Source organism: Spinacia oleracea, chromosome 6, assembly GCF_020520425.1.
Source record: "Spinacia oleracea cultivar Varoflay chromosome 6, BTI_SOV_V1, whole genome shotgun sequence".
Classification (NCBI taxonomy): domain Eukaryota; kingdom Viridiplantae; phylum Streptophyta; class Magnoliopsida; order Caryophyllales; family Amaranthaceae; genus Spinacia; species Spinacia oleracea.
The window spans coordinates 100,470,815-100,542,903 of NC_079492.1; the positions used below are offsets into that span (position 1 = coordinate 100,470,815).

Genomic DNA, 72,089 nt, shown 5'->3' on the forward strand with positions numbered 1-72,089 from the left:
GAGATTTTTGAACTAGAGGCTTGAAGAAATGGTGTAAAATGAAACTTTGACTTAATATTACCTAAAATTATACTGAGTACTTCGCAATTGATATCAATGTTTAATTTCCATTTTACATATTAAACAACTACTTTATCGTTTTCCAAAGTTCTGGTCACTTGCGTTTTGAGGTGTTCTTCTAAGTTTCATGCACTTTTACTATATTCCATTTATATCATCCTGTTATTCATATTTTATCATTACCTTATCCACTTTATGGGATCCAATTATATTTAATACGAAGTAGTTCTCTTACTCTCTCTCTCTCTCTCTCTCTCTCTCTCTCTCTCTCTTGTTCTACATGGAACATCTTCTTCCTGCTTCTCTTTGTAACTTAATTAAGGCTATTCCCCTAGCTATCAACAATGATTTAGAGGATTACATTAGCTAGACTCGTAGTAAGAATGGGAGTTATCTATTAAAACATCTTATTATCATTCCCTAAACTGAACTAACAGTTCTTCCCCTACCACCGCTAGTATCAATTGGAGATCAATCTGGAAAACCAGAATTCCCTTCAAATATAAAATGCTTCTTTGTAAGTGTTGTAATATTGATATCTTACCAGTTGCAAAAAATTTAAGTTAAAGGTCGAATTGTATTTCTCCTATTTTTTCCAGATGTACAACAACTTCTGAAGATCACATACATCATTTTAGAGATTGTTGGGAGTCTGTTATCCCGTGGAATCTTATCTTTGGCAGATTAGCTAAAATCCATAATATCAATTTTCTCAACTTCTTTAACTTAGGATGGAAATATTGGATTAGTTACAATCTAAGTCAGTCCACGAACTGGAAGGTGATTTTTTGTATTGCCTTATGGCACACCTGAAGTCCAGGAATCAAGCAGTTTTCTTACATAAAATGATCAAACCTTTCTCAATTTATAATGCCTTATACGTGGACTATGTCACTACTAACAAGGTGTTGCAGGGAAAAGACAAAAGTAGGATGAAGAAACAACCAGTAATCTGGACACCACCAGCCTGTGACTTCCTAAAACTTAACACAGATGGAAGCGGGAAAGCACACGATGAAGCTGGTGGAGGGGGAGTGTTTAGGGGTGCTACAGGCAGCTGCTACATGGTATTTTCAAGCAAGTTCAATGCAATTACACCACTAGCAGCATAAATTTTTGAGATAAGGGAAGGATTACTTATGGCGGTGGATTATGAGATTCAAAACCTGGAGCTAGAAACTGATGCAAAAGTTTTATTAACCATGCTAGATTCAGTCAAGGGAAGATATCATGAGGAGCTCATGCCTATTCTCAGTAACATTGCAAGTCTAATGTGCAGATTCAGAAGTCTTGTGGTGAAGCACATTCCTCACGCATACAATAAGGTGGCACATGGCTTAACTCAATATGCTTTGACTTGGTTGTTGGCCATAAGTTCTTCTTAAACCCACCACCTTTCACAACAATAGCACACGAAGGGGAGCTTCAAATTTTGGAAGATGATGAGAAGAATAGGTTACAGCAGGGAGAAGGCATCAGTAATGTGATTGACCTTGAAGCCAACACTTTGGAAGGACAAGGAAGTGAAGGTATCACCACGAAAATAATGTTCGAAATCATTGCAACAACCGTGACAACTACATCATCAGGGCTTAATTTGAATGTGAATGCAGGGGACAACACTAAGGCCCTGTTCTTTTTGGCTTAACTGCAGTTTCAAGACTTATTTCGCAGTTCAGTTCAGTTTAGTTGAGTTTAATTCAATTCTATTCAATTCAACTTATTATTATTATTATTATTATTATTATTATTATTATTATTATTATTATATAATTATTAATAATAATAATAATAATAATAATTATTATTATTATTATTATTATTATTATTATTATTATTATTATGTATACTATTATTATGTATACTATTATTTATTATTTTTATTATATATAACTAAGTACTCCCTCCATTTCATAATGTTTCTCACTTTTTCATTATGCGCGCGGTCTCCAATGCACTACTTTGACCGTTAATAATTTTAATTTCGTATTAGTAAAAATTATAAAAAAAAATTGATATTTAGAAAATTTATATTGAAACGAATCCAATGATACCCCACAAGTTAACATTTATACTCTTAATCATACTATTAATTACGGTCAAAGATTTTAAACTTTGACCATATAATATAGTAAACATGAGGAACATTATGGAACAGACGGAGTATTTACTATTAATTTATTATTATTTACTTAATTTATTATTTATAATTTATTATTTTTTAATAATTAATTACGGATTATTAGTTATTAATTATTAATTATTCTTTAGTTATTAATTATTTTTATTATTTATAATACTTATTACTAATATTATTTATTATTTATTATTTATTAATCATTATTTATTATTTATTATTTATTATTTATTATTTATTATTTATTATTTATTATTTATTATTTATTATTTATTATTTATTATTTATTATTTATTATTTATTATTAATTATTTATTATTTATTATTTATTATTTATTATTTATTATTTATTATTTATTATTTATTATTTATTATTTATTATTTATTATTATTATTATTATTATTTATTAATTATTAATTATTATTTATTATTTATTATTTATTATTTATTATTTATTATTTATTATTTATTATTTATTATTTATTATTTATTATTTTTATTTTTATTTTTATTTTTTATTTTTATTTTTATTTTTATTTATTATTTATTATTTATTATTTTTATTTTTTATTTATTATTTATTATTTATTATTTATTATTTTTATTTATTATTTATTATTTATTATTTATTATTTATTATTTATTATTTATTATTTATTATTTATTATTTATTATTTATTATTTATTTATTATTTATTATTTATTATTTATTATTATTATTTATTATTTATTATTTATTATTTATTATTTATTATTTATTATTTATTATTTATTATTTATTATTTATTATTTATTATTTATTATTTATTATTTATTATTTATTATTTATTATTTATTATTTATTATTTATTATTTATTATTTATTATTTATTATTTATTATTTATTATTATTATTTATTATTTATTATTTATTATTTATTATTTATTATTTATTATTTATTATTTATTATTTATTATTTATTATTTATTATTTATTATTTATTATTTATTATTTATTATTTATTATTATTATTTATTATTATTATTTATTATTTATTATTTATTATTTATTATTTATTATTTATTATTTATTATTTATTATTTATTATTTATTATTTATTATTATTATTTATTATTTATTATTTATTATTATTATTATTATTTATTATTTATTATTTATTATTTATTATTATTATTATTATTATTTATTATTATTATTTATTATTTATTATTTATTATTATTATTTATTATTTATTATTTATTATTTATTATTTATTATTATTATTTATTATTATTATTTATTATTTATTATTTATTATTTATTATTTATTATTTATTATTTATTATTTATTATTATTATTTATTATTTATTATTTATTATTTATTATTTATTAGTTATTAGTTATTATTTATTAGTTATTATTTATTATTTATTATTTATTATTTATTATTTATTATTTATTATTTTATTTCAATAATATTTAGTTAAGTTAAGTTAAGTTCAGTTCAGTTCAGTTCAATTCAGGAGCATTCAGTTCAGTTCCATTCAGTTAATTTCAGCTCAGTTTAGTTTAGTTCAATTCAGCTCTAAAGAACAGGGCATAAGGAAGGAAGCACTCAGGAGCAAGGAAGATAAAGCAGAAAGGCTTCTTCAGACCTCCGACTTGTATAGCTTAGCAAACAACAGTGAAAGGAAGCTAGGAGATCATTTTGGTTCCTTTGTATATATTTTTGGAAATTTTGGAGGGAGTTTGCTTCATTGAAATATTTCCGGGAAGCAAGTTTTTGGAGAAATCCCGATGTTATAATCGAACTTTCTTATAATTAATATATTCAACGCTCAGATTGTGTAGGGGTGTGCATGGTGCTCTTGGTGCACCTGTCCCAAAACGCACATAAATAACAATAAAACGCAACAAAAATAAAAACCGTAAAAAAAAAGAACATTAACAAAAAGAACATTAACAAAAAGAACACTAACAAAAAGAACACTAATATTGACAAATCAGACAAAAGGTACAAATATAAAAAGCAGTTATATTTTTTCTTGTTCTTTTAAGTTCTGTGAATGTTCTTTTCCAACCAATTTACAGTATGTTCTAATTAAAAAATAAAACGACGAACCTTTGATGAACTTTAAAACCAGATTTATAATTTTTCTTGTTCTTTTAAGTTCTGGAAATGTTCTTTTCCAACCAATTTATGTTCTAATTAAAAAATAAAACGACGAACCTTTGATGAACTTTAAAACCAGATCTATATTTTTTCTTGTTCTTTTAAGTTCTGAAAATGTTCTTTTTCAACCAATTTATGTTCTAATTCCGTTATTTTATTTATCAAAAGATATCTGAAAACAACACTATAAATATGTAAAAAGAACAATTGCTGATTCTAAAAAGAACACAGTGTTTTGATGCCACATAAATAGAAAGTTATAAGAAAAGAACATTAAAATTTAAAAAGAACATAGAATTAAGAACGAGAAAATTTACCTTAATCACCCGATGCACCTTCATCAACAGCATAAACCTCTTTGAATGAATAATAAAATTCAAAAAATAGCAAAATTGAAATAGTATTTCGCTTAATAAACTAGTTTTTTGTAAACGTAATTCAATTAAAATCACATTTCAGAGAAAGGAGGAGAAAATTTGTTTTGAACTTTCTCTCTCATAAAATCTCTCTTTTGTTGGGAGAAACTAAAAGCTCTCCTCTTTCTCTCTCAAGAATGTGTTTCTAAAATGAGAAGTTATGAATCCAATAGGAGAAATATTATATATATAGAAAATGAAAAATAAAAAAAATAAAAAAAAAGGGGGAAGGAGAAGAAATACAAGCCATGTTCATGATAAGAACGGTGCACTTGTTTGTCTGTTTTTTTTTTGGGTTTTGTTGTTCTGTTCTTTTATGTTAATTAGATATAAATCTTAATGTTCTTTTATGTTTGTTCTTTTTTCAAAAAGTACAGTATTGAAGAGCAAAGGAAGCTTTTACTTGACCAGCAACAAATGATGTTAAATCTTCAAAAACAGCTGAAAGAACAAGAAGAGGGGCTGAATAAACAGAGCAATTCCTCAAAAGAACAAAAAGAGGATGAACCTAAAAGAACATTATAAATAAAGAAAAAGAACATTATAAATACAGAAAAGAACATATCATGTAGAACACTTATTTTAACCATGTAAAACAACATTACCAATAAAAAAAGGAACAACAATAGAGCATAAAAGAATATAATAAAGTAAAGAAAAAGAACATTAAAAATAGCAGAAAAGAACATATCATGTAGAACACTTATTTTAACCATGTGAAAAAAGAACAACAAAAAAGATAAAAGAACAACAAAAATGGTAAAAGAACAATTTCATCTGAAGTGTGTAATATCAAAAGAACAACAAGCTAAAGCAAAAAAGAACAAAGAACAACAAGCTAAAGCAAAAAAGAACAACATGTTCAATAATTATTTTCTGTATTATTACAATCTCTTAATACATATATGAGAACCAATATATAAAAGAACAAAAGATAAGATTAAAAGAACATATAAAATCGAAAAAAGAACAGAAATCAAAATCATCAGAAATATATAATCAAGATACATTAATCATCAAAATTATCAAAATATAGAATCAAAATACATTAATCAAGGTTATTGAGAAATGCAGAAATCGAAATGATCAAAAAAATCAAAATAAATTGAAATGATGAAAATAATGAACATGGAAATCAAAATCATCATAAATAAGTAATTCGTTTTAAAAAAATTGAAAAATTACCTTCACAAATCGGATTATCAGCAGAGGAATTCAAATTTGAAGAAGAAGAATCAATAGAATTTGATATTGAAGTAGAAAAATCAACCAATATCTGAGAATTTTCCATTACTTTCTCTCTCCTCTTCACAGTTTCTCTCTCCTTTCCATAGTTTTTCTCTCTCCTCTTCACAAATTCTGATTCGAAAATTAAAAAAAAAAGGTATATATATCAGAAAAATGGAGTGAAAAACAAAAGAACGAAAAAAAAGGGACAGAGCAGTCATTGTTCTTATTTTTAACAAAAGAACAACGTTTGTTCTTTTTTTATCAAAAAAACAACGTTTGTTCTTTTCTTCTCCGGATTCAACAAGATATCCGCGTTTTATATTTATTGCATGTCGTTTGGACACCAGTGCACCAAGAGCACTGTGCACACCCCTGCACCATCATATTTGCGAATATATTCTCCTTTATGCGTTAAAAAAGTACATATAAAAATAACTAATTGGTGGTCTCAATTTTCAATTCTCCTTGATTAATTGATTTACGTTGCTTTATTAAAACTCATGCAAACAGAGATAGTAATGGTAGTTAATAATTAACTTACCAAACACTTTAACTAAGAAACTAATCCAACCAGTTAGTAAAATTGTTAAGATATGTTAAGATATTAGATATTATTCTGTGAATATTCTGTAGAGTCCTAACTATGGTATGTTACCTAATGTGTACCTAGGGTTTAGGTAACTGAGTTGTACTATATATACGTGTGTGATTATTGAGAATGATACGAGATTACACAATATTTGACATGGTATCAAGAGCCTAGGTTAAAAATCCTAGTTTTTTTTTCCGCAATAATCTGAGAGAGTGTAGCCGAGTATTGAGAACAGCGAGTTTCTTCGCTTGTTGAGTATCGAGATTAGGAGTTAACCATTCCTTAAGTATCACCATGAGTTCCGATGAGGAGGCACCATTAAAGGTCATCGCCGCCGCCGTCGACCTAGACTACTATCTCGGGTCAGGCGACGGTCCCGGTATTGTTATCACCCCTGTGAAACTAAGAGGAGCATCGAACTACGATGAATGGGCCAAAGCCGTTCGTCGCTCGATGATTTCAAAATTCAAATTTGGATTTCTTGATGGTTCTGTGAAGGAACCCATTACGGACGCAACGAAGATGAAACATTGGATTGCGGTCAATTCGATGGTGGTGTCTTGGATCACAAACACCATAGACGAGAGTTTGCGTTCGAATCTGGAAGATTTTGATATTGCTCACGAGTTGTGGTGTCATTTGAGGACGCGGTACTGCGTCGTGTCGGGAACTAGGGTCTGCCATATTAAGATGGCTCTGAGTGGCTGCAAGCAGGGCACGTCTGAGGGCGTCATGGAGTACTATGGCCGCTTGTCGAAGGTATGGAAGGAGTACGTACAGTATGCACGAGTTCCAAGGTGTATATGTGCGGGTTGCACGTGCAACATAGCGAAGCAGGTGGGGGACATTCATGATGAAGATCGTCTGCACTATTTCTTAATTGGCTTAGACGATCATTATGAGGCCATTCGTGCACAACTGACAGCAAGATCGCCGTTTCCAGGCCTCGACGAGGCATACCAGACGGTTATGAATACCGAGACCATGCGCGCCAAGGCAACGAGAGGTAAGGAGAGTGTCATGGCGTTCAAGGTCGAGACTAAGGGTCGGTCGAGGTCGGGAGATGCGAGTGACAGATTTTGTGGTCATTGCAATCGTGAGGGTCATGAGGAAGAAACTTGTTATCAGCTGATTGGTTTTCCCGAATGGTGGGATGAGAAGAAACGAGGTGGTAGAGGGCCTGGTCGAGGAGGCAGGACGTCGATTAGAGGAGGCAGAGGAGCTCGTGGGGCAGCGTCGTCGACCAGTGGTGTCGCTCGCGCCAATGCCGTGAGTAATACCACAGCAGGGGCGACAACCACTGTGACGAGTGGAGGCGGATCGCAGGGAGCAGTGACGACAACCAATCATGAGCTTGTTGGTGTGACGAAGGAGCAAGTCCAGCAAATTGTTGACATCTTATCACGACCACCAAACAAGTTGCAAGGTAATCTTGATTTACGATGGATTGTTGACAGTGGGGCCTCACGTCATGTGACGGGTGATATTTCAATTCTGAGAAATATCAAAACATCGAGTAATCAACAGGTTGTGTTACTAGATGGTCAACCTGCAAATTCAAATCAATATGGTTCGGTGGTCTTGGAGGATGGTTTTGTGCTCGATAACGTTCTATTTGTGCCTAAATTGAACTGCAATTTAATTTCTGTAACTCAATTAAGTGACGAATTACATTGTGCTGCTCAATTTACTAACAAAATGTGTGTTCTTCAGGACCGCTCGACGAGGATGGTGATTGGCGTGGGTGATCGACAGGAAGGACTATTTTTTCCGTGGGGCTCCAAGGGTTCGTGTGCTAGCAGTGGAGTGTGTGGTCGACTTGTGGCACCAACGTATGGGGCATCCGTCGGAAAAAGTGTTGCAGTTACTTCCTCCTATGAGTCATAAGATTAGGAATAATAAAAACATTTGTGATGTATGCCCATGGGCGAAACAATGTAGGGAGAGTTTTCCAAATAGTGATAGTCGTGCGAGTCGCCCATTCGACCTTGTTCATCTTGATTTATGGGGGCCTTACAAAACACCCTCGTCGAGTGGGGCGAAGTATTTTCTTACCATTGTGGATGATTATTCTAGGGGTGTGTGGATTTATTTATTGTGCAATAAAATGGAAGTTGAATCGTCGTTTCTTAATTTTGTTGCCATGATTAAATGTCAGTTTAATCGATCCCTGAGAGTTGTTCGCAGTGACAATGGTACTGAGTTTAATTGTTTGCAAGGTTATTTCTTTAAAAATGGGATTCTGTTTGAGTCGTCATGTGTTGGGACACCTCAACAGAATGGGAGAGTCGAGAGGAAGCACCAACATATTTTGAATGTTGGGAGAGCGTTACGGTTTCAAGGGAATCTTCCTATAAAATTTTGGGGGGAATGTATTCTGGCTGCTTGTCACTTGATCAATCGTACACCTACACCGGTCCTTGACAATAAAACCCCTTATGAGATGTTATTTGGAAAACCACCATCGTATGTGTCTATCCGGGTATTTGGGTGTCTGTGTTATGCGTATAATCTCCGGAGTAAAGGGGATAAGTTTGCGTCTCGTGGTCGCAAATGTGTGTTTCTGGGTTACCTGTTTGGCAGGAAGGGATGGCAACTGTACGACCTGGAGACACACGAGTTCTTTGTCTCACGGGATGTAAAATTTCATGAACGGACGTTTCCATTCGCAGACACGTCGACTATGTTGCCTGCAATGCATGATGGTGGTGGGGTGCTTGACCAATGGGGTTTGGATGAGAGTGGGACTGGATGTACTCAGGAGGTGTCGCCTGCAGGTGACAATGAGGAAGTGTCGTCACCTGCAGGTGCCACAGAGGAGGTGTCGTCGCCTGCGGGTGACACGGAGGAGGTCTTGTCGACTGTGAGGGAGGAAAAACATGATACACCTAGTCGAGGTGAATCAGACGTCGTCTCAGGTGTAGATGAGACGACGGGTAGTGATGAGAGTGAGACAAGGCAGTGTGTGGAGGATACGGAGTTAGGAAGGGGGAAGCGTGTGAAGTTTCCGTCGACAAAGCTGAAAGACTGTGTGATACATACAATACGGGAAAAATATAGTACTTCCGACAAAACACCTACGGCGTCACCACCCTCAGGTACTCCTTATCCTATCACATATTTTGTTAATTATGAGCGTTTTTCGTCAAAGCACAGGCATTATATAGCAGCATTGCAAGAAGGGCAAGTTCCTAAGAGTTTTAAACAAGCGATGCAACATGAGGGGTGGCGTCAGGCAATGGCTGCTGAAATCGACGCGTTGGAGGAACAGGGGACATGGACGTTGGAAAATTTGCCGGAAGGGAAGAAAGCACTGGGGAGTAAATGGGTGTATACTGAGAAGCGTGATGAGGATGGGAATTTGTTGAGACTGAAGGCTCGATTGGTATGTTTAGGGAATCATCAGGAGGAAGGGTTGGATTATAATGAGACATTTGCTCCCGTCGCGAAGATGGCGACAGTTCGAACTTTCCTAGCTGTCGCAGCTGTCAAACAGTGGGACGTGCATCAGATGGACGTCCACAATGCGTTCTTGCACGGTGACTTGGAGGAAGAGATCTATATGAAGATTCCTCCTGGATTCAAGAAGAATCACTTTGACAAAGTGTGTCGAATGAGAAAGTCGTTGTATGGGTTGAAACAAGCACCTAGATGTTGGTTCCAGAAGTTGTCGACGGCATTGACGCACTATGGATTTCGACAGTCGCTGTCCGATTATTTGCTCTTTACTCTGTCTAAAGGTACGTTGCAGCTGAGTGTGCTCATTTATGTGGACGACATGATTATCGCAGGCAATAACAAGTTTGCGCTTGAGAGTTTTAAGGCATACTTGAAGGAGTGTTTTAAAATGAAAGACCTCGGGGCTCTGAAGTACTTCCTTGGGTTAGAGGTGGCACGAAGTAGTCAAGGGTTCTATGTATGTCAGAGAAAATATGCCCTCGACATCATCTCAGAGGCCGGATTGTTGGGAGCAAAGTGACAACACAATAATATACGCATTTTATATGTCATATTAGTCCGTTGTTTGTCATATTTCTTTCATATTTTGATCTTTAAGTGCTATTATTCGTTATTTTCGATATTTCTCTCCTCGTGTTTGTTTTATTTTTGTTTTGTAGGAAATATCTCAAGTTGGTAGACCTCGGAGAAGATGTTGGTAGAGTGAGTACGAATGTACGATGTCTAGGAGCCACCCACGTTTACAAGGTGTTTACACTGTGATACAAACAAGAGTTTAAGACAAATACAAGATCACCGGGCAGCCAATATCACGGCGTACCCGTGGCCTACTTTACATCCCACACCCGAGCCGTGGCACTCTTCTTTCGATCCCGTATTAAACATTTAATGAGCTAATTATTAGAGTTTAATAGCTAGTATATTTCCTATTGTATCGAGGTATAAATACAAGTAGTATAATAAACCTAAAATCTTCTTCCGTCACTTTTATTGTTTTGACGAGGGACGCTGCTTGTTTTGCGTTTGGAGACTGATCATTATTCACGTTTGATTGAAAGTTTTGGTTTTTGGAGATTGTTGGCCATTATTGGGAACAAAAGTGCCGTAATCCCTCACATAATCAATTCAAGTATTATTCTTTACTATTTTCCTCTTTCCACTTTAGTTATTAATTATGTGTTCTTCATTAGTTTATCTTATTTGTTTAATTAATATGTATGAGTAGTTTTCTAATCTAGGGTTAAGTAAACCCTAGTAATGATTAATGTATGATCTATTCTTTTAATTCCCCAATTTAATTATTTAATTGTTCTTGCTTAATTGATTGTACAATCTCCAATACTAGATTAGGGATAATTAGTATTGTTATTATTCCGTTGTCTTTACCGTAACGGGAGTTGGGTTCTGACGGATTTGAATATTTCAATTAAGGACATGAAATTCTCCACGGGAGTAGGTAGAACGGATTGTTAGGAATTTATGGTATTGAATTTAATGTCTCTAATATGCATGATTCCACGGGAGTAGGTCTTGATTGTACATTAGGGAAGCCATTGATACTCGGGAGAGGTTCATGGTATTATTTAAGGTTTACCTTTACTCGTGAACATTTATTTAATTAGTTTGGGGTAGGAATTTATCTTTACATTGATTATGCTAGTGGTGATGCTTAACTCTAGGTGTTTTTAATCCTTGATTTTAGTCTTATTATTAATTACGTTCTTAGCTAGAATTAGTTTAATTATCCATTCTAAATCGTTGTTTGGTTACTCACTTAGTATTAATTCACGTCAGTTTAGCTAGTTTTTAATACATTAGTCTCTTGGGATTCGACCCTTACTTACCCGACTACATAGTTAGGAGGTTTAGTTAGGTTATTTTTGATAGGCACGCGACAGCCTTGTCAAATTTTGGCGCCGTTGCCGGGGACTAACGGTATTAAATTAGTTATTTTTGATTTATTTCTACTAAGTATTTTTGATTTGGTTAGTGGCTTCGGCTATTGCTCCTTGTTTATCTGATATTTTGTTTCCAGTTTCCTTTGTTGCATGCAAACTCGACGTGCAGGCTCACAGAATTTGATTCCTATTGATCTTGAAATCGAGGCCACTGCACGCAAGCAAGGGGGTAGAAGGAGACAGAACAAGAACAAGAAGAAGGATACAATGGGTGACGAAGTACCAGCCAAATCTCTCTGGGAATATGGTATACCAGATACAACTACTGGTGTACTTTCTAGTATTGTCAGACCAGCTGTCACTGCTGCACACTTTGAACTGAAGCCTCAATTTATTCAGTTCATCTCCAATGATTCATTCTCAGGCTCGCCTAATGACTGTCCTGTAAGTCATATTGATAACTTTCTGGAGAAGTGTGATACTATGAAGATCAACAATGTCACTGATGAGGCCATTAGGCTACGACTTTTCCCTTTTTCTCTACGGGATAGAGCCAAGGAGTGGTTGAAAGATGAAGGTACAGGCTCGTTTGATACATGGGATAAATTGGTCAAGGCATTCTTGGTGAAATTTCTGGATCAAGAGAAGACTTCTAGAATGAGAAATGAGTTAACCACCTTTCGTCAAGCTGAAGATGAGTCATTGTATGAGTCCTGGAGAAGATTTAAACGTTTGCAAAGGCAATGTCCTCATCACGGGATTCCAGAGTGGCTCTTGATCCAAGCTTTCTATAATGGGTTGACGCATGAGTATCGGATCTACATTGATGCTGCATCAGGTGGCTCTATCACTGCCAAGGTTCCATCTGAAGCTAAGGCATTAATTGAGAAAATGGCAGCTAATGACAACTATCACCCAGGTGGTCGGAACAGTGCTAAAAAGGGAGGTAAATATAATGTTGATGCTTTAACCATGTTGACCAGTACTGTGCAGGCACTATCTCAAAAGTTTGATCAATTTCAAACTGGTTCATCTACGGTAGCTTCATGTGAAGTATGCGGAATACAAGGACATATTGCTAATGATTGTCAAATCAATAATGCTGGGTTGACAATTGAACAAGCCAATGCTCTCTACAACAACAATAATCATAGACGACCATTTGATCCTTATTCCAATACATACAACGAGGGGTGGAAGCAAAATCCAGCATTCTCATACAAGAACACTCAAAATCAGCTTAATCCACCACCACCGCGCAACAACTTCAATCAACCTCCAGGTTTTCAAGCTAGACCGCCTTTCAACCAGCAATCTTTCACTCAACAAGCCCCTCCACGACCAAAGTCCAATTTGGAAGCTATGGTTGAGTCTCTTGCTGCCTCACAACTTAAGCAAGACAAGTATTGGGAAGGGCAGATGAAGCAAAATGAGTTCCTCGCTACCTCAATTCAACAAATTCAAGCTCAGAACAAGCTTATGGAGAGTCAGATAAGTCAACTTGCTCACCAAGTGGGTCAATTCTCAAAGACTCCAGGCCAATTCCCTGGAAATACTGAGCAACCACCTAAGGGTCAGATGAATGCTGTTACTTTGAAGAATGGTAGAGTGTTAGAAGACCTTCCACCAAAGGTACCTCAAAAGAAAGTGATTGTGGTAGAAGATGAGAAAGATGAATCTGAAAAAATGGTTGAAGAAGAAAAGAAGGAACCTATTATTTCCCCCATTGAGCCATACAAGCCACCTGCTCCTTTTCCACAAAGACTAGCACAGGCTAAGCTAGAGAAGAAATATGGGAAGTTCCTTGAGGTACTGAAGAAGCTGCACATCAACATCCCTTTCTTGGATGCTATCTCAGAGATGCCTTCTTATGCTAAGTTCTTGAAAGACATGCTCTCAAATAAGAGGAAGATCGAAGAGAATGCAACTGTTTCATTGACAGCTGAGTGCAGTGCCATTTTGCAGAACAAGCTTCCAAAGAAGCTAGGAGATCCAGGCAGTTATTCCATTCCTGTCAAGCTTGGTGATATTGAGATCAAGAAAGCATTATGTGATCTTGGGGCAAGTGTGAGTCTTATGCCCTTGTCAATCTGCAAGAAGCTTAATATGGGTGAACTGAAGCCCACACGCATCTCCCTACAACTGGCGGATAGAACAGTCAAGTTTCCCCTTGGTATCCTTGAAGATGTTCCACTCCGAGTAGGAAAATTCTTCATTCCATGTGATTTTGTTGTGATGGAAATGGAGGAAGATGCACAGGTTCCCATCATACTTGGAAGACCCTTTTTGGCCACTGCTGGAGCCATAATTGATATGAAGAATGGGAAGATCACCTTTGAAGTGGGTGACGAGAAGATGGAGTATACACTCACAAACTCCATGGGTTCTCCTTCTATGGGAGAAACTATCTATAGGGTGGTTGCTCTTGATGAGGCGATAGAAGCTAAGGCTTTCAGTTTGCAACTTGATGATTCGCTACAGACAGTCTTGATGGGCAGTGCAGATGAAGAGGATTGGGAGACTAGGGAGTACAAGAGGCTCTTGGAAGAGACACGAGCTTTAGCATCTGAAAATCCTATCAAGGAGGTGTTGAAACCGAGAGAATATAAGGAGAGTTCCACGCCTCCTGAGGTAGAGTTGAAACCCCTTCCCTCTAATTTGAAGTATGTTTTCTTGGGTTCTAATGATACATACCCTGTTATTGTTAATGTTGAACTTGATGACATTCAGATTGAGCAATTGCTTACTGTTTTGAGAAAATATAAGAATGTCATTGGGTACACCATTGATGATATTAAGGGGATTAACCCTTCATTTTGCATGCATAAAATCATTCTTGAGGACGATCATGCTTCTTCTATTGAACCTCAAAGGAGACTTAATCCTAACATGAGGGATGTAGTCAGGAAAGAAGTTGTTAAATTGCTTGATGCAGGTATAATCTACCCTATCTCAGATAGTAAGTGGGTTAGCCCGGTGCAAGTAGTTCCAAAAAAAGGAGGTATGACCGTTGTCAAGAATGATAAAGGTGAGCAAATTCCCACTAGAACTGTGATAGGGTGGCGCATGTGCATTGATTATAGGAGATTGAATAAAGCCACCCGAAAAGATCATTTCCCCCTCCCATTTATTGATCAGATGTTAGAGAGGTTGGCAAAGCATTCCTTTTTCTGTTGGTTAGATGGATATTCAGGCTTTTTCCAAATTCCTATCCATCCCGACGATCAGGAAAAGACTACTTTCACATGCCCTTATGGTACTTATGCTTATCGTAGGATGCCATTTGGATTATGTAATGCTCCTGCCACCTTTCAAAGATGCATGATGGCAATTTTCTCAGGTCTTATTGAGAACTCTATGGAAGTATTTATGGATGACTTCTCTGTCTATGGAACATCTTTTGATGTTTGTCTTGATAATTTGGAAAAGGTGCTCCATAGATGTCAAGAAGTCAATCTAGTTCTCAATTGGGAAAAGTGCCATTTCATGGTACAACAGGGAGTCGTTTTAGGTCATGTTGTTTCTCATAGGGGCATCAAAGTTGATAGAGCAAAGATAGAGGTCATTGAGCGCTTACCACCTCCCAACTCCGTAAAAGGGGTAAGGAGTTTCCTTGGTCATGCGGGCTTTTATCGTCGTTTTATCAAGGACTTTTCAAAAATTGCTCGGCCTCTAACCGAACTCTTATGCAGAGATGTCCCCTTTGTTTTTACTGATGCTTGCACTGAGGCTTTTGACAGGTTAAAGCAAGCTCTCATATCTGCCCCTATCATTCAGTCACCTGACTGGAATCTTCCATTTGAGATCATGTGTGATGCCAGTGACTATGCAGTGGGGGCAGTGTTGGGCCAGAGGAAGGATGGCAAGCTACATGCAATCTACTATACGAGCAAGACTCTTGCTCCAGCACAAATGAACTATGCCACAACAGAGAAAGAGTTATTAGCAGTGGTGTATGCTATGGAGAAGTTTCGGTCCTATCTGGTTGGATCGAAGGTGATAGTTCACACGGATCACGCAGCACTGAAGTACTTGATGAGTAAGAAAGATGCTAAGCCTCGTTTGATTCGTTGGATTTTGCTACTCCAAGAATTTGACTTGGAAATTAGGGACAAGAAGGGAGCCGAAAATGTTGTTGCTGATCATCTCTCCCGACTTGTCCTTGAGGGTGAAAGTGACGAGGATCTCCCTATTGATGATTCATTTCCTGATGAGAAACTCCTAGTTATAGCTACTACAGAGATCCCATGGTATGCTGATATAGCCAATTATCTGGCTTGTGGTACTATTCCTCACGGTTATTCATCACAGCAAAAGAAGAAATTCTTTAAGGAGGTGAGAAGACATTTCTGGGACGACCCTTTTCTTTATAAGTCTTGTGCAGATGGGGTGATTCGAAGGTGCATTCCAGAAAATGAGGTACCATCTATTATTTCACATTGTCATGAATTACCTTGTGGAGGACATGCTGGTACTACTAAGACTTCTGCGAAGATTCTACAGTGTGGTTTTCATTGGCCAAGCCTTTTCAAAGATGTTCATCAACATGTCAAGTCTTGTGATCGTTGTCAACGAACTGGTAACATCTCTAAGAGGAATGAAATGCCTCTTAATAATATTCTCGAGGTTGAACTGTTTGATGTGTGGGGAATTGATTTTATGGGACCGTTCCCTTCTTCCTATGGGAACAAGTATATCTTGGTTGCTGTGGATTATGTCTCGAAATGGGTTGAAGCGATAGCTACTCCAACCAACGATGCTCGTGTGGTAAGCAAGTTCTTTAAGAAAACTATTTTTCCTCGATTTGGCATACCACGAGTGTTGATTAGTGACGGAGGCCAGCATTTCTTGGAAAATCGGTTTGAGGCGATGCTTAAGAAATATGGAGTACATCATCGTGTGGGGTTATCATACCACCCACAAACTAGTGGTCAAGTAGAAATTTCTAACCGGGAAATCAAAACCATCTTGGAAAAGACGGTTGCGAGAACAAGGAAAGATTGGTCTGCGAAAATTGATGATGCACTTTGGGCGTACAGGACTGCTTTTAAAACGCCTATTGGTACGACTCCGTATAGACTTGTGTATGGCAAGGCTTGTCATCTTCCTGTTGAGTTGGAACACCGTGCGTTTTGGGCTATCAAAGCTCTTAATTTTGACTCTCAAGCAGCAGGCGAGAAGAGACTCCTACAACTTAATGAGCTAGATGAGCTTCGACTAGATGCTTATGAAAGTTCAAGGTTGTACAAGGAGAAAACGAAAAGATGGCATGACAAGCATATTTTGAGAAGAGAGTTTAAGGGAGGCGACTTAGTTCTCCTCTTTAACTCTAGATTAAAACTTTTTCCTGGCAAACTCCGCTCTAGATGGTCGGGACCGTTCCGAGTCAATAAGGTTTTCCCGTATGGTTCGATAGAGCTCTGGAACAGACAGAATGGAACTTTTAAGGTGAACGGTCAAAGAGTGAAACACTACAGAGTTGGAGACCCCATTGACGAGAGTGTTGACATTACACTTTCCGAACCTTCACCGGAATGAATTGCAAAGGAGGTCGAGCTTATGACCTTATAAACAAGCGCTTTTGGGAGGCAACCCAATTGATTTCTAACCAATTTAATCTATTTTTTTTAATTTGTTTATTTGTTTATTTACTTTCTGCATTTATAAAAAATAAAAAAAAATAAAAAATAAAAAAAAAAAATTAGAAAACCAAAAAAACCCAAAGCATTTTGTTTTATACTAACATTTCCTACGTTAGATTAATAAGTAGGATTCACTTTAGTATCTTTCATCTTCTTTTTATTATTTACCTTTTTTTATTTATTAATTTTTTATCCTTAGGATTACAATATAGTGTTCATTTGTCCTTTAGTGTAGTAACTTAATTTCTTTTCTCTGTTTTGCTCCTTTATTTATTAGAATACTATTAGGATTTACTTTAGTTAGTAGACTACTTTATTTTCCTTCTTTCTTTAGGATCAGCATATATGAAGTGGTATTATTTTGTCTTCTACTGTTTGTTTTCTTTTACTTTTGTTTATTTTTCGTGTCGTTTTTGCTGTTGTTGCAGATTGGCCATTATGACTTTATGTATGAGCAATAGTAGTGAATTCCTACATTATAGGATCAGGCCTAGTGTTTACTCTATTTTTTTTATTTTTTTTATTTCTTTTATATTATTTTCTCTTTATTTAATGTTAGTCTAATTCAGTTGTGCGTTTAATTTTTTGTTTTTTTTTAGTTGGTGCCTTCGTCTTCTCTATTTCTGTTGCAGGTAGCAAGCTACGACTCGCAGACCCCTGTGGGTTATCAGTAGTAGCAGCTACGGAAGCCAGTACAACCCACTGTGGTACCGCGGCCCAAAGCATCTCGCCACTGGGTGGCTGTGATTCTAACTGGTGCTTGATAGTATTAAAGAAAAGAAAAAGAGAGAGATTAAGAGAAAACTACAGCAAAGTTCGCGGACTCACCGTGGCATGGAGATACAAGCCCCGGCCCGACTGTGGCCCATCGTAAATCAACATAAAAAAAGGGGGTAATGAGTCCTAACATCAGTGAATCTCTTGGCATCCTATTCTCCTCAAGTTCTCCTCCTCCTTTAAAGATATCTGTGATTTCTTGACTTTAAATGTTGACACAAGAACCGCCGCAGCAGCAGTGTAGCATTCAGATTTCACCCCTAATCCAGACCAATTGAAAGAATTCGAACCCTAAGTCTTGAACTCCCTGTTCGATTATCGATAAATTGCTGGAATTATTTGTGCCTTATCTGGTTTGCTTTAATCAATATCTACTTCTGGCTGAAAACCAATATAATCGGTACGAGTATATAGCATAAATCCAGAATTCTTGAGAAGAATATTTGTAGGCGGTGGTGCACACTTTCAATTTCGGTGAACAAGGTGAGTGGGCCCTTTAAGTTTTGAGTGCCTGGGATAGTCTCAAATTGTGCTATACCTATTTGTGGGGCACGTGCAGAGCATTTAAGTTTGGCACTTTGATTTTAATTATTGTGATCTGGGCTCGAGTATTGCATCCATGGCTCCGTCTAAGCAAAAAACGTCCCTTGCATCTTCAAATCCTAGGGTGAAAAAAATTTCTAAGGGTAAAAGCTCCGTTTCTAAAGCTACATCTTGTGTATCTAAGGGTAAAGTATCAACTCCATCATCAAGTGAAAAGGAACAAGTGGTAATTAATTACTACGATATTAAATTTGTGGATGATGAACATAAGAAGAAGTATGAGAGATTGTTTCTGAGAGGAGTAACTACTACTCGTTACTGTGACATTGATGTCATAAATTCCTTGCATATTGAAGATGATATTAATTGGTTATTCTCTAATGTTGGTTGGGGTAAATTTCTCATGAATAAATACCCAACATATAAGAGAGTTACATTGGAATTTTTGAGCTCCTTAAAGGCAGTTACGTATGCGGATTCACGTTGTGGTGATGGCATGATCACTTTCCAGATGTACAACGAGACACACACATGGACTGTAGCAAAATTTAATGAAGTTCTCGGTTTACCCACTACTGGACCCCGACTGACACCTAAGCATTGGTCTGCTGTACCTCTTTGGCGAATTTTAACTGGTGAAAATGACTATGACTCGAAGGAGAGCTCGATAACTTCAGTTCGTCACCCAGCTCTACGGTATATCCTTAAGGTATTCGCGAGTACCATCTTTGGCCGAAAAGAATGGGGTAAGGTTCGCAAGGAAGAATTATATATGCTCCATCATATGCTTCATGCTCAACCCATCGATGCAGGTGCTTTCTTAGTACGACAAATGCAAACTTTGGCAAACACGACCACCGGTGGAGGAGTCTTTGTGCAAGGGGGACTCATAACCCCAATTGCGCTTTACTTGGGTCATGTGTCTCTACTTAAGAGAGATGGGGCTATTGACGGTCAGGATGCTGTAGACGTTCCTTCGAGCTGGTTAAAAAAGAAAGAGGGTACTACTATTTGGTGTATCAAAAACGTTGAGGATGAACTGTTAGGTTATGATACATATGACAATTCATAAATCATGCGGAAAAAACCATAAACCCAGGAATACATATTATTTACACATAATAATTTAGCATAGATTAGATGCATACTCTTTGTTGCGTGCCTTCCCTAGCTGCGCCCGAACCGAACAAGAACAAGTCTTTAGGACTCCAAGTGTCGTCCCTCCGTAGATAGTCCACAGCACGTCCGGATCCGCCTTAAGATTGACCAACTAGAATCGCCCTTAAGGTACTATTATTTTCGGCACTTTATAGGCAAATGTGTGACTGAATTTTTCTCTCAAAAAACTCACTTTGAATACTTTGAAACTTGTGTTATAAATTGTGAGCCCTAGCCTCATATTTATAGCGGTATGGAAAGGGAATCGAAATCCTATTCAGATACAAATTAATCAAACCTAGAATCCTACAAGAACTCTAATTTAATTAATTTATCAAATAGAATTAGGAATTTAATCATTAACCGAACTCTGCATGTTTTAGGAAACGTGCACGAACACAAACACTTGCACACACACGCACGACAGCCACGATGGGCCTCATGCGTGCGCGCGAGCAGCAGCCCACTCAGCGCCCGCGCGCGCTGCATGCTGCGCGCGCTGTGCGCGCTGTGCGCTGCGCGTGCTGTGCGCGCTGTGCGCGCTGCGCGCTGCGCGCAGCCTGCTGGGCCTGGCCTTGCTGTTTGTGCGGCGCGCTTGGCTTGCTGGGCGATGGCCTGGCTTCGTGCTGGGCCTCGTCCGGCAGGCCTCGTCCGATGCTTATTCGTACGATGCGCTTCCGATTAAATTTTCCGATTCCGGAATTCATTTCCGATACGAACAATATTTAATATTTCCGATTCCGGAATTAATTTCCGTTTCGAACAAATATTTAATTTTTCCGTTTCCGGAATTATTTTCCGATTCCGGTAATATTTCCGATTCTGACAATATTTCCGTTTCCGGCAATATTTCCGATTCTGGCAATATTTCCATTTCCGATAATATTTTCCGACACGTACCATGTTTCCGTTTCCGGCAACATCTACGACTTGGATAATATTTATATTTCCGATACGATCCATATTTCCGTTTCCGGCAATATCATCGTTTCCGGAGTATTCATTTCTTGCCTGTGACGATCTTAGCTCCCACTGAAACCAAGATCCGTCGGTTCCGAATATTCATAGATGGAGTATTTAATGCCATTAAATACTTGATCCGTTTACGTACTATTTGTGTGACCCTACGGGTTCAGTCAAGAGTAAGCTGTGGATTAATATCATTAATTCCACTTGAACTGAAGCGGCCTCTAGCTAGGCATTCAGCTCACTTGATCTCACTGAATTATTAACTTGTTAATTAATACTGAACCGCATTTATTAGACTTAACATAGAATGCATACTTGGACCAAGGGCATTATTTCCTTTAGTCTCCCACTTGTCCTTAGGGACAAGTGTGCATTTCCTAATTCCTTTGTCGCTCGATGCTTGCTCTTGAACATAAGGTAAGAGTTGTCATCCTTATTATGTCCAGAGGTGTTCCTCGGTTTCAGAGTTCAACTGATCAAATAAACAGATAATCATAGCCTATGATTCATCCGAGCACGGCCATGCATTTCACAGTTTCTAGCTCTCCGAGTGGCCTTGTACAACTTTTAAGCATCTCATCCCGATTTATGGGAGGACAATCCCAATCTTGCGATCTTGAGATTAGACTTCGTTTGATAGGTGATTACCTGAGCGTTGCCTTTATAGCCTCCTTTTACGGTGCGACGGTTGGTCAACGTCAAAGCAACCAGTTCTCAAACAAGTAATCTCAAATCACTCAGGTATTGAGGATTTAGTGTCTAATAATTTAATGAAATTTACTTATGACAGATTTTCATCTCTTACAGTAAAGTTTCATAGGTCTTGTCCGATACTAGTCTTCCCAAAGTAAGTATCTATGCAAATGATTATGACATTGCCATGTCCACATAGTTCAAGAAACAGAACTACTAGTCATCTTGCATTCTAGTCGTCTAACGTTTTCTATGCGTCCAATTTTATAGAAAACTCCGACTAGGGACCATTTTCAACCTTTGACTTTCAAGTTCACTTGATAGACATTTCTTAGTCACAGGACTGGTCCTGACAGTCTATCTTGAATATATCGTCAAATTTGAAGGGACTCATCATTTAATACTAAACCAAGATTAAATGGAATATGAAAATACATTTCATATATGATAAATGTTCAACCCCAATGTTTTATAACCATGGGCCTCAAACCCATCTTCTAAAACAATTCGTGGAATTCAAAGCTATGCTTGATTTCCAGTGCGACAATGTGAGTGTTGCTTCTCACTTGTTGCATAGGTTTAGTTATCATTCTTTGCCAATCTTAATATCCTTTTTCATCGAATGTTCTTCGAGATATGATGAATAAGATCTTTTGAGTTTGTTTATTATGCGATCTAGTCTTTCTTACTTCGATGGTGGTTTTACTCATTTTGCAATGAAGAACCATCAAGTTAGCAGACGTTTTTCTTGCTTCAAGAGTGGTTCTACGCATTTTTCAATGAAGAACCATCAAGCCAGCAGATAGGTGATCTACCCAAGTTCAGTGAAGAACTTTAAACAACCCTGTTTTATTGCTTCTTAGGCAACAATCACTTTTACTTCAACTGTATAGGTTGCTAGTGATGCTTTGTTTGGATTTACCTATCCAAGCAGTTCATAGATATGTGGAAGATTCTCCAACTATATCTTAGAACATAGAAATTATTATTTTAATTTCCCACGCAACAACTCATGGTCTCCAATCCATGTTGCCATTTTAAAACACGATACTCTATAGCTCGTCCTTATCAATGGTTAACTCCAAAGGGTCTTGCTTGATCCTTTGCCAGTGTTTATGCGTGTAGCATCAATATTTAGCATATCTTTATTTCCTTGAATCAAGAACTATTCCTATGTACCTTTTCAAGTACCATAAGTATTCTTGATCTCAATCTAGTTGATCTTCACTTAGATCAATAGAGATTGGTATATGTTCGTCATGCCTAAAGTCATACGATACATTTTTGGCGATCCTCATATTATATCATACATGATAAATTCTTTTGCAGAATAATTCCCAATTGAATTCTATTCATGTAACTTTAGCTTATCTAGTTTCAGTAGATACTAAATTCAGCTAAATTCTTTGACATATAATATAGGTTAAGAATCTTATTTAGATCCTTTGATGTTTAACTTAGTAAATGCTTATACATAGTTCAAACATCCTTTACTTAGATTTATTCATATGGGTCGAATATCTCCAATGGAGACTTTCGTGTTTGATTTAGTAAATGTCATTACTTAATCTAAAACAATATTATAAGATCTTTGTAAATAGATCTTAATACCCAATATGTACTAAGTTTCGCCATGGTCCATTATTGATGAATAATTTCAAATCTAAGTAATTAGCATTTGAATGTTATTTCATAATAGAGAGATATGTGTGTGATACACATAGGACCAATTAAGTTTTACGTACTCCCACTAAACTTCTTATATATCTATAAGAATCATGTATATTTTATGAAACTAAAATACTTATTAGCTTCACTAAAATACAATTCCAATTCCCAATTGCTTGCTTAAATCTGTACTTAGATTTCCTAAGCTGGCATTCATTTCAAGCATTATTTGGATCCACAAATCCTATGACATGACATGTACATAGTTTTCTTCCAACATTTGATTGAGGAATATGTTTTGTCATCCAATTGCCATATGTACCAATATGCAATCATTGCTTGATTTATAGACTTGAGCATTACGATTATGCATGAGGTTTCAACACAATCCATGCCATGAATTTGCTTGTAACCTTTTAGCAACTAATCTAGCTTTGTGTTGTGAACACAATTTCATGTTTGATGGTTTTTATCCTTAAAACAGACTTGCAACCAATAGGTGTGAAACTATTCTTGCAAATCAACAAAATTTCAATTTTGTCATCAAAACATTGAGTATGTTTTATGGCCTTTAACCAATTAAACATATAGTCTATATATGGCCTCTAACCATTTTAGGGAATCTATATTTCGTCATAGCTTTCTTACAAGTCACAAACTCATTAATCTATATGATAATAGTTTGACTGCAAGTTGTAGGTTTCTTCACTATTTAATAGAAGAATCTCATAGTTTCATTGACCTGATCTCTATGTTTCTTCACTATCTAATAGAAGAATCTCATAGTTTCAGTGACTTGAATTCTATGCCTACTTGGGTATAGAACATCAAACAATAGAATATCAATAGCCACTTGAAAGTCCTTTGAATATTCTGTTCTCCTTGAAGAACTTGTAAAGTCTTCTAAGAGATGTCTATTCTTTAAAGCCACTTCTAAAGTCCTTAAAGAATAAGTTCGGTTTTTCTGAAGCACTTCGAAAAGCCTCCGGAATGTCCGTTTATGTTTGTTGTTCGCCTCGAAGACTTTCGAGGTCTATTTTCTCCCACTTGTCATTTTGGAAACGAATCTCCAAAAGGACATTATTTCGAGCAAACAAACATTATGTTCTCAAAAATTCGTGGTAGAAACAATACCCTTGTGTCTCATTTGAATAAATCACAATGAAACATATATCTAGACTTGGGCCTTAGTTTGTTGAATAACAAACACTAAGCTCCCACTGAGTTTAGCAACTCTTTAGATATATATAATTGAAAAGATATCCTGAAATTACTTTTCAATAGCTTTGACGAATTTGGTTTAGTTTGGTGGTAGTTGAGCATTTTGTTTTAGAAATTATAGGAAAAGTCTTTATGATTCATCATTGATCGAATCAAGTACTAATTGACTTCGATTATTCCAACTACGATATGCCATATCTTATGGACCTAGATTGTGAAATTACAACACACAATCATTGATGATCATATTTGGTCTCAAGTAATCATCAACATGATCTAACCTAGATCTTTATGATTTCTTGCCAAGTGGATTTTATACTTCTGAATCTTTGAACTAGCCAAACAGATTCAACTTATATCACATTTGAGTAAATAAACCTACATTCACTCAAATCCATGCGAAATAATAAAGTCATAAAATCTTTCTTTAGCTTTGAACTCTATTGTCTAGGCGTTCTAACAATAGTTCACATCTTTTGTTACTTTCAACAAGTAAGACTAGCTTGTCTTAAGTTGATCTAGAAATCAACCAACTTTCAAAAGTCCATTAAAATAGAGTTTTTGAATGTTAACTTGTTGATATGGTCTAAGCAACAATGCCAAAGATTAGTGGAACTCAAATCAAGGGGTTGATTTGAACCTAGTAAAGTTCTTTAAAGAGTTGTTTGTTTTAATCAAGCATATTGACTCATCCCGTAAATGACCATTTCATTCAAATAAACAAACAAACAAGCATTGTTTTTGTTCTTCTGAATGTGAGTCTTTCTGTGTTTGAAGCAGAAATTTAGGTATGCTGATTATGGAATAAAATAGCCATTTAGTTCCAGCCTTTGAAAGGACTTAAAACAAACTAGATGACCCTACAACTAATGTAGCATTTCCATGCTTCATTTCCCACTTGTAGGTCATTAGTGTATCCTAGCTTCCATTGTTTGAGTTATTACCGAAGTAAGAACCTCAAGCGGTATATGATACCAAGGAAGTTTGATTGCTAGGTCACTTCTCTTTAAACATAAACTTATAGGTAGAAACGAAATCGTAAATTCCTTTCATTTGTTCCCCGTTTTCCTATTTCTTGTACCCTTTCTTATAGTCTTAAGAATTGAATTCTTTAGTGTTGACTTTTATACTTTGTTAGACATGTCCAATGTCACCAACAAGGTTCTTTACCATTTTAATTTATGTTGAATATTTTGTTTCAACTAGATGATCTTACCAGAAGCTTCTAAAGTTCTCTAAGTATCGATCTATTCGAATGTCTAGGGACTAGACTCATTCGAGAATTAAATGGACAAAGATATTAGGTTGTTTAACCATTGGTAAAGCTGAGCGTATTAGACTCAATGCTTTATGATCTCAAAACTACAGTGTATTTTGAATTCACAAGCACCAATTGGTTTGCCATTCGATTTTGATATTCGAAAACAACCATAAAAGTCGATATAAGAAACGTACATTTTAAATTGCTCACTTTCTCTCTTTTCCGTGAATCGTTCTTGGATTCACTACCAATCGAGGAAATTTACTGTTACCTTTCTAAAAGGATTTATTGCAGTGCAAGATATTTAATTATAAACAATAATTAAAACATACATTGAAGCATGCAAAGTCTAAACATTTATCATGAATAATAACTTGAAATTAAAGCAACCATGCAATTCAAACAAGTTATTAGCATTTTATTCGATTTTATTGTTCCGGCAGGTGTGAATAAAATGATTCCAAGACCCTAAAACCATTGAAGAATTAAGCACAGTTTGTCGACTCAATTCTAAAACATTTTAGGTAAGCAAAAGCCTTTTGCTAATAGTCTAGAAACTACTCTTGGTTGATAGGTACGTCTAAGAACTTATTAGGTAAACCTATCGATTTTGCCACGACATAAAAGGACTCCTTACTTATATCGTTGAGTTTCACCAAAACTAACATGTACTCACAATTATTTGTGTACCTTGCCCCTTTAGGACCAATAAGCAACACCTCGCTGAGCGAAAACTATCACTAGATTGATGTAAAGGATATCCAAGCAAGTGTATATTTTGGCATGGCACCTTTTAACTCAATTTTTAAGTTTGGAACTTAAGGCTCTTACTATGTTGGTTAGATTTTAAGTGAACTAAAATCCTTAATCATGCAACATAATCAAGGTTTTGATCTCATGCATTTTAAGACATATTTAAAAGCAATAAATAACTTAAAACATGCATAAGATATTTGTGATCTAGTATGGCCCGACTTCATCTTGAAGCTTTGACTTCAAAGTCCGTCTTGAAAATCTCCGTGGGAGGCACCATTTTCTTCAAATAGGATAAGCTATAACTAATTACAACTATTTGATGGTTCGCAGACCATATTTGAATTGAAAAATAACTTTGGTACTTTAGACCAATTACATTCAAATTAATGGTACGCAGACCATATTTTCTATCCTATTTGGGCCATACTAGTCACTTCATAACCTGCAAAACAGTACATATACAATATATACCATTCACCCATTCATTATCATGAATGGCCCACATAGCTGGTTAGTAAAACACATTATGCATCACGTAAACATTTGCAGCAATTAATCAAGGGCACCAATAATCTACCAATTATTCAGTCCTTATTAATCCTAATCAAGTTGTTTTAACCTTAAGGATTTGTAGACCTAATCAAGAGTTTATGACTAAAAAGCGCTCCCACTTAAACCAATAAATTCATATGCTTTACCAATTTTAAACATAAAAATGTATTTCTAGTCCAACCGGAAACATACAAATTTAATTAAAATAAAGCTCATATCAATTTATAATTGAATCCAAAAAAAAAAAATTTAATTTAATTTCAGTCGTATTTAAATTAACTCATGATTTTAATTTTAGTAAAATAATTAGAATAAATAACATTTATTATAATTATAATATTCAAAATTAAAATCCAAGAAAATAATTTAAATTATTAATTTTAAAATTAATTAAAATTACGTGAACTGAAATTTTCAAATTAAACATTCAAAACGATCTAATCGTAACGCAAACACCCTACGCGTTGCACGCCCATGGGCCGTACGCACACAGCCATTGCTGGCCATGTGCGCGCAGCCCATGCGCTCGTCGCATAGCTGCTGCTTCCCTATCGCAAGCCTCCGCACGCATTGGTGCTCGCTGGGCGCGCGACATCGCTCGCTGGGCGCGCGACATCGCTCGCTGTGCGCGCGAGCCATCGCTCGCTGGGGCGCGACATCGCTCGCTGGGCGGGCGACATCGCGCGCTGTGCGCGCGAGTAATGCTGGGCGCAGCGCTCGTGGCACGCGAGCTTGCGCTCGCTGCGCGCGAGGCTGCGCGCTCTTGTGCGAGGCAGCGCGCGTTGTGGCGCAGCTCGCTTGCTGCCCACACGCGACTGCCTTGGCTTGCCCTTCGCCCATGCCCATTCGTTCATTGCTCGTGGCACACGACACAAGGCAGGGCTGCTGCCTTGTGCTCGTGCACTACGCCCTTGCTCATTGCATTCGTGCCGCACGGGCGACGAGCTCCCTTGCTCGTCGTCGCATGCCCGCATTATACAACACCCCTTAAGGGTAACACGAAGCGTCCATTGCTTCGTGCGTGCAAGTTTTATGAACGAATCGCATAAAAATTTAAAATTTATATTTAAAATTAATGACAAATTAATAAATAATATTAATTTCATAATTTTAGGGCGAAAAAATCGAAAATTTATTATCCAATTGATTTCCGATTGTTATGGATTCAAGTCTAGGTCATAAAAATTTAAAATTTATCGTAAATTTACAATTTTTATGGTGGTTTTTAATCATAGGTTTCTAATTAAATTACAATTAATTATGAAAATCAAATTAATTCTAAATTATTCTAATTTTCAACAAATTAATCATAATTACAAATTAGATTGCATAATTAACAAGACTAGGCATTCAAACTTGTTAAACATATGCAGTAGGTCAATCAAAAATTCAAGATTTATCAACAAGAATCGCAAATATTTAATTTAACATCTTAAATTTACGAAATTTTGCATTCGAAAAACTAAAACCTTCGAAAAGTCATAGTTAGGCTTCGAATTTGAGAATTCTGGGTTCGGCAGAAAAAGACTATTTTTGTCAAAATTTTAGAATGCCTTTTACATGCGGAATTGACACAAAAATCACTCGATTTGGATGAGTAACGAAGAAACTGCCGAAAAACTGCGTACGTATAATTAAATAAACGCAATTTGCAATTAATTAACAATTACGAAAATTAATCACCCCTTTTAATTCTTGCAAATTTGTAATATTTAACCATGTTCATGCAATTTAGATTATGAAAATAATAAGGGGCTCGTGATACCACTGTTAGGTTATGATACATATGACAATTCATAAATCATGCGGAAAAAACCATAAACCCAGGAATACATATTATTTACACATAATCATTTAGCATAGATTAGATGCATACTCTTTGTTGCGTGCCTTCCCTAGCTGCGCCCGAACCGAACAAGAACAAGTCTTTAGGACTCCAAGTGTCGTCCCTCCGTAGATAGTCCACAGCACGTCCGGATCCGCCTTAAGATTGACCAACTAGAATCGCCCTTAAGGTACTATTATTTTCGGCACTTTATAGGCAAATGTGTGACTGAATTTTTCTCTCAAAAAACTCACTTTGAATACTTTGAAACTTGTGTTATAAATTGTGAGCCCTAGCCTCATATTTATAGCGGTATGGAAAGGGAATCGAAATCCTATTCAGATACAAATTAATCAAACCTAGAATCCTACAAGAACTCTAATTTAATTAATTTATCAAATAGAATTAGGAATTTAATCATTAACCGAACTCTGCATGTTTTAGGAAACGTGCACGAACACAAACACTTGCACACACACGCACGACAGCCACGATGGGCCTCATGCGTGCGCGCGAGCAGCAGCCCACTCAGCGCCCGCGCGCGCTGCGTGCTGCGCGCGCTGTGCGCGCTGTGCGCTGCGCGTGCTGTGCGCGCTGTGCGCGCTGCGCGCTGCGCGCAGCCTGCTGGGCCTGGCCTTGCTGTTTGTGCGGCGCGCTTGGCTTGCTGGGCGATGGCCTGGCTTCGTGCTGGGCCTCGTCCGGCAGGCCTCGTCCGATGCTTATTCGTACGATGCGCTTCCGATTAAATTTTCCGATTCCGGAATTCATTTCCGATACGAACAATATTTAATATTTCCGATTCCGGAATTAATTTCCGTTTCGAACAAATATTTAATTTTTCCGTTTCCGGAATTATTTTCCGATTCCGGTAATATTTCCGATTCTGACAATATTTCCGTTTCCGGCAATATTTCCGATTCTGGCAATATTTCCATTTCCGATAATATTTTCCGACACGTACCATGTTTCCGTTTCCGGCAACATCTACGACTTGGATAATATTTATATTTCCGATACGATCCATATTTCCGTTTCCGGCAATATCATCGTTTCCGGAGTATTCATTTCTTGCCTGTGACGATCTTAGCTCCCACTGAAACCAAGATCCGTCGGTTCCGAATATTCATAGATGGAGTATTTAATGCCATTAAATACTTGATCCGTTTACGTACTATTTGTGTGACCCTACGGGTTCAGTCAAGAGTAAGCTGTGGATTAATATCATTAATTCCACTTGAACTGAAGCGGCCTCTAGCTAGGCATTCAGCTCACTTGATCTCACTGAATTATTAACTTGTTAATTAATACTGAACCGCATTTATTAGACTTAACATAGAATGCATACTTGGACCAAGGGCATTATTTCCTTCATGAACTTCCTTCCCAGGAGGACATGTCTTTACGTAATGCGGCTAATTGGTCTTTTGATGACACCCAACCAAGCGTTCGAGTACCTATTCTTCCCGAGTCGTTGGTCATACCTAGCACTACTGAGGGTGCTAGCTCCTCCTCTAGCTCGATCGAGAGAGCACTTGCAAAACTCCAAGGATCAGTTGACACAATCATGCAGGAGCAATGCACTATTAAGGAAGACATCTCATCCATGTTCGCACTCTTGGAGAATTTAAACACTTGGATGAAGTCACAAGGGTTTCCAAACCCTTCTCTTACCCCTCCTCAGTGAGGCTTTGTGAGTACCTTTCCCCTTTTACTTACGTTTATGCTTTACTTTTGCACTGCGGACATTGCAACATTTAAGTGTGGGGGAGGGTACCAATATGTACATATTAGTTTTTGTGTTTATTTTACTATTTTATTTGTTAGTTTGTTTTTTTTAGAGTCTTAGAGTCCAAAAATAATGATCATTCCAAACCGATTCATGGAACAAGTAAATTTAAAAGAATATAAATGTTTTTCTATGTTTTTGTCGTGAGTTGATTGACATTGATATGAGTAATTCGGTAAGATGAGTAAATCCTTTCTTGGCAATGGTTTGTGGTAAGAATTATCTTCCGGCCCCCGACTCGACTGATGCATGTATCTTGAGTAACTGGTGAGATCTTTGAGCCATATAGACTGACACATTCAAATCAGTCTCTATTTTTCATGTGTGATTAGATATTTTTCCTCTTTTGTGGTACGATTCTTGGACTTGCCTTGGTACTATTCGAGACTTTGTGATACACGTGCGGGGGGATGACTGGAGATTCCTTTAGTTAGCTAGAGCTTCAGATTTTAGGAATAGGTTTGCTCAAGCAAATTATCTTTTTTTTTATTTTACATTCTCCCCTAGGATGAACCATGTTGAGCTTTAATCCCATTTCTTGACGCCCTACATTACATGCCTTAGAGCCTTTTCTTAGGTTTTGTTCGGGTTTTTGCGGAGTAATGCTACCATTGTGTATGATTTTTATGGAGGTATGGAGATTGTGATATGAAAGAAAAGTTCTGTAATTCGTTGCTCAAATAAAGTTCTATTTTATTGGAAAAAAAAAAGAGAGTTCGAGAAATAAATCATTTCAAATTTCTCGAAGCAAAAAAAAAAAAAAAAAGAGAAAAAAAAAAAAAAAAAAAAAAAAAAAAAAAAAAAAAAATAGTTGTCGTGAATAAATAAAGGGTCGTTTTGGTTGTTTAGAAGTAAGAAGGGAGGAAATTGAACCTAAAATTTGGAATTTGTAGTGTTGATCGGAGTATAATTTATTTTCCTTGTTAGGAAATGAGCACCACATTCCCAAATGACATCGTCTCACCCTATTTTAACCAAGTCTACCCTTTTTGAGGAACTCATGATCCCCGTGTATGTATCACCCAATAAGTGGAGAAAGACGAGAGGCAAGTCTAAAGATGAAGACTACATAGAGTCGACGTGCTTGAACGATAAATAGGTTGAGTGATAATTCCACTACCTTTTAAACACATGAGAGACACTATTTGTTTTCTTTTGCACAACTAAAGTGAGAAGTTACATGCGTATGACTGAGTTAGGGGAAGGAAGCGGTAAGACTGGTTGGTCGTTGAAGGGTGTCATCAATTTACTGTTTCATTTGATGTTCGTTGATTTGTGACATTTAACATAGTTCTTAAAACAAATGATTTCATGTTTTCAAATTTGTTACTTGATTTCATCTATTGGTTTGGATGTTCACTATTTGGCTTTGTAGGTATGCCTTCTGAAAACCTTCACGAGACCTTACTCGTCCACTAGGGTAGCTTAGGGGTTTAAAGGGCTTGTTGCACATGCTAAGTGCAATCGTGATTCCTACGACAGTGAGTTAGGATTTTATTGCTTTATTAGTGTAGTTTTTAGTTTTGTTTACTCGAGGACGAGCAAAGGTTAAGTGTGGGGGAATTTGACAACACAATAATATACGCATTTTATATGTCATATTAGTCCGTTGTTTGTCATATTTCTTTCATATTTTGATCTTTAAGTGCTATTATTCGTTATTTTCGATATTTCTCTCCTCGTGTTTGTTTTATTTTTGTTTTGTAGGAAATATCTCAAGTTGGTAGACCTCGGAGAAGATGTTGGTAGAGTGAGTACGAATGTACGATGTCTAGGAGCCACCCACGTTTACAAGGTGTTTACACTGTGATACAAACAAGAGTTTAAGACAAATACAAGATCACCGGGCAGCCAATATCACGGCGTACCCGTGGCCTACTTTACATCCCACACCCGAGCCGTGGCACTCTTCTTTCGATCCCGTATTAAACATTTAATGAGCTAATTATTAGAGTTTAATAGCTAGTATATTTCCTATTGTATCGAGGTATAAATACAAGTAGTATAATAAACCTAAAATCTTCTTCCGTCACTTTTATTGTTTTGACGAGGGACGCTGCTTGTTTTGCGTTTGGAGACTGATCATTATTCACGTTTGATTGAAAGTTTTGGTTTTTGGAGATTGTTGGCCATTATTGGGAACAAAAGTGCCGTAATCCCTCACATAATCAATTCAAGTATTATTCTTTACTATTTTCCTCTTTCCACTTTAGTTATTAATTATGTGTTCTTCATTAGTTTATCTTATTTGTTTAATTAATATGTATGAGTAGTTTTCTAATCTAGGGTTAAGTAAACCCTAGTAATGATTAATGTATGATCTATTCTTTTAATTCCCCAATTTAATTATTTAATTGTTCTTGCTTAATTGATTGTACAATCTCCAATACTAGATTAGGGATAATTAGTATTGTTATTATTCCGTTGTCTTTACCGTAACGGGAGTTAGGTTCTGACGGATTTGAATATTTCAATTAAGGACATGAAATTCTCCACGGGAGTAGGTAGAACGGATTGTTAGGAATTTATGGTATTGAATTTAATGTCTCTAATATGCATGATTCCACGGGAGTAGGTCTTGATTGTACATTAGGGAAGCCATTGATACTCGGGAGAGGTTCATGGTATTATTTAAGGTTTACCTTTACTCGTGAACATTTATTTAATTAGTTTGGGGTAGGAATTTATCTTTACATTGATTATGCTAGTGGTGATGCTTAACTCTAGGTGTTTTTAATCCTTGATTTTAGTCTTATTATTAATTACGTTCTTAGCTAGAATTAGTTTAATTATCCATTCTAAATCGTTGTTTGGTTACTCACTTAGTATTAATTCAAGTCAGTTTAGCTAGTTTTTAATACATTAGTCTCTTGGGATTCGACCCTTACTTACCCGACTACATAGTTAGGAGGTTTAGTTAGGTTATTTTTTATAGGCACGCGACAGCCTTGTCACAAAGCCTGTGGACTTTCCCATGGAACAGAATCATAGGTTGGCATTGGCAGACGGGCCAGACCTGTCGGACGGTGAGCAGTATAGGCGTCTGATCGGACGTCTGGTTTATTTGGCTGTCACGCGACCAGACGTTGCCTACTCTGTACATGTCCTATCTCAATTTATGCAAGCACCAAAGGAGGCACATTGGGAAGCAGCTTTGCGAGTAGTGAGATACTTGAAGAAGTGTCCGGGTCAAGGTATACTACTTCGGTCGGACAGTGCGTTGCAGTTGGAGGGGTGGTGCGACTCGGATTGGGCAGGGTGTCCAATGACGCGTCGGTCGGTGACTGGATGGTTTGTGTCACTTGGTATGTCGCCAGTTTCTTGGAAGACCAAGAAACAACATACTGTTTCTCGGTCGTCTGCTGAGGCAGAATATCGATCGATGGCAGCTCTGACGTGTGAGTTGAAGTGGTTGAAACAACTACTACGCGACTTGGGGGTGACACACGACCAAGGCATGAGGATGTATTGCGACAGTCAGTCTGCGTTGCATATTGCACAGAATCCGGTGTTCCATGAAAGGACAAAACACATCGAGTCAGATTGTCATTTCATTCGAGATGCAATCAAGGAAGGGATCATCAGTCCGTCGTACGTGTCGACGAAGGTTCAGTTAGCAGATATCTTCACCAAAGCGTTGGGGAAGGCGCAATTTGAGTTTTTTTTGAACAAGATGGGCATTCGAGATCTACATGCTCCATCTTGAGGGGGATGTTAAGATATGTTAAGATATTAGATATTATTCTGTGAATATTCTGTAGAGTCCTAAATATGGTATGTTACCTAATGTGTACCTAGGGTTTAGGTAACTGAGATGTACTATATATACGTGTGTGATTAATGAGAATGATACGAGATTACACAATATTTGACAAAAATCAATTATATCAATCATTAATTGTGGCGTATATAAATGACAAAAGTCAGCGTAACTGCGTAACGATGGATCGAAGACAATTGGAAAATGATTAGTATAATGTGAAAATGTAATATCAAAAAAAGAGAAATGAGGAAAGAAAAATAGTGCAAAAAGAAAAAAGAAAAAGGACATCGTTGTCTTCCGAATTTCCGATCTATGGAGAACTCATACCCTTTTATGTCCAGTAGTTTGGTATCGCAAATTTAACATCCTAAAAAAGCCATAAACACGAAACTTTTTTTAAAAATAAAATAAAATCCGAAACTGATAAAAAGGCACTTCCACTTTTCTCTCACTTTCTTGCAGCAACCTGTTCAGAAGATCAACCGCGCAACTGGACAATCAGGAGAGAGAAATTAAAGAAAAAACTGAACTACTTTACAAATATGGCGGAAAATGACGCCACTCCCTCTGTTAAACCACCACCACCGCCTAAACCACCGTCTTCTTCATCTTCTTTGCAGCGCCCCACAATTACTTTACCTTCTAGAGCAGGGATCGAATCGTTGTTTAGTGGCTCAGGATTTGGGCTTAGCCCGGGTCCGATGACACTTGTTTCCAGTTTCTTCTCTGAGAACGATCCTGACTCTGACTGCCGCTCTTTCTCTCAACTCCTTGCTGGTGCTATTGCTTCCCCTCGACCTCCTTCTGAACCGGACCTGGTCCGGTTCAAGGAAAATCGACCCGCTAGTTTGGTGATTTCTCCGCCACCGACGTCGCAGCAGCAGCAAGGAGGTGGCGGTGGCGGTGGAGGAGGGTTTTTTATGCTTTCTCCTGGGCTTAGTCCGGCTACGCTCCTCGATTCGCCCGGTCTTTTTCCCGGACAGGTTGGTTGGGGTTGGTCCCACTATTTAATTTCATTGAATTAGATTTTTGTTTGGTGGGATTTGGATTTATTTGTGAAATATAGTTAATTTTGGTTTTGGGAGGATAATGTAGAGTTGACTTATAGTACACCGATGTAATCATGATTTTATAATTTTGATTTGAATTCAAGGAAATGATTATGGTTATAATCATGAAAATGATGATGGTTAGTTTTGTTGATTTTGCGAAAATAAGTTAATTAAAGTATGATGTTTTAGAATTTGGGAGGTCTTTGGTAAAATGTGATGGTATTGGGGCTGAACTTCTGATAATTGTGCAGAAGAACTCGTCGGAATTAGATTAAAAAATGAGACAGAATTTGCGGTTTTAGACTAATTTTAGATGAATGTATGTAGGGTCCGTTCGGAATGTCTCATCAGCAAGCATTAGCTCAGGTTACTGCACAAGCTCAAGCTAACTTACAAATGCAGGGTGGCTTTCAATCTTCATTAGCATTAGTTCCTTCCACATCAGACCCATTTCCTGGTTTTTCCTCTGAGATGTCAATGGAACATAATATACTATCTTCTGCACCAGATTCTAGAGAAATCAAAGAGGCTGCCCAAGTTTCTGGTTCTGATCAAAGATCACAATTTTCGTCCATTATTGCTGACAAGCCTGCCGATGATGGATACAACTGGAGGAAATATGGGCAGAAGCAAGTGAAAGGTAGTGAATATCCGCGAAGTTATTACAAATGCACACATGCTGCCTGTCCTGTCAAAAAAAAAGTGGAGCGTTCTCTTGATGGCCAAGTCACTGAGATTATATACAAGGGCCAGCACAATCATCAGCCACCACAGAAACGCTCAAAAGACAGTGGAATTCTTAATGAAAATCCTGGAACTCAAGGAAACCCTGACTCTGCTATGCAGCCACAAGCTAATAACACGAGTGAAACCATGGCTTACTCATTGTCTAAAAGGGATCAAGAGTCTAGCCAAGCTACCACTGAGCATTTGTCTAGTGATGAGGAGGAAGTGGGCAATGCTGGAGCTAGAGAAGCCAGAGGGGATGAAGATGAACCCGATGCCAAAAGAAGGTATTCACTTTTATTGGGTTGAACTTGTTTACCTTTTTTTTATTATTATTATTTGATAAGGAAAAGAAATCATGTCTCATCCCTTACTGAGTTTACTGATAATGAGGGAAAGAGAAGGATCTAAAGACAAAAACCATAACGGTAAATGAGGACAACAACTTGTTTATGGTTTCTTCTGATTTTGTGCTAATGATACTGTTTCTATTACTTGTAAAGGATTACGGAAGTCCGGGTGACGGAACAAACTGCTTCGCATAGGACAGTTACGGAACCTAGGATCATTGTTCAAACAACTAGCGAAGTTGATCTTCTGGATGATGGCTATAGGTGGCGCAAGTATGGACAAAAAGTTGTCAAAGGCAATCCATATCCAAGGCAAGTCAATTTCTTTGGTTATTAAATGGCTGACTTTACACTGCTTTGAAATAACTTCTTACGCTCATTTTACTTTTGGGGCTAATGATTGGCAAACAAGGTATACCAATTCATAGTGTCCATCCAGGTGCTCAGCTATCATAATTCATGAATATTTTTCTCTGCAAATTGCTATTTCTGGTGCCTACTTCAGTTTTTTGTCTGAAACAAATTTATAATTGTCACATCATGATATTTTTGCTGCATGTGCTATATAAAATGCCTGTTCGTCATCATGTCTTTGAAGAATTACACAACTCTTTCAGTCTGCTAAGTATATTTTGGCAATTAATAAATGGTTTTATTAAAACCCTAAGAAACTTGAAAGGAAAGCTAACTTCATGTATCAAGAACAGACCTGTCACTACTGACTAACCACCTGAACAATCTCTTAGCAGACAAACTTGCTAAGGCAAAACAACCAAACAAGATCTACAACAGAATTGCTCTAATCTTCCACCTTCTAGGAAGAGTTGAGGCCAGAATAACCTGTTTAACAACTTATCCAAATATTGCATATTCTCCGAGCTCCTGCAAACCACTTTAAAAATTACACTTTGAAACACAGCTTCACTAGAGAGACAACTATTGCGATTTTTTTTTCTTCTGATTTCTTTGGAGCTAGATACTGTAAATAGCTTCAGCCAACAGCATGCCATGAAGTTTATGCTTTCCTTGCTTCAGCCTTCAAGCTTTAGCCCCCAGCTCAATCTCCTCTGCAAAAGACAAAATAGGAATGGGCAATTTCCATAAGCTCAAGACTTTCGTCCATAATCACCTGAATAAGACCACCCAAAGAAGAGATTATCACAATTTCAACAGCGAAGGAGTAGAAAACACATATATCATCAGACGTCAGGTGCCACTGTTTGAGTCTGTGCTTTATTGCAACCCCATGTAATACTGCAAGCCACATGATAAATACACCTTTTGGGCCAGCTCCATTGTTACATATCAATCTTTTCCAGCTCACTGAATCACAATCCCTCTGATTTTCTGATGTAGCAGCTTAATAGAAAATTTCTATTTAACCACAAACAGCTGCAACCCACCATTATCACTGATTATATCTCTAGATTCAAAGATCATTTTAAGGTCCCAACAAATTCCTTTAGGGATAGGCATAGACCACACATTCTTGCCGTTTATATAATAAGCATGGATGCACCTCACCCACATCTTTTCTTGTTTCACGGCTAGAGCCCCTTAGTTCTTACGGTCTATCTCCCATTTGTATTTGAGTTGGTGAATACCCTTTCCCCCTTGTGCAGTTCTTTTACCCAAGCCCAAGCTCAATCACTTATTTTTGGTTTCCGGAGATAGCTAAGGTTTAGTATAAGTTGTAACTGAAGGCACTTTCCAGTTCTCTGGTTGAGTTAGCAGTCCTACAGTCACAAACTTAACTTATAACATATTGTGGATGCTATGAATAGCAAGTATATGAAAGTTGGTCTCTGAAGTGGAATCAGGATGTTATATCTGTTAAATATGTTGCTTACCACGTGCTAGTGGTCTCAATGTGGCTAGGGAGCGAGGCCGTTTAAAATGCTATATTTATGCTGCTGGTAGCCCTAGTATAGAAGGTTACTTCTTGGATTTGTTGATGTGGTTGTTTAGGCAGTAGTCGACTAATTTCTTCACGTTGTTTGTCCATCTTGAGTTTAGCATGCCTATGAGACATTCAAGTACCAATGTTTCATATCTAACAGCTTCACAAAGACTGTTACTATCACTGTCAACTTGATCCCTTAGATTTAGATCCTAATCTACTTTGCCTTTTTTTGGAAGTATCTCGCGTCTTTGTGATAATAACTTGACAGCTGATTTTATGTGCACATCATATCAACTGTAGCATCCCGGCTAATGCATTTCATCTTATGATTAAAGTAGTGGTATAGCAGAAACATTTGGTGTATTGCTAGTTATTCTATGGGATGTGTAGTTGTGTACACATGATGAGGGAGCCTTGAGTTAGGGAAGACATATAATAAGTTCTTAATGATTTCTCTTGAATTTGCTGATCTAGATGGATTTTTTTGAAAAGTGATTTCCGTAGAAGTGAGAGAGGAAAACAATTGCAGATATGGTTTTACATGTTGCATTGAAGAGCTTTGAGGTGTTGGCTCTGTATTGGCCGAAATATTGTCTTGTTTCCCTTTCAACTGATAATTACAGTGTAACTATCATGGATCCTTACTGGAAACTACAAAGTAGATTATGAGGTAATTGACCCAATTATGTAAGGAATAATGTCACAACTTTCCTGATTAAGGTTCAGAAACCTTTCATGAAGTTTTGATGGTGGATGGCTGTAAGCTTAACAATTGAATGAGGGAACTCTTTGATCATGTTATGGGGCCTGATATTAGAATGCATTTTACTGTTAGTTTTTAGTTTGGTGGCTTTCAGAATTTGGAGCCAAAAACTTGAGCTAGAAACTTTAAATAAAACCTTGAAATTCAAGTTTCGGTATTCTTGTCTTTTTAGAGAAGTCTAATTGCTGGGTCCCTATGTTTGGAAATCCTATATGAATCTGTCTAGAATTTCATAAATGTTCACATTTTGTTTACTTAATCTAGCCCTCTCACTCTCTTCGACATTGTCATGGTACTGTGTGATGTTTATTTTTGGCGGATGCACGTTAGTATGAAACTGAGTGTTATCAATTACGGAGTACTGAGACTTTTGACCAAACTGAAATCTAATGCCATGTATTTGTCATGGAACTGATCAAATTAAGGCCTTGGTCCAAACTATTGAATGATTGGGCCTCATGTAATCATCTTGGTCAGTGTATATTTTATTTTTAGTTTGCATTATGAGCAAGGAAGATGCATCCAATGTATTTGTCATTATTGTGTTTAGTAATGCCTCTGAATCTCTGATTACTAGTGAGTTCAGTGCCATGCTGCCATTAAATGTGTAGCCAATTCTCATGGTTAGGGAAAAATGCTATGGGTAGTGGGATATTTGCTTAATAAGCCAACATGAAAGATTCAAAACATGGTGGATCTGCCAAAATTTTCTGTATAACAAAATTTTATAAGGGTAATCATGTAAGGTGTTCCATCTCTTTGGGTAAGCTTTTCTATTTCCATATTGAAACGAAAGTCAAAGAAATATCCATCTTTACCCTCCGTCCCTTTTTAATCTTTACGTTTGACATCATGCACGCGACTTAACAGATAATTAATGTGGATAAAGATTATATCTTTTTACATAACCAATGCTAACATAATATAAAAGGAAATATTTCAACGGTAAAGATTAAAAGGGACACCGAAAATGGAGTACTTAAAGAATGAAAAGGGACGGAGGGAGTACTATTCTATCATATTCTTTAGACATGCATTGTTATTTATGTAAAGTGTATACCACTGAAGTGAATGAAGTCGGTAACATGCTTGTCCATTTTAACAATCCAATATCCACCTGACATATGTGTAATTTCTCAACAGGAGTTATTATAAATGTACTTACGCAGGATGCAATGTGCGTAAGCATGTAGAACGTGCAGCTTCAGACCCTAAAGCAGTCATTACAACTTATGAAGGCAAGCATGACCATGATGTCCCAGCTGCTAGAATGAGTAGCCATAATACAGCCAACAACAACTCATCACAAATGAGACCACACAATAACAATTCTTATGTTGGTAAGACAGATTTTACAAATACTCATCAACAGCCTGTAGCACTTCTAAGGTTAAAAGAAGAAAGAATTACGTAGATGTTTGTGTCAGAAGATAATTATTTTAGAGTCAAAATACAGATCTCAATCACTATTTTGGGCACTCTGTTCTTTCTTTCTCTGAATCTACACGGCCAGAATTTTATCTTGGCCCAGGGACCTTGCCATTGATACACAAGAAAGAGCCAAGTATACAGGAAATATTGAACATAGCTGTAATCAAGAATCTCGTAAGAGTATGGAAAAGGAATTATGCCTGTGTTGTATTTGTTAGTACTTTTGTTGTATGTGTACACTAGTCTAGTAGATCTTACTTATTATTTTGAGTTTTGACATGTATTCTTTTGTACACGGGGAAACAAAGAATTGTTGTAACACTTCATTCATGTAGGGAAATATAAAAAGTTCGGATTGTAAGTTCCCCTTGTTTCAGTAGTGTCTCCAAATCCCCAAGTCCTGTGCAGTGAACTATATAAGTAGGTGATTAGGGTTAATATTGTTTGTTTTCAGAAAGGCATATGTACTCCCATCTCATAGCGATTGAAATGCGTTTCTGGAACTACTTGAAACCGATGGTTTCTGCTTATACAAGATTTTCAGGATCTTAGAATGGTAGGTTACTCTGAGTGCATGCCCGCAGGGGTGTTTAGGAACTTTTAGGGGCTCATAGAAGTTTGTTCTGGGGATGTGGAGGAGGTAGTTTCTGCCGTGATAGGGTTGAGATTTATATTATGTCCGGTTTTTGACGTTTTGATTCAGTCATCTTTAGGTGATGAGCCATTTTGTTTCAGTTTAGGTTGGTTTCGATCTATTTGGATTGGATCATCAATATTGTTTATTGGTTTTTTTAATGATGACTGTCAATATCAGTGACAGTATTTTGCTGTCGAGATTGGGTCAGGTTGATTAGAGTCATGTAATTTCGGGTAATTAAGAGTTTTAATACTGTAAAATAGTCAACCCATGAACAGAATAGCAAAGAAAAAGGCTTAATCACACCAAAGATTAAAGGTCCTGTCGAAAAAGAAAATCTAAGTAGCATAACTTTGCCAAATTACATGATTACTTTGTAGTTGTTCATTATTCAATGACATTACAATTACACGATGGCAAATCCGATGTGCTTCTGCTGTGCAGGATAGCAACAAAACTCAAAAAGAATATGGGTGTGCTTAGGCTTAAAAGAGTGGACAGGTCATTTAGGAAGGGTTAACAGAAAAGAATTACAATTTCCTACATTTTTATTATATTATTTTTTGACCCTTCTCTTTAATTCGGTACGAAATTACAATTTTGAATACAGATAACAAGCTATACAAAGAATGTGTCAACTGTCTTCCATGTTGTGATTTCTGAAAGGTTTCCCAGCAAGCTAAGCTATTTGCAAATTTAGTCATCATTGAGGGTCATCAATGTGGGTATTTGGCCACAATTTACAAAATCGAGTTTGTTCAATCTCATGCAACACAACACCTTTTCTGGTAGCTCCTCAGGCTTTTGAGCCTGTACAGCCAATCAACAAAATGAAGAATGATGTCAGTTGCTATTACCGCGCTGTTAATGATAAAGAATGCAGTACAAGAACGAAACAGAAAGATTGTGGAGATTCTGATGAGACTAATCAATCCATCAGAAAACACAAGTTGTTTATTTTTACATAGCAATTGTGTACCTGAATAGTCAAACCGAGATCAAGAATTCCTGCTTTCAATCGTTCTCGTAATGATTCTAATGCTTTCCTTGACACATAACTGAAGCGGTGCACATCAATGTCGATTTCAAAATAGTCAGGTCCCTACATGGAGAAGGCATAAGACTTTTAGTAGATGCAGAAGAATTCACTAGTTTTGGACTTGAGATAACTGAAAGCAACACTGAAATAACACTAGTTGCTGAAATTATCAAATTGCTTCCTGAATTGTTAGAGTAAATAAACCTTAAAGAATGATTTGAGATAATGGTGTCAAACCTTGAAAAAATCATGCTGAGGGCGTGACAGAACTGGTTTGTCCTTGTAAGCATTAAGAAGTCTCTTTTCAGTAGAACTCAACTGAAGATCCTCCGGATTTACCACCCCCGACAAGATTTTAAGTCTTTCTCTGTAAGGAACCACTGATTTAAGCTTCTCAGATTCATTGTCTACCAGTCTCTGCATTAGGAAATGCTTTTCTTTAGGATAAGCTGCAGTAAGTGTGAGTGTTTTTAAGGAAAAAGTAGGTCAAAAAACAACTGAAACAAAGTACCTTGATGCTGTCTATGAAGTCTGATGGAATTTCTTGGTCGATTTTGTCAGATAGCTTGAAATACAGCACCAGACTTATGCCTTCACCATCGCTGTCACCCAGGAACATTGAAGGAGCATATGTAGGCATCTGCGAAGAAAAACAGAATATTATAAGTTTGAAAATGGTTTTATTCCCAACAAAATGCACGAGGGGAAAAGTGCTAAACCTGTATATTAACAATCAGTAGTGGAGGCAATTTGCTGTTCCCTTGAGCGGTGGGAAGCTCAATGTGCTGAGCAATATGACTTATCTTTTGTGAGCAAGCAAACAAATCAACACCTATGGGAGTATAAGGACAGTAACCTTCTGCTACATGTTTCTGTTTATCTCTGCATTTCAAGTCAATATACGTATAATTACATCTTCATACCGAAAGACCAGCTTCTCAGAGGGGTGGCAATTATAGATTTTGAGGTAACTAATTGCATACAAGACTTGCTGTATAAGGTAATATATAAAAGATCGGATTTTTTTTTATGTAATGAGTAAATGAAGATGCTTATAAACAGATTGAACTTACTTGAAGTAACTCTCACCCCGGACCCTAAAAACGGAGGGTGAAATTGCAGACCAAGAGCCTGGTAATGCCTTCTCATCACCATTTGCACAAGGAATCAACAATCCTGCTTGGGGACGTAACATGTGTGCACCTGACCACAGGTTTGACAGGTTGAGTATTTTTCCATCTACCACCCGTATGTAATAATCATGCAGCAATCAGTAAAAAGGAAATCATGCCAAATATGAATGTGTAGTTTAACAAAACAAGAATGTTATGGATGATCTTGCTGACCTCCGAAAACACTGATAAAATCATCGTCAGATTCAGATTCTAGTATGCTCACTGAATCAAACCATGCTTCTTCCTGGCAGACTCCTGCATACAGAAAAATATAATCCTTGATAAGACAATCAAGAATTCCTGACTCCAATCAGGAAAGTGAAAAACGTACCATTTTCATCGACATGGTTCCAATGCACCTGAGTTAAATGGAAGGATTTATTAGAAACCTCGGATCTCCTGCAAGTAGTGGTGCCTCCCTTTTCAAAGTCAATTTGAACAAACTCGCTCACCGATATGCGGCTTCCTGTATCACTAACTGATTTCCTTTTTATAGGAGCATCCCCTATGATTGTGCTCAACTTTCCACGACATTTCCTTGACCTTCGAGTGTACTTCTTCCTGTGAGGAGCAACTCTAGAGTGTGTAGTCGATACACATCCACCCATCTTGTGCTACAATAACCCAACTAATATTATTACCAAATAGTCAACGCGATTGCACGTTGTTCTAAGCTCCAGGGAAATCAGTACCTATAATCAAACAGATACTATAATTTAGTCAGAACAACATACACACTAAAATAAAATAACAGACATCATTTCTCAATTCTGATGCAGATTTTCTGATCACAGCAAGCTGATAACAGTAAAAGGGTCATCCAATCTTAGCCTAGCACAAAACATTCAGTTATAAATTTCTTGAATTTGTTACTCAGACATAAAATTTTACCTTATTTTCGACCAAATATGAAGCAGAACACACTACTAATTTGGAATTTTTTTATGTCATATCCATCTCAGGAAATGCTCCACTGAAACATCATATTCATAAATAAACCAAAGTTTTTATTTTTATTATTGAGATACAATTAACCAAAGTTTGTCTGCCTTTATGATCTCTACAAAACATTGCCAGCAGAAAATTAAAAAATTAATTATAAAGAAAAATGAAAAAAATCATGCAACAAATTCTTTTTTGGTGGTCCTTTCATTTTCTTCCCAAACATCATCATCATCATCACTACTAAGCAACTTTTCACATACATCAAGAAATACCAAAATGAAAATAACAACATTCTGCTCATCAATAAAAAAAAATATAAATAAAATTTACAAGTGTCTTTTGGCTTATTTTTAATAAAAAATTATCATAACCCGAAAAAATTCAGTAATACGGCAAAAACTTTACCTTAAGAAATCAAGGACACTTAATCAAAGAAACTCTGGCTTCTCAGGGTATCCTTTAATGTAATCCCACTTCATACAATTATTATTACGCGCTTTCGATCAATCCCTATGAAAAATCAAACTTTGTAAGAAAAATTAATTTGTTTATTTTTGTTGTTGTTGTTGTTGATAAATATAGAGTCCTAAAATCCTAGAAGATCATGCTTATATAATTAATATAAGAACTTTTTTGTTCTATATATATAGGGGAAAGAAACTAGGAATTATAAGTTATTGATGCTAATGATTAACGCATTTCAACAAATATATTCCACTGAAGCTAATGGAAAAAGAAAGGTACCATAAAAAATAAGCTAAAGTTTTTCAAATGTCCCCATCAAAATAAGTTAAGAAAAGACAAGAAATATACAAAAATAATTAATACTACGTATAAGCCATTTTTACTATTCCATAAAGTTTCTTCTTTTGGATGACCAACCAATAGTTATACAAATAATCTTCTAAAGTAGGCACAAGAGAATTAAAATAAGGTTTGTGATGGTGTCAATTGTTGCACAAATGTTAATCTAACAAGTGGAATTATAACATAATAAAGGAAAATCTTTGGAGATTGAGAGCTTATATTATTAAGTATGTATGCATCCTTCAATTTGGTACCAAATTAAAAAGATGGTATAGAACGTTTCAAAAATAATATTCCGTATTCCACTTTTATTAAATAAAAACATCTTGTAGTCTTGTAGAAATTATATAACATAATCCATGCATGAATTCATTTAGTGGCCATTTAGATTCAATGAACTGTAATGGAATAAAATTGAGCGACTTTATATTAAAAAGGGATGAGAATTGAGAACCATGAATTAACCTATGTCATTTTATATTGTAGATAAAATTTACTTGAAGAATGCATGTGTAATGTGAATGGTTTTTTTTAAAAAAAAGGAATATAAAGGGAATACAAACCTGAGGAGAGAGAGAGAAGCGATGAATTCCGGCGAGTTGAGCGCCGTGGATAGAATTCAACACCTTCTCCTCTTCCCTATTAATAAATGATTGATGAATTTAAGTAGCACCCCAAAATATCTCCCCCTGTCCCAGTAGTCAAACAGATCAATTTGGGTTTTATTTTTGAGACAAAGAGAGAGAGAAGGAGAAGGATATGATGATGAAGATTATAGAAAAAGAGAAGAGAGGGGAATTATCAAACTGTCATAATTTCCTATTCCATTTTCTTCGGATCCCCTCATTTCTTGCCTGCCCCCATTTTTAAATCTTTCCCCCCCTTTTTTCTCTCTTTTTTTTATTTTCGTCACTTATTTTTAGATTCCTAACATAACCATTTTACTTTCGATTCAATTAATGGATTATTCTCCTAGAAAAATATCAATGTACCACTGTATTAGTCAATGCGTTTTCTCCTCTTTCTAATGTCGCGTTAATTTTGACATACATAAATTAACACATAAAATTCAAAGAAGTGTAAAACTCTCATATTGATCAATCGGGTTTCGATGTTGATCGATTCTCAGGACGCATAGGAAGTACTACATACATCCTTCAAACAATAAATATCACCGATTATCGCAATTATAAGCACATATATATTTATTTTTAAGGAATTATAAGCACATACTACCTCTATTCCTTAAAATTCTTTACCCTTACGTACTATTTTGTAAATTTCAATGCAATATTTAAGCACTAGTATAACCATTTCGGTATGAATTATAAAAAGTTGTTATACTTAAAATACATACCGAAATCAAGTTAACAAGATCATACGTGATAATATTTAATGTATATAATCAAGTTAACAAGATCATACATGATAATATTTTATGTATATAATAATAAAAATTTATAATTAAAATTTCATACTTTAGACACATATTCTAATGTGTAAAGAACTTTCACAAACGCATGCTGGATCATAGTAGTAAAAAATCGACACTTTTGGTATCATGTACAAATTACAACCTATTTGTATACTATAAAAAATTGTCCGTGGTACTGTGGTAGTCGTAAATATCTAGCATGGACAATATGATCGAAAAGCATGAGTTAATTAATACGTAATCATAGGAGTATATAATTATATATACATCATTTTTTTTATAAAAAAAAAAACTATATATACATCAATACATCATGTAAAATTCCACGATTACTGATAATTGTAATTGTAATTGTTTTGGGCTGTAGAAATTTCCAAGACTATCCTGTCTCTTGGTGCTGTCCCTATCCAACGGACATAAACAACTGGTGCCAATTATTGTTGGATTAATATAATTAGTACCCTGTTTTTTGTTAGATTATGTTACTTTCGATATGTACCATTTTTTCATCTTATAAATTTCAATTTTAAAGTGTAGAGATCAAGAGTTCATAATTAGTCCGGTAGTATCGAATATCGGTGATTACGTAGTTACCTTAGTTGATGCAATATTTTATATAATAGAGTTTTGTATTTAATTTTAATTGATAGTATTTCTGATCCCTAAAACATCACACAAGTCCTTTATCGACGGATATTAGAAAACAAAAGGAAATATTTACATAGGAAATTAATAGGCCAGGACACAGCTGCAGTAATGTTCAGAATTTAAGTAGAGGTGTCAAATTGGGTCACCGGATGGGTTATGGGTTGACCCATAACACTTCGGGTCTATTCGGTTCGGGTCAAGTTCGGGTCAAAAGTTATCGGGATCAGATCGGGTTTGGGTCGGGTCTATTCGGTTCGGGTCAATTTCAGGTCAATTGTTGTCGGGTCCGGGTAAATTTCGGGTCGGTTCAAGTTCGGTTCGGGTCAAAAACGGACCCGGTGTTCCCGTGTCGGGTCCTAAACGGGTTTTGTCGGGTCAAACCCGGGTCGGGTAACTTTGGGTCGGGTAGACTTTGACTCGGGTCATTTCAGTTCGGGTCAATTCAGTACCAGTTCGATTTCAGTTCGGGTCATTTCAGTTAGGTCTCGGGTTGGATCGATTTCATTCTATATCTTTTCAAGTCATTATCGATTAATGTTTTCATTCTATTTCTAATTAAACAAGTTATTAATCTACGTATTTACAAGTATTTTTAATTTACTAAACTACAACATCGTTATATCAATGTTTGTTTTAAGTTATTAGATGATTAATGATTATATAACGAGAACCACATGTAAAAAATAGATATACAATATATGTAAATCTATAAGAAATTAAGAATATAACTCTTACTAAATAATAACGATTATAGTGTATAATAACATACATCATAAATATACTCCTAATACAGTTAAACAACTACTCCGTATAACTTATCAAAACAATTCTTCAATTTACTAGTAGTCCTAACAAGTTTAAAGAACACAGTATTCATTTTTATATCATGAATTTGATCATATCATTAGATATTTAATGATTATTACATGTATACAAGTACTTGATTAACAAGAAATAGGTAATTAAAACTGATAACGTTATATCGAGATAACATAGACATTAAAGTATGAAACAATAAATCTATGAGATTGTATCAGTCGACAGGAAACCAAAAACGACCAATATGTCAAGTGTTAACGATCATAATCGCATATAAGAACGCAAAATTCACAACAATAACGTACTCTACAAATGTAAGAATTGAAAGTATTAAGAATTGGATTATATCATTAAACATTGGTCAATTATTACTAGTATACAAAGTACTTAACTGTAAATAGCTATTTGGATCTGATAACATTATAATGAGACACATGTCGGGACGTAATCTATGAGATCTTTTTTAGTTGACTATATATATCATTAGAGATTAATGGGTTGAACGACTAATTAATATATATCATTAGAGATATATAAGTTTTGTTCAGACATTTTCACACACAAATAAGTTTATTTCAGACAAAATAAGTTATTAATCAGTTCAGATTAATTCAGTTAAGTTCAGATAAGTCCAGTTAAGTCCAGATAAGTCCAGTTAAGTTTAGATGATATAATTTTAGTCAAAATAAGTCTAATAGAACGGAGCCTAAAGTTATTCTACATGTTTTAACATTTTTTATTATGTTAATTATGATAATAAAATATAATAACCATAACAATAAGCATACTATGTCCTAATATATTATTAAAAAAACATAGTAGTACTAATATAATAAGCATAGTAAACTCACAACATTATTTAATAATAATTTGTTACTAATAATATAATAAGTATAGTATGATACTAGTAGTAATATATTATTAGTATAGACACCATTTTTTATAAAAAAGAGTAAAAAGAACATATAATTATATAAATAATAATAATAATAATAATAATATATTTTAAGAAAAAGTAGGGCATAATTGGTGATCCCCATATATATATACCATTATAATCTCAAATTCTCAACCCTATTTCGGATTACACAACGGCGCCTCCTCAAATCTTCAGTCCTCCCTACCTCAACACAACTCTCATTTTGTGAGCTTTCATTCTCTCACAAAAACCGAGTTAGGGTTTGGTTTCTGCAATTCAACCTCGCTCTAACACTCGATCTCTCTCAAAAACTCGAATCCAATACTATAAACTCACTAAAATCGAACTCAAATATGTCGTCTGGTGGTAATTGTGGTAGTATTTTCAGGTATCCCTTTCATCTCTCTCTCTAAAACTCAGTATTACTTTTGTTGATATTTTGGATCTTCTCCTTGTTTATGTGGTTTTCGTTTTCGAAATTGATAAAGCCTGATGTAAGAGTTTCATTTCTGAATTATGGGTTTCCTTTATTTTGAGCTTCATTTTCTAATTTTTGGGGTTTTAGGTATTGACTTGTGTAACTTGCGAATCAAAGTTCCAAACTTTAACACTAACTTTTAGTTTTAAATTTTAACTTTTGGATCTTCTCCTTGTTTATGTGGTTTCGTTTTCGAAATTGATAAAGCCTGATGTAAGAGTGTCCAGACATCTATTTTGCTTCAGTTTTAAGTTTTTTGCAGGTTTGATTTATGGGTTTCCATTTTTATAGGAGTAGTTTCATTTCTGAATTATGGGTTTCCTTTGTTTTGAGCTTCATTTTCTAATTTTGGGGTTTTAGGTATTGACTTGTGTAACTTGCGAATCAAAGTTCCAAACTTTAACACTAACTTAATTTTAGTTTTAAATTTTAATTTTTAATTAATTGTATTAAGCGGAACAGAAGATCCTGCTTTAGTACTGTCCATAATTTATTTTAATTAATATGTTCATGCTTTACTCTCCATTATTTTAAGGTAGCTAAGGTTTAGGTGATAGTTTAACTTGGATTTTATTGCATCATAAATCATAATCACAGTGCTGGTGTATTTGATATAATATGAGTTTTTTCACTGTGTTTTGATGTTTAAATGTCTCCTTCAGTTTTTGGAGGTTACAAAACTCACAAATTAATGATGGAGTTTGTGATTAATTATAGTTTGTTGTTATTTCAGAATGGATGATAATTCTTTGCATCTTGATCCTCGAAGAGGTATGAGTCTCTTTAAATGCTGTTCATTTTTATGATTTGTAAGCATTTGGACATTACCTACTGTTCTTGTAGTCCTGAGCTGGTCTTTTTTGTGTTTTTTGCGAAGGTGATGTCCTCTCTCAAAGTGATGAGGAAACTGTAGCCGATAAAATGTCTGCTCCTAAAGGTAAGGGTAAGGGTAAGCGACGTTCATGGGTGTTGGTTTTGATTGTCTCTTTGTTTTACATGTTGGTTGCTGTTTTTTGTTGCAGTTTAAAGGTCGTTGCTGATGGGTGGTGTTGCTGTGGTGATGGTGCTTACATGGTGTTGCTGTGATGATGGTGCTGTTGTGATGTTGGTTACTTTTGTTTGATTAATGACCCTTAATAACTCTATTCTCCTATTATTAGACATCTTGTTGCCCTTGGCTTCATGTAGGTGTGACATTTATGCCTGTTTTTTGGAATTTGATACACACTTGATTGTGATTTCGGTAAGTTGAAAAAGTGACAGCCTAATGTCGACGCCCATGTTGCCTTGCTGGTTCATTTGTCTTATAAATGTTGAATAGAGAGATTGCTCGATGATGATGTCATTTAGTATCAAAGTTTATCTTTGAAACATGTTGACCTGAGAGCAAAATGAAATGTTGCAAAAACGTAGAGAAGTTTGTAGGATCAGACAACAAACTCGGATGTAGTACTAGTGGTATGGTGTAGCCTTTGGCTTCTTTTTTAAGCTGTATGAAGCTCTTGCGTGTGGTTTTTTTTATAAAGTTAATTGTGATATATCATGCTTGTGTGTGGTTTTCTTTATATTATCATTGCAGACTTGCAGTTGTCGCCGGTGGAGCCTCTTCTCCTTCTGTGGTTCGTGGAATGCAGTGGAGGCCTTCAAGAATTAAATATGTTAGGCAAGGAGGAATTAAGTATCAGTTTGTAAATTGCCAAACAATTGGAGAATAATGTAAATATTTATGGATGTTTTTAATAAAAATGAAATTTTATAATTATTTATTTGTTAGTTTTTAATTAGCTTAAATTTTTATGAACATAAATAAGCAGGATATAATAGGTCCACAAATTTGATGTTTAGTATTTCAATATTTATCATGCCCGTTTGGATAATTCTTACTCCGTACTATAATGCAATCCCTTAAGCTTAAATTTCTCTTCACTTTTGATTATGCTAAAATATGCAAATTTATGTAAAAAGTAAAGAACATTGGATTATCAATTCAATATTATAAGATTAAATTGGAGATAATAATGGTCAAAACTAGTCTTGATCTAATATTATTTTGAATAGGGAAGGAAAAAAGTTATTAAGAACAAATAAACAAATATATGAATTCGAGTAATTAAAAGAGTTGAAGGTAAAATTAAGTGAGATCAGATATAGTTAGGTTGGTTCAATTTAAAAAAAAGTCGATTAGATAATGGTTCGGGTCAAATCGGGTGAAACCAGATATTTGTCGGGTGAAATCGGTGGGGTGGAGTTTAGGTTGGGTTAAACCGGTGTCGGTTAGACAACAATTCGATTCAAACAAATCGGGTCAAATCAGATATTTTACGGATCAAATCGGTGCCGGGTGAAGTTCAGGTCGGGTCAAACCGATGTCGGGTGGAGTTTAGGCCTGGTCAAATCGGTGTCGGTTAGACAACAGTTCGGGTCAAACCAAATCGGGTCAAATCAGATATTTACCGGGTCAAATTGGTTTTCGGTGAAGTTTATGTCGGGTCAAATCGGTGTCGGGTGGAGTTTGGGTGGAGTCTATCCGGTGACAGGTGGAGTTTGGGTCGGATCAAAAATGGTTACAGGTGGAGTTCAGATCGGGTGAAACGGGTGTCGGATAAAGTCAAATCGGTTACAGGTCGGGTTTCGGTCCTGAACTTTTCGGATCAAACCAGTTCGATTACAGTTCGAAACAGATGGTTTTTCGGAGTCGAGTCAGCTTCTGATACCTCTAAATTTAAGTATTTGGGCAGGATAAAGAAGTTACGTTGATAGAGATTTGGTGTAAAAATATAAAAATATTGGGGATGCAAAGCAGCAGCTTTCTGATCAGACGGCCTGACGCTCACGCGCGCGTCAGACCGAATTTAATACCCACGCGCGAGTGTTTTCACGCGCCTATAAATTTTATTTTCCTTTCCTGTCCGCGTAGCCATTTCCATCTGAATCTTCTCTCTCTCTCCCCTCTCTCCTCACCTTGAAACTCCCCGCCTCCCTCTTCGACGCCTCAAAATCGCCTGCAACGACGACAAGGAGGTCGACAATGAAGAGCAACGAGGTAATTTTCCATCTCTCTCCTTCATCTAAACCCTAATTGATTCACCGAATATCTAATTAAGAAGTTCATCGGGGAGGAGCAGCGGCGGAGGAGCAGCAGCGGGCATGAATGACGGCGGCGCAACATAGGGGAACGGATAACAGATCGAAGGCGCGGGGATGGCGTGAGTGTCAAAAAAGGCAAAGGAATCACCATTGTTGTCAAGTAATTCGAGTGTGAGCCGGATGAATTCACCTCCCAGATATCCAATATTATCGCCATTGAATGTGAAAATTGGAAGTATGGATTGATGGTGTTCATTGAAGTGTTGATCGAGTAAGCAGATCCTGGAGATTGAGAAAGAGGTCCACAAATTGTTGTCTCATTGTTGTTGAACACAAGATTAATGCAAATTTTCTTGTTTTCTCGGCAAAGCACATACCCATTTATTTTTGTAATGAGTAAATTGGTTTAAATTAAGAGTAATCTCTTTTTAGTTAAACATAATTTTGTTTTAGTGAAGATTAATTTCTTTTAGTTAAGCATAATTTTGAATTAGTTAACCTTCTATATTGATTTAGTTTTATACTCGTAAGGGCAACAACTTGTATGATACTCTAAGTCTCTAACTAATTTGTATAAAAACTTAACTATTTTGCTTATAAGTGTAACTGTTGTAACTATTCATATAATATATAATTTCAAGATTAACAAATACTTCCTTTATACTCCGTATCTATAAGTTATTGGTTTCATTGCTTAACTAATTAGTTTCATTGTTTAACTAATTGGTTCAATTGCTTAACTAATTAGTTTCAATGCTTAATTGTTTGGTTACATTGCTTAACTAATTGAATTTCAGTGCTTAACTATTTGGTTTCATTGCTTAACTAATTTGTTCGATTCCTTAACTAATTTGTTCGATTCCTTAACTATTTGGTTACATTGCTTAACTAATTGGTTCAAATGCTTAACTAATTAGTCCGATTGATTAACTAATTAATTCCAGTGCTTAACTAATTGGTTCAAATGCTTAACTAATTAGTTCGATTGCTTAACTAATTGGTTCGATTCCTTAACTATTTGGTTACATTGCTTAACTAATTGGTTCAAATGCTTAACTAATTAGTCCGATTGATTAACTAATTAATTCCAGTGCTTAACTAATTGGTTCAAATGCTTAACTAATTAGTTCGATTGCTTAACTAATTGGTTCAAATGCTTAACTAATTTGTTTCATTGCTTAACTAATTGGTTCAAATGCTTAACTAATTAGTTCGATTGATTAACTAATTAATTCCAGTGCTTAACTAATTGGTTCAAATGCTTAACTAATTAGTTCGATTGATTAACTAATTAATTCCAGTGCTTAACTAATTGGTTTATTTGCTTAACTAATTGGTTCAAATGGTTAACTAATTCGTTCGATTGCTTAACTAATTAATTTCAATGCTTAACTAATTGGTTCAAATGCTTACCTAATTAGTTCGATTGATTAACTAATTAATTCCAGTGCTTAACTAATTGGTTTCATTGCTTAACTAATTGGTTCAAATGCTTAACTAATTAGTTCGATTGTTTAACTAATTGGTTCAAATGCTTAACTAATTAGTTCGATTGATTAACTAATTAATTCTAGTGCTTAACTAATTAGTTCGATTGCTTAACTAATTGGTTCAAATGCTTAACTAATTAGTCCGATTGATTAACTAATTAATTCCAGTGCTTAACTAATTGGTTCAAATGCTTAACTAATTAGTTTGATTGCTTAACTAATTGGTTCAAATGCTTAACTAATTTGTTTCATTACTTAACTAATTGGTTCAAATGCTTAACTAATTAGTTCGATTGATTAACTAATTAATTCCAGTACTTAACTAATTGGTTCAAATGCTTAACTAATTAGTTCGATTGATTAACTAATTAATTCCATTGCTTAACTAATTGGTTTCATTGCTTAACTAATTGGTTCAAATGGTTAACTAATTCGTTCGATTGCTTAACTAATTAATTTCAGTGCTTAACTAATTGGTTCAAATGCTTAACTAATTAGTTCGATTGATTAACTAATTAATTCCAGTGCTTAACTAATTAGTTTCATTGCTTAACTAATTGGTTCAAATGCTTAACTAATTAGTTCGATTGTTTAACTAATTGGTTCAAATGCTTAACTAATTGGTTTCATTTCTTAACTAATTGGTTTCATTGCTTAACTAATTGGTTCAAATGCTTTGAACCAATTAGTTCGATTGATTAACTAATTAATTCCAGTGCTTAACTAATTGGTTTCATTGCTTAACTAATTGGTTCAAAAGGTTAACTAATTCGTTCGATTGCTTAACTAATCAATTCCAGTGCTTAACTAATTAGTTCGATTGATTAACTAATTAATTCCAATGCTTAACTAATTGGTTTCATTGCTTAACTAATTGGTTCAAATGGTTAACTAATTAGTTCGATTGCTTAACTAATTGGTTTCATTGCTTAACTAATTGGTTTCAAATGCTTAACTAATTAGTTCGATTGATTAACTAATTAATTCCAGTGCTTAACTAATTGGTTTCATTGCTTAACTAATTGGTTCAAATGCTTAACTAATTGAATTTTGGCCTTAATTAATTGAATTTTAGGCTTAAATAATTGAATTTTAGACTTAACTAAAACACGATAATTCTTAACTAACAAAATAGTTAACATATAAAGATAAATAGTTAAACTTATGAATCGAATAGTTACGATTTATAAAAAAACTTATTATTATCGTGTTTTAGTTACGATTTATAAACAAACTCATTATTAATTAAAACTCCAAAAATCATAACTAAAACTCATAAAATCTTAACTAATTAGTTTCAATACTTAACTAATTGGGTTCATTGATTAACTAATTGATTCCATTGCTTAACTAATTATTTATTAATTTTAACTAAAACACGATAATTCTTAACTAAACCAAAGAAAATCTTAACTAAAACTCTTAAAATTTTAACTAATACTTAGAAACACGTAACTAAAACACGATAAAATCTTAACTAAGCTTAAGAAAATCTTAACTAACAAAATAGTTAAGATATAATTCTCAACTAATTGATTTCATAACTAAATATGCCAAAATTATAACTAAAACGGAATAATTCTCAACTAAAAACACGATAATTCTTAACTAAACCTAATAAAATGTTAACTAAAACTCGCAAAACCTTAACTCAAAGGCACGTAACTAATTGTTTTCATTGCTTAACAAAGTGGTTCAAATGCTTAAGTAATTGGTTCAAATGCTTAACTAATTAGTTCGATTGCTTAACTAATTGGTTTCATTGCTTAACTAATTAGTTCGATTGCTTAACTAATTAATTCAAGTGCTTAACTAATTAGTTTCGTTGCTTAACTAATTGGTTCAAATGCTTAACTAATTAACTCTAGTGCTTAACTAATTGATTCAAATGCTTAACTAACTAGTTTGATTGATTAACTAATTAATTCAAGTGCTCAACTAATTGGTTTCATTGCTTAACTAATTAATTCAAGTGCTTAACTAATTGGTTTCATTACTTAACTAATTAATTCAAATGATTAACTAATACTCATATAAACTTAACTAAACCACAAAAAATAACTTAAATGCAAAATATAACCAACACAAAAATTAACGTAAATACAAAAAGTTCAAACTCGTTATATTTCATAACTAAATGTAACCATTATACAACTAAAATGAAATTATCATAATTAAAACAAAATAATAATAACTAAAGTGAAATAAATCATAACTAAATCAATATTATTCTTAACTAAAGCAAAATAGATAATAACTAAAACATCATTATTCTTAACTAAAAGTGAATTACTCTTGACTGAACAAAATAGTTACGCAAAATAATGTACAAAACGATAAAACAAAAATGCAGCAGCCCAAAGCATGGTACGAGTGAAGAGGAGCCCCAAACCACAGCCACCAACATGCTCGCGAAGTGGAGCTGACGACCTCCAGCCACACTGAACACCGAGGGAACGAGGCAGATTGCGAGGTGGCTAATCGTCGCCTCTCCTCCCGCGACTCTCTCTCTATCTCCTTCGCCGCTCATTCTCTCTCCAACTCAGCCGCCACCGCCGTTCAGTCCTCCGCTCCATTCGGCTCTCCTTCCATCTCCGACAAGGCAAATCACCGGCGTCACCTTCATGCTAGGAAAATCGGAAAAATCGAAAAAATCAAACAAAACCTAAATTGTAAAATCAACAAAAATAATTAAAAAGATGAAAGATCATAGAAACCTTAATCACATCCTCTTCGTCGGAGTAGGCGACAAAAACGTTGCCGATTCACCGATCTTACTCTCGTTCTCATGAAGGAGAATGGCGGCAGCCATTCGAGGAGAGGCGGAGAGTTTGAGGGAGACGAAGACAGACCGCCGGAGAGGAACAACCGAGCACGAAGCCGCTGCAACTTCACCTTCGTTGTAGCGTTGGTGCCGGCGAAAGGAGGCCGACGGAAATGGAGGAGAGAGATTTTGAGGAGAGAGATAGGGGCAGAGGAGGAGAGAAAGGGGCAGAGAGATTGTGAGGAAAGAGAAAATGAATTAGGGTTTAAAATGGGGTGAAATATATTTTTATATGACCCGAAATTTAGGACCCATTTCCATGTTTTTGACCCGCGAAAATTATAAAAACCCGTGGATAGGGTGGTCTGACAGGTCAGACCTTCGTTTTTAAAAATTTGTAGATGCAAAGACATTAAAGTAATCCCATGTTAGACAGTTGATGTTTCCAACTAAAATTGATTAGCTCCTTAATTAGTCTCCAGTCTCCTAGGTCTTGAGGTTTCGAAGTGCTCACTTCATTAATCCCCATTTATTGCCCTGTTACACTTGTTAAGTTCACCCATAATTATTTACTCCCCGGCCTTTTCGTTAAAGTGAAGGCGATCAAATTCATGAAATCAAAGTAGATTGAAATTTACTACTCCATATATAAAGAAAGTAGATGGATGATCTAATTAGTGATACGTTTTGAACGTTGTAAAACTTATCTTATGCAAATAAACTCTATCGCGGAATGCTACAATCACACTACAAAAATTTGTATTTTTAATGACAACCTAATAATGACGGGTCATAAATCTCGTCGTAAAAGCCTTTTGCGACGGGGCTAACAACCAAACAAAGATGGGAATAACCGTCGTATACATCTACGACGGGTTAACGACGGGATTCTTCATTAATGACGGCCCCCTTTTATGACGGTTCGCCACAAAAAATCCTGTCATAATCAATGATTATTGGCCCTTAATCAATGGTTAATGGTATAATGTCTTATAGTGTCAATACAATAAATATAATGATATCACGTCAGCTTTGGCAAGTAATCTTGTCCTTTTATTTATTTGATCGACTGTTATGTAATTCAATTTAAACCAATAGAAACTACATTATCCAAAAGATTAACCATTAAACTTTTCAATGGCTACAATAATGTTGCTAAATCTACACCCTTATATTGTAAGGGGTAATCTTAGCCATTAATTAAGTTGACCACTAGATTTTTTTAAAATAATTAAAATTCATAAAAGCAATAAAGTAACCGCTATAAAAAAAAAAAAACAATTTAGGTTTTCCATATTCATTCCTTCAATGAATAAATCGTTGATCAACATCAAATGTGTTTTTAATCTGCAAGTTTTCACATGTGACATGCCATTGCCATAGACGATTCTCTAGAACTTCAAATTTTGCCTTGGCTAGTTTCATTTTTTTAATTCTATTTTTATTGTTTTATACTTCGTGTAAATTATACTTTGTAAAGTTTAAAATGTGTTAATGTTTCATCAGCATTAATGGAGATAGAGAGGTAGGCGAAAGAGGAAATAATCATCGGATTTTTCACAAAATACCCCCGAAGTTTAAGTTTATTCACCAAATACCCTCGCAGTTTCAGTAATTCACCAAATACCCCTGAGGTTTCATTTTCTCGCATGACTTACCCCTGCCGTTAAGTGGCCGTTAGAAACTTTATTTCACAAGATACCCCTGTATTTCAAAAACTTTATTTCATCAGATACCCCTGTGGTTTCTTATGTTTTCACCATGTACCCCCATGTTTATGATCATTTCACCAGATACCCCTGCTTATCAACGATTTTTTTTTTTTTGAAAAAACTAGTTGTTGTGCTATCTCCTCTATATAAAGGAGGAGCAACAGCAGCACCTTACCACACATCTTTCTATTCTTCCCACAAATGAGCTCATATTCTCCCAACTCACTTCTTACATATGAGCTCATATTTTCAATCTTCCTCTACAACGTATGAATCCTCATATGTTGTAGTTCCAAACAAAACATGCAACAAATGTGGGAATTTTTTTTCAATAAGAAGTTCCGAGACAACGAAAAATGCTCAAAGTCTATATTACAAGTGTGGCTATGTGACAACTTCAAGTGGTGCAAGGGAAGCATTGAGCAACCACATCCAAGCAAAAACAACAGAGGTAGAGGTAGCACAGAGGAAGGAGAAATGCAAGAAAATAGAAGCTTGAATGAGGAAATTTACCAAATGAAGAAGAAACTCAAGCAACATAAGAAATTAATGCATGGAGCTATCAAAATTAGCATTCTAATGCTTCTAATTCTAGTATTTGTAATGAAAAGTGAATGATGTGTTATAAACAACAATTTTTTTCATTAATATGACATTTTATTTCAGCATTAAGTAGCTTTACAAAAGTGTGCCTCCGACACGCAAAATATAGACAACGGTCTTTAAGTGTGGTTTTACAAAAACTTGCTGCCATAGGCAAGATATATACCCAATAAGTGTAGCTTTACAGAATATGCTCCAATATGCAATGAAATGAGCATTTATAAAAAAAGTTAAGCATAAATCGGAAAATCATGTACGCTTCCTTTTGTTTCCTTTAGTTGGTGCTTTACCTTATTGTTGTGAACCAGAAACACTAGGGTCCCCTTGCTGTGAACCAGAAGAACCAGCAGCTGCTAAAGAACTAGCAACAGCATCAGCAACAACCTTCTTTTGCTTTGTAGTGGCTCCACCTCTGCATGTCCTTGCAATGTGTCCCACCTCCTTGCACTTACTACATTTCACACTGCTGTTTATCTTCCCCTTATTTAGATCATGTTTACTTCTCCTTCTCAGTTTAGGTGGCCTACCAACAATTCTCTTCATGGGTAGTGGGAGGATAATGGGGAGATCAAAATAAGGTCATTGGGTTGGGTCAGGCATGGGGTGTTGCACGCTGCCCCTTTGAAGTAGGGAGAATATGAGCTCATTTGTGGGAAGAACAGAAAGATGTGTGGTAAGGTGGTGTTGTTGTTGCTCCTCCTTTATATAGAGGAGATAGTACAATGACTAGCTTTTTTAAAAAAAAAAAATAATAGCCGTTGGTAAGGGTATATGGTGAAATGATCAGAAAACATAGGGGTACATGGTGAAAACATAAGAAACCACAAGGGTATCTGGTAAAATAAAGTTTTTGAGGGTATCTGGTGAATAAAGTTTCTAACGGCCACTTAACGGCAGGGGTAAGTCATGAGAGAAAATGAAACCTAAGGGGTAGTTGGTGAATTACTTAAACTGCGAGGGTATTTGGTGAATAAATTTAAACCTTGGGGGTATCTCATTAAAAATCCGAATAATCATTACTTAGTAGAGTTGTTTTTAGGCCCTGTTTAGTTCACCTTATTTCATGATCTTATTACTTATTTCATATTTAATCAGATCAGATCAGAAAAAATAAGTTCAGATCAAATCAAATCAGAAAAAATAAGTTCAGATTAGATCAGATCATACCAGATTAGATAAGATCAGACCATATCAGATGATTATTATTTATTATGATTGTTGGTATATATTTATTGTTAGGTTATGATACATATGACAATTCATAAATCATGCGGAAAAACCATAAACCCAGGAAAACATATTATTTACACATAATCATTTAGCATAGATTAGATGCATACTCTTTGTTGCGTGCCTTCCCTAGCTGCGCCCGAACCGAACAAGAACAAGTCTTTAGGACTCCAAGTGTCGTCCCTCCGTAGATAGTCCACAGCACGTCCGGATCCGCCTTAAGATTGACCAACTAGAATCGCCCTTAAGGTACTATTATTTTCGGCACTTTATAGGCAAATGTGTGACTGAATTTTTCTCTCAAAAACTCACTTTGAATACTTTGAAACTTGTGTTATAAATTGTGAGCCCTAGCCTCATATTTATAGCGGTATGGAAAGGGAATCGAAATCCTATTCAGATACAAATTAATTAAACCTAGAATCCTACAAGAACTCTAATTTAATTAATTTATCAAATAGAATTAGGAATTTAATCATTAACCGAACTCTGCATGTTTTAGGAAACGTGCACGAACACAAACACTTGCACACACACGCACGGCAGCCACGATGGGCCTCATGCGTGCGCGCGAGCAGCAGCCCACTCAGCGCCCGCGCGCGCTGCGCGCTGCGCGTGCTGTGCGCGCTGCGCGCAGCCTGCTGGGCCTGGCCTTGCGCTGGGCCTGGCGTGGCTGTTTGTGCGGCGCGCTTGGCTTGCTGGGCGATGGCCTGGCTTCGTGCTGGGCCTCGTCCGGCAGGCCTCGTCCGATGCTTATTCGTACGATGCGCTTCCGATTAAATTTTCCGATTCCGGAATTCATTTCCGATACGAACAATATTTAATATTTCCGATTTCGGAATTAATTTCCGTTTCGAACAAATATTTAATATTTCCGTTTCCGGAATTATTTTCCGATTCCGGTAATATTTCCGATTCTGACAATATTTCCGTTTCCGGCAATATTTCCGATTCTGGCAATATTTCCATTTCCGATAATATTTTCCGACACGTACCATGTTTCCGTTTCCGGCAACATCTACGACTTGGATAATATTTATATTTCCGATACGATCCATATTTCCGTTTCCGGCAATATCATCGTTTCCGGAGTATTCATTCCTTGCCTGTGACGATCTTAGCTCCCACTGAAACCAAGATCCGTCGGTTCCGAATATTCATAGATGGAGTATTTAATGCTATTAAATACTTGATCCGTTTACGTACTATTTGTGTGACCCTACGGGTTCAGTCAAGAGTAAGCTGTGGATTAATATCATTAATTCCACTTGAACTGAAGCGGCCTCTAGCTAGGCATTCAGCTCACTTGATCTCACTGAATTATTAACTTGTTAATTAATACTGAACCGCATTTATTAGACTTAACATAGAATGCATACTTGGACCAAGGGCATTATTTCCTTCAGTCTCCCACTTGTCCTTAGGGACAAGTGTGCATTTCCTAATTCCTTTGTCGCTCGATGCTTGCTCTTGAACATAAGGTAAGAGTTGTCATCCTTATTATGTCCAGAGGTGTTCCTCGGTTTCAGAGTTCAACGGATCAAATAAACAGATAATCATAGCCTATGATTCATCCGAGCACGGCCATGCATTTCACAGTTTCTAGCTCTCCGAGTGGCCTTGTACAACTTTTAAGCATCTCATCCCGATTTATGGGAGGACAATCCCAATCTTGCGATCTTGAGATTAGACTTCGTTTGATAGGTGATTACCTGAGCGTTGCCTTTATAGCCTCCTTTTACGGTGCGACGGTTGGTCAACGTCAAAGCAACCAGTTCTCAAACAAGTAATCTCAAATCACTCAGGTATTGAGGATTTAGTGTCTAATAATTTAATGAAATTTACTTATGACAGACTTTCATCTCTTACAGTAAAGTTTCATAGGTCTCGTCCGATACTAGTCTTCCCAAAGTAAGTATCTATGCAAATGATTATGACATTGCCATGTCCACATAGTTCAAGAAACAGAACTACTAGTCATCTTGCATTCTAATCGTCTAACGTTTTCTATGCGTCCAATTTTATAGAAAACTCCGATTAGGGACCATTTTCAACCTTTGACATTCAAGTTCACTTGATAGACATTTCTTAGTCACAGGACTGGTCCTGACAGTCTATCTTGAATATATCGTCAAATTGAAGGGACTCATCATTTAATAAACCACAAATTAAATGGATAAATGAATTCTTTTCATTTATTGTGAATGATTAACCAATAATGTTTTACAAAGATTTAAACTCTAAAACTTTAAAACATTAAACAGAGACATCAAAGCCATTCTCCAATATGCTTGATTCCCATAGCTGCAGTGTGCGAGTTGTGCTTCGCCTGCGGCAGAGGTTTAGTTAATGGATCTGATATGTTGTCACCAGTTCCAATTTTGCTTATCTCGACTTCTTTTCTTTCAACGAACTCTCGTAGAAGGTGAAATCTACGAAGTACATGCTTGACTCTCTGGTGGTGTCTAGGCTCTTTTGCCTGTGCAATAGCTCCGTTATTATCACAATACAGGGCTATTGGTCCTTTAATGGAGGGGACTACACCAAGTTCTCCTATGAACTTCCTTAGCCATATAGCTTCCTTTGCTGCTTCATGTGCAGCAATGTACTCCGCTTCAGTTGTAGAATCCGCAATGGTGCTTTGCTTAGCACTTTTCCAGCTTACTGCTCCTCCGTTGAGGCAGAAGACAAACCCAGACTGTGATCTGAAATCATCTTTGTCGGTTTGGAAACTTGCGTCCGTATAGCCTTTAACAATTAATTCATCATCTCCACCATAGACCAGGAAGTCATCTTTGTGCCTTTTCAGGTACTTCAGAATGTTCTTGGCAGCAGTCCAATGCGCCTCTCCTGGGTCTGACTGGTATCTGCTCGTAGCACTGAGTGCGTACGCAACATCCGGGCGTGTACATATCATAGCATACATTATTGAACCAATCAATGATGCATATGGAATCCCATTCATTCGTCTACGCTCATCAAGTGTTTTTGGGCACTGAGTCTTGCTTAGAGTCATTCCATGAGACATGGGTAGGTAGCCTCGCTTGGAGTCCGCCATCTTGAACCTATCAAGCACCTTATTGATATAAGTGCTTTGACTAAGTCCAATCATCTTTTTAGATCTATCTCTGTAAATCTTGATGCCCAATATGTACTGTGCTTCTCCTAGATCCTTCATCGAAAAACATTTCCCAAGCCAAATCTTGACAGAGTTCAACATAGGAATGTCATTTCCGATAAGCAATATGTCGTCGACATATAATACTAGGAAAGCAATTTTGCTCCCACTGACCTTCTTGTATACACAAGATTCGTCCGCGTTCTTGATGAAACCAAAGTCACTGACTGCTTCATCAAAACGTATATTCCAGCTCCTGGATGCCTGCTTCAATCCGTAGATTGACTTCTTTAGCTTGCATACCTTTTTAGCATTCTTTGGATCCTCAAAACCTTCAGGCTGTGTCATAAACACAGTTTCTGTTAAAACGCCGTTTAAGAAAGCAGTTTTGACATCCATCTGCCATATTTCGTAATCGTAATATGCAGCGATTGCTAACATTATTCGAATAGACTTTAGCATTGCAACTGGTGAAAAGGTTTCATCGTAATCCACACCGTGGACTTGCCTGTAACCTTTTGCAACCAATCTAGCTTTGAAAACTTCAAGTTTCCCATCCTTGTCCTTTTTCAGTTTGAAAACCCATTTGCTTCCAATGGCTTGGTAGCCATCTGGCAAATCAACCAAATCCCATACTTGGTTTTCAGACATGGAGTCTAATTCAGATTGCATGGCTTCTTGCCATTGCTTGGAGCTAGGGCTCGTCATAGCTTGCTTGTAAGTCGCAGGTTCATCACTTTCAAGTAATAGAACGTCATAGCTCTCGTTCGTCAAAATACCTAAGTACCTTTCCGGTTGAGATCTATATCTTTGCGATCTACGCGGGGTAACATTTCTAGATTGACCATGATTCTCACCAGATTCTTCTAAAGATCTCTGAGTTTCATCCTGAATGTCATCTTGAGCATTCTCTAGAGTTTGTTGTTCGACTCGAATTTCTTCGAGGTCTACTTTTCTCCCACTTGTCATTTTGGAAATGTGATCCTTCTCCAAAAAGACACCATCTCGAGCAACAAACACTTTGTTCTCAGATGTATTGTAGAAGTAATACCCCTTTGTTTCCTTTGGATAGCCCACAAGGATACATTTGTCAGATTTTGGATGAAGTTTGTCTGAAATTAATCGTTTGACGTATACTTCACATCCCCAAATCTTAAGAAAAGACACATTTGGAGGCTTTCCAAACCATAATTCGTATGGAGTCTTTTCGACAGCTTTAGACGGAGCTCTATTTATAGTGAGTGCAGCTGTATTTAGTGCATGTCCCCAAAATTCTAATGGAAGTTCGGCCTGACCCATCATTGACCTGACCATGTCTAGCAAGGTTCTGTTCCTCCGTTCTGACACACCGTTCCATTGTGGTGTTCCAGGAGGAGTCAATTCTGATAGAATTCCACATTCTTTCAGATGGTCATCAAATTCATAGCTCAGATATTCACCGCCTCTATCAGACCGCAGTGCCTTAATCTTCTTGCCTAATTGATTCTCTACTTCATTATGAAATTCCTTGAATTTGTCAAAGGATTCAGACTTATGCTTCATTAGGTAGACATAACCATACCTACTGAAGTCATCAGTGAAAGTGATAAAGTAGCTGAAACCACCTCTAGCATTTGTACTCATTGGTCCACATACATCTGTATGGATTAAACCCAATAGTTCATTTGCTCTTTCTCCAACTTTAGAGAAAGGTTGCTTCGTCATTTTGCCAAGTAAACATGATTCGCATTTACCATAATCCTCTAAGTCAAATGGTTCTAGAATTCCTTCCCTTTGAAGTCTTTCTAAGCGTTTCAAGTTTATATGGCCTAATCGACAATGCCACAGATAGGTGAGATCTGAATCATCCTTTTGGCCTTTTTGGTATTTATGTTATATACTTGTTTGTCGTGATCTAATAAATAAAGTCCATTGACTAATCTAGCAGATCCATAAAACATCTCTTTAAAATAAAACGAACAACTATTGTCTTTTATTATAAAGGAAAATCCCTTAGCATCTAAGCAAGAAACTGAAATGATGTTTTTAGTAAGACTTGGAACATGGAAACATTCTTCCAGTTCCAAAACTAGCCCGGAGGGCAACGACAAATAGTAAGTTCCTACAGCTAATGCAGCAATCCGTGCTCCATTTCCCACTCGTAGGTCGACTTCACCCTTGCTTAACTTTCTACTTCTTCTTAGTCCCTGTGGATTGGAACATAAGTGTGAGCCACAACCTGTATCTAATACCCAAGAAGTTGATTTAGCAAGTATACAGTCTATAACGAAAATACCTGAAGATGGAACGACTGTTCCGTTCTTCTGATCTTCCTTTAGCTTCAAGCAATCTCTCTTCCAATGCCCCTTCTTCTTGCAGTAGAAGCATTCGGATTCAGAAGTGGGTTGACTGACCTTTCTCTTTGCAGATTTGGCGCCAGTTTTCTTAGTTGGGCTGGCCTTGTTGCCACCTTTCTTAGCATTCCTCTTCTTTCCAGATTTCTTGAACTTGCCCCCACGCACCATAAGCACATCCTGCTTATCACTTTTGAGCGTCTTTTCAGCGGTCTTCAGCATACCGTGAAGCTCAGTGAGCGTTTTGTCCAGACTATTCATACTGTAGTTCAGTTTGAACTGATCATACCCGCTATGAAGAGAATGGAGGATGGTGTCTATAGCCATTTCCTGAGAAAATTGCTGATCCAGCCGACTCATATTCTCAATGAGTCCAATCATTTTGAGAACATGTGGACTTACGGGCTCGCCTTTCTTAAGCTTGGTCTCAAGAATTTGCCTATGAGTCTCGAATCTTTCGACTCAAGCCAGATCTTGGAACATGTTCTTCAACTCACTGATGATTGTGAAAGCATCTGAGTTGATGAACGTTTTCTGCAGATCCGCACTCATGGTGGCGAGCATTAGACATTTCACATCCTTGTTGGCATCAATCCAACGATTGAGGGCTGCCTGAGTGACCCCGTCGCCTGCAGCTTCGGGCATCGCTTCATCTAGGACATACTCCTTTTCTTCCTGCATAAGAACTATTTGCAAGTTCCTTTGCCAGTCAAGGAAGTTTTTCCCGTTCAACTTCTCCTTTTCGAGAATTGATCGAATGTTGAATGAATTGTTGTTTGCCATATTAAAAAACTACAATTGAAAAGAATAAACAAATAAATAACCATTCACAGTTTCTCTTAATAAACTTAAATTCTAGCATACATGCATAATTCAATGTTTATTAAGCATTTTATTCAAATTATGTGTTCCGGCAGGTGTGAATAAAATGATTCCAAGATCCTAAAATCATTGAAGAACTAAGCACAGTTTGTCGACTTAATCCTAGAACATCTTAGGTAAGCAAAAGCCTTTTGCTAATAGTCTAGAAACTATTCTTGGTTGATAGGTACGTCTAAGAACTTATTAGGTAAACCTATCGAATTTGCCACGACATAAAAGGACTCCTTACTTATATCGTTGAGTTTCACCAAAACTAACATGTACTCACAATTATTTGTGTACCTTGCCCCTTTAGGACCAATAAGTAACACCTCGCTGAGCGAAAACTATTACTAGATTGATGTAAAGGATATCCAAGCAAGTGTATATTTTGGCATGGCACCTTTTAACTCAATTTTTAAGTTTGGAACTTAAGGCTCTTACTATGTTGGTTAGATTTTAAGTGAACTAAAATCCTTAATCATGCAACATAATCAAGCTTTTGATCTCATGCATTTTAAGACATATTTAAAACAATAAATAACTTAAAACATGCATAAGATATTTGTGATCTAGTATGGCCCGACTTCATCTTGAAGCTTTGACTTCAAAGTCCGTCTTGAAAATCTCCGTGGGAGGCACCATTTTCTTCAAATAGGATAAGCTATAACTAATTACAACTATTTGATGGTTCGCAGACCATATTTGAATTGAAAAATAACTTTGGTACTTTAGACCAATTACATTCAAATTAATGGTACGCAGACCATATTTTCTATCCTATTTGGGCCATACTAGTCACTTCATAACCTGCAAAACAGTACATATACAATATATACCATTCACCCATTCATTATCATGAATGGCCCACATAGCTGGTTAGTAAAACACATTATGCATCACGTAAACATTTGCAGCAATTAATCAAGGGCACCAATAATCTACCAATTATTCAGTCCTTATTAATTCTAATCAAGTTGTTTTAACCTTAAGGATTTGTAGACCTAATCAAGAGTTTATGACTAAAAAGCGCTCCCACTTAAACCAATAAATTCATATGCTTTACCAATTTTAAACATAAAAATGTATTTCTAGTCTAACCGGAAACATACAAATTTAATTAAAATTTAAAGCTCATATAAATTTATAATTGAATCCAAAAAGTTTAATTTAATTTCAGTCGCATTTAAATTAATTCATGATTTTAATTTTAGTAAAATAATTAGAATAAATAACATTTATTATAATTATAATATTCAAAATTAAAATCCAAGAAAATAATTTAAATTATTAATTTTAAAATTAATTAAAATTACGTGAACTGAAATTTTCAAATTAAACATTCAAAACGATCTAATCGTAACGCAAACACCCTACGCGTTGCACGCCCATGGGCCGCACGCACACAGCCATTGCTGGCCATGTGCGCGCAGCCCATGCGCTCGTCGCATAGCTGCTGCATCCCTATCGCAAGCCTCCGCAAGCATTGGTGCTCGCTGCGCGCGCCAGCGCTCATCGCACGCGGGCTATCGCTCGCAGTGCGCGCGCGACATCGCTCGCTGGGCGCGCGACATCGCTCGCTGGGCGCGCGAGCCATCGCTCGCTGGGCGCGCGACATCGCTCGCTGGGCGGGCGACATCGCTCGCTGTGCGCGCGAGCAATGCTAGGCGCAGCGCTCGTGGCACGCGAGCTTGCGCTCGCTGCGCGCGAGGCTGCGCGCTCTTGTGCGAGGCAGCGCGCGTTGTGGCGCAGCTCGCTTGCTGCCCACACGCGACTGCCTTGGCTCGCCCTACGCCCATGCCCATTCGTCCATTGGTCGTGGCACACGACACAAGGCAGGGCTGCTGCCTTGTGCTCGTGCACTACGCCCTTGCTCATTGCATTCGTGCCGCACGGGCGACGAGCTCCCTTGCTCGTCGTCGCATGCCCGCATTATACAACACCCCTTAAGGGTAACACGAAGCGTCCATTGCTTCGTGCGTGCAAGTTATATGAACGAATCGCATAAAAATTTAAAATTTATATTTAAAATTAATGACAAATTAATAAATAATATTAATTTCATAATTTTAGGGCGAAAAATCAAAAATTTATTATCCAATTGATTTCCGATTGTTATGGATTCAAGTCTAGGTCATAAAAATTTAAAATTTATCGTAAATTTACAATTTTTATGGTGGTTTTTAATCATAGGTTTCTAATTAAATTACAATTAATTATGAAAATCAAATTAATTCTAAATTATTCTAATTTTCAACAAATTAATCATAATTACAAATTAGATTGCATAATTAACAAGACTAGGCATTCAAACTTGTTAAACATATGCAGTAGGTCAATCAAAAATTCAAGATTTATCAACAAGAATCGCAAATATTTAATTTAACATTTTAAATTTACGAAATTTTGCATTCGAAAAACTAAAACCTTCGAAAAGTCATAGTTAGGCTTCGAATTTGAGAATTCTGGGTTCGGCAGAAAAGTACTATTTTTGTCAAAATTTTAGAATGCCTTTTACATGCGGAATTGACACAAAAATCACTCAATTCGGATGAGTAACGAAGAAACTGCCGAAAAACTGCGTACGTATAATCAAATAAACGCAATTTGCAATTAATTAACAATTACGAAAATTAATCACCCCTTTTAATTCTTGCAAATTTGTAATATTTAACCATGTTCATGCAATTTAGATTATGAAAATAATAAGGGGCTCGTGATACCACTGTTAGGTTATTATACATATGACAATTCATAAATCATGCGGAAAAACCATAAACCCAGGAAAACATATTATTTACACATAATCATTTAGCATAGATTAGATGCATACTCTTTGTTGCGTGCCTTCCCTAGCTGCGCCCGAACCGAACAAGAACAAGTCTTTAGGACTCCAAGTGTCGTCCCTCCGTAGATAGTCCACAGCACGTCCGGATCCGCCTTAAGATTGACCAACTAGAATCGCCCTTAAGGTACTATTATTTTCGGCACTTTATAGGCAAATGTGTGACTGAATTTTTCTCTCAAAAACTCACTTTGAATACTTTGAAACTTGTGTTATAAATTGTGAGCCCTAGCCTCATATTTATAGCGGTATGGAAAGGGAATCGAAATCCTATTCAGATACAAATTAATTAAACCTAGAATCCTACAAGAACTCTAATTTAATTAATTTATCAAATAGAATTAGGAATTTAATCATTAACCGAACTCTGCATGTTTTAGGAAACGTGCACGAACACAAACACTTGCACACACACGCACGGCAGCCACGATGGGCCTCATGCGTGCGCGCGAGCAGCAGCCCACTCAGCGCCCGCGCGCGCTGCGCGCTGCGCGCAGCCTGCTGGGCCTGGCGTGGCTGTTTGTGCGGCGCGCTTGGCTTGCTGGGCGATGGCCTGGCTTCGTGCTGGGCCTCGTCCGGCAGGCCTCGTCCGATGCTTATTCGTACGATGCGCTTCCGATTAAATTTTCCGATTCCGGAATTCATTTCCGATACGAACAATATTTAATATTTCCGATTTCGGAATTAATTTCCGTTTCGAACAAATATTTAATATTTCCGTTTCCGGAATTATTTTCCGATTCCGGTAATATTTCCGATTCTGACAATATTTCCGTTTCCGGCAATATTTCCGATTCTGGCAATATTTCCATTTCCGATAATATTTTCCGACACGTACCATGTTTCCGTTTCCGGCAACATCTACGACTTGGATAATATTTATATTTCCGATACGATCCATATTTCTGTTTCCGGCAATATCATCGTTTCCGGAGTATTCATTCCTAGCCTGTGACGATCTTAGCTCCCACTGAAACCAAGATCCGTCGGTTCCGAATATTCATAGATGGAGTATTTAATGCTATTAAATACTTGATCCGTTTACGTACTATTTGTGTGACCCTACGGGTTCAGTCAAGAGTAAGCTGTGGATTAATATCATTAATTCCACTTGAACTGAAGCGGCCTCTAGCTAGGCATTCAGCTCACTTGATCTCACTGAATTATTAACTTGTTAATTAATACTGAACCGCATTTATTAGACTTAACATAGAATGCATACTTGGACCAAGGGCATTATTTCCTTCATTTATATCATTGTTATTATTATTATTATTATTATTATTATTATTATTATTATTATTATTATTATTATTATTATTATTATTATTATTATTATTATTATTATTATTATTATTATATTACTATTATTGCTTTAATAAAAAAGAATGTTGTTGTCGATGCAATTAAAATCTATTATTTAATGCATAAAAAAACATTAACAAAACATTCCAATTCATAATTTCCAAATTAAAACCATTAAGTCCAAATTAGAAACGATATGATCAGGTCATGTCCATATCAGAATGATTTTTATAAATCATAACCATTATATATCAGACCAGAACCGGTATGATCAGATAATATCCAGATCATAACTGATCTGTACAGATCATGTCTAGATCATGTTCAAATCTGCAAAGATCTTGTCTACATCAGAGTCGATCCTTACAAATCATGTTCGATCCTTACAGAACCAATATGTTTAGGTCATAACTGATTTGTACAGATCATGTCCAAATCAGAATCGATATGTCTAGATTATAACTGGTCCAGATATCGACTTTGTACAAATTAAGTTTATATCAAAATTGATATGCAAAGATCATGTCCAGATCAAAACTGGTCAGTAAAGATCATGACCAAATCAGAACTGGTCTTTACAGATCATGACCAGATCAGAATTGATCTGTACAGATCATGTCTAGATCAGATCTAATATGTACATATCATGTCAAGATTAGAACTGATATGTATAGCTCATGTGCAGATCATAACTGATCTGTACATATCATGTCCAGATCAGAACTGATATGTACAAATCATGTCCAGATCGGTATTGATCTATATAGATCATGTCCAGGTCAGAATTGATATACACAGATTATGTCCAGATCAACATTGATTTGTCCAGATCAGAACCCATACGTGTAGATCATAACCAATATATTCAGATCGATCTATCTATTTCATGTCTAAATTTGTACTGATTTGTCAAGACCATGTCCATATCAAAACCCATATGTCCAGATCATGTCCCGTATGTCCAGATCATGTCCAAATTTGAATCGATCTATTTCGATCAAAATCGATCTGTCCAAATCATGGCCAAATCAGAACTTGTCTGTACAGATCAT

At 36.1% G+C, this 72,089-nt stretch overlaps 4 protein-coding genes and 1 long non-coding RNA gene across 9 annotated transcripts; 4 read left to right on the forward strand and 1 right to left on the reverse strand.

Moving 5' to 3' along the window:
• Positions 1-7,538: 7,538 nt before the first annotated feature.
• Positions 7,539-8,353, forward strand: LOC130464161 (uncharacterized). Its single transcript, XM_056833610.1, has 2 exons — positions 7,539-8,017; positions 8,305-8,353. Exons 1-2 carry the CDS (start codon positions 7,561-7,563, stop codon positions 8,337-8,339), a joined length of 492 nt encoding a protein of 163 aa, XP_056689588.1. The 5' UTR covers positions 7,539-7,560; the 3' UTR covers positions 8,340-8,353.
• A 381-nt stretch (positions 8,354-8,734) lies between these two features.
• LOC130463408 (uncharacterized) lies at positions 8,735-17,528 on the forward strand. The gene is made up of 3 exons (XM_056832533.1): positions 8,735-9,552; positions 10,710-10,808; positions 12,086-17,528. Exons 1-3 carry the CDS (start codon positions 8,735-8,737, stop codon positions 17,484-17,486), a joined length of 6,318 nt encoding a protein of 2,105 aa, XP_056688511.1. The 3' UTR covers positions 17,487-17,528.
• A 17,276-nt stretch (positions 17,529-34,804) lies between these two features.
• LOC110778785 (probable WRKY transcription factor 3) lies at positions 34,805-41,152 on the forward strand. The gene is made up of 4 exons (XM_021983345.2): positions 34,805-35,545; positions 35,942-36,627; positions 36,844-37,002; positions 40,500-41,152. Exons 1-4 carry the CDS (start codon positions 35,105-35,107, stop codon positions 40,768-40,770), a joined length of 1,557 nt encoding a protein of 518 aa, XP_021839037.1. The 5' UTR covers positions 34,805-35,104; the 3' UTR covers positions 40,771-41,152.
• A 584-nt stretch (positions 41,153-41,736) lies between these two features.
• Positions 41,737-46,159, reverse strand: LOC110778788 (protein ENHANCED DISEASE RESISTANCE 2). 5 transcript variants are annotated; one of them, XM_056831330.1, is made up of 10 exons: positions 45,954-46,159; positions 44,989-45,093; positions 43,970-44,252; positions 43,810-43,893; positions 43,537-43,702; positions 43,183-43,345; positions 42,975-43,103; positions 42,701-42,880; positions 42,404-42,526; positions 41,737-42,234 (listed from the first exon to the last, which is right to left on the reverse strand). In XM_056831330.1, exons 3-10 carry the CDS (start codon positions 44,244-44,246, stop codon positions 42,121-42,123), a joined length of 1,236 nt encoding a protein of 411 aa, XP_056687308.1. In that variant the 5' UTR covers positions 44,247-44,252; positions 44,989-45,093; positions 45,954-46,159; the 3' UTR covers positions 41,737-42,120. The 5 variants fall into 5 exon arrangements, with proteins under 5 accessions (XP_056687308.1, XP_056687306.1, XP_056687307.1 ...); XM_056831328.1 differs by having other exon boundaries at positions 43,970-44,330; XM_056831329.1 differs by having other exon boundaries at positions 43,970-44,347.
• Positions 46,160-52,488: 6,329 nt separating this feature from the next.
• Positions 52,489-53,376, forward strand: LOC110778786 (uncharacterized). The gene is made up of 2 exons (XR_002530937.2): positions 52,489-52,732; positions 52,815-53,376. It is a non-coding gene; the product is annotated as an uncharacterized lncRNA (long non-coding RNA).
• The last annotated feature ends 18,713 nt before the right edge of the window (positions 53,377-72,089 follow it).

Excerpts from the sequence above, each read along its gene's own strand:
- LOC130464161 (XM_056833610.1), top strand. The coding sequence starts at position 7,561 with ATGAATACCGAGACCATGCGCGCCAAGGCAACGAGAGGTAAGGAGAGT. Across the intron at positions 8,018-8,304 it reads ACCACCAAACAAGTTGCAAG|GACCGCTCGACGAGGATGGT; the intron begins GTAATCTTGATT and ends TGTGTTCTTCAG.
- LOC130463408 (XM_056832533.1), top strand. The coding sequence starts at position 8,735 with ATGATTAAATGTCAGTTTAATCGATCCCTGAGAGTTGTTCGCAGTGAC. Across the intron at positions 9,553-10,709 it reads GATGAGAGTGAGACAAGGCA|GAAATATCTCAAGTTGGTAG; the intron begins GTGTGTGGAGGA and ends TTTGTTTTGTAG. Across the intron at positions 10,809-12,085 it reads GTTTACAAGGTGTTTACACT|TTTCCTTTGTTGCATGCAAA; the intron begins GTGATACAAACA and ends TTTTGTTTCCAG.
- LOC110778785 (XM_021983345.2), top strand. The coding sequence starts at position 35,105 with ATGGCGGAAAATGACGCCACTCCCTCTGTTAAACCACCACCACCGCCT. Across the intron at positions 36,628-36,843 it reads GAACCCGATGCCAAAAGAAG|GATTACGGAAGTCCGGGTGA; the intron begins GTATTCACTTTT and ends TTACTTGTAAAG. Across the intron at positions 37,003-40,499 it reads AAAGGCAATCCATATCCAAG|GAGTTATTATAAATGTACTT; the intron begins GCAAGTCAATTT and ends ATTTCTCAACAG.
- LOC110778788 (XM_056831331.1), bottom strand. The coding sequence starts at position 44,246 with ATGGGTGGATGTGTATCGACTACACACTCTAGAGTTGCTCCTCACAGG. Across the intron at positions 43,346-43,536 it reads CGGGGTGAGAGTTACTTCAA|AGATAAACAGAAACATGTAG; the intron begins GTAAGTTCAATC and ends CTTGAAATGCAG. Across the intron at positions 43,104-43,182 it reads TACTGATTGTTAATATACAG|ATGCCTACATATGCTCCTTC; the intron begins GTTTAGCACTTT and ends TTTTCTTCGCAG.